Source organism: Bacillus rossius, chromosome 2 (assembly GCF_032445375.1).
Source record: "Bacillus rossius redtenbacheri isolate Brsri chromosome 2, Brsri_v3, whole genome shotgun sequence".
In the NCBI taxonomy this organism is placed as follows: Eukaryota; Metazoa; Arthropoda; class Insecta; order Phasmatodea; family Bacillidae; genus Bacillus; species Bacillus rossius.
In genome coordinates, this window is record NC_086331.1 from 114,601,809 (window position 1) to 114,673,897 (window position 72,089).

At 38.2% G+C, this 72,089-nt stretch overlaps 2 protein-coding genes across 2 annotated transcripts; one reads left to right on the forward strand and one right to left on the reverse strand.

The window, feature by feature from the left end:
• Nucleotides 1-10,312: 10,312 nt before the first annotated feature.
• LOC134529643 (endocuticle structural glycoprotein SgAbd-8-like) lies at nucleotides 10,313-22,068 on the forward strand. The gene is made up of 3 exons (XM_063363953.1): nucleotides 10,313-10,385; nucleotides 14,802-14,929; nucleotides 19,640-22,068. The coding sequence occupies exons 1-3, from the start codon at nucleotides 10,377-10,379 to the stop codon at nucleotides 19,941-19,943; spliced, it is 441 nt and encodes a 146-aa protein (XP_063220023.1). The 5' UTR covers nucleotides 10,313-10,376; the 3' UTR covers nucleotides 19,944-22,068.
• Nucleotides 22,069-36,901: 14,833 nt separating this feature from the next.
• On the reverse strand, nucleotides 36,902-55,838 carry LOC134529644 (endocuticle structural glycoprotein SgAbd-8-like). The gene is made up of 4 exons (XM_063363954.1): nucleotides 55,772-55,838; nucleotides 49,701-49,933; nucleotides 43,197-43,452; nucleotides 36,902-38,244 (listed from the first exon to the last, which is right to left on the reverse strand). Exons 1-4 carry the CDS (start codon nucleotides 55,781-55,783, stop codon nucleotides 38,146-38,148), a joined length of 600 nt encoding a protein of 199 aa, XP_063220024.1. The 5' UTR covers nucleotides 55,784-55,838; the 3' UTR covers nucleotides 36,902-38,145.
• Between the last annotated feature and the right edge of the window lie 16,251 nt (nucleotides 55,839-72,089).

Genomic DNA, 72,089 nt, shown 5'->3' on the forward strand with positions numbered 1-72,089 from the left:
TCATCACAAAAATAGCTTATTAAAATAATGATTGATTCAATCAATTTCTGTCCTTGGTTTGATACCTGGTCAATGAAAAAACTACTCATTTTTATTAAATATAACATCAATTTAACATAAAATATCAGATTTAAAAAAAAACTCCTCAAAATTTTTAGAAATAAAAATATATTATTTAAATTCTATTCTACTACAAGAACTCTTGCGAAAGCTAGGAATTAAATAAACATTTAGTTCCACATTAGATTGAACTGACTAATTCTTAGCTCTGTGAGACCAGCCAGTTTGTGAAAAATCAGGCCTCTATTTTAACTTAAAACTTTTGTTTGACTTAGCATTACATATTCATTAACTAAAAGTAAATTCTATTTTCTCTCAGATGGTAACGCACACATTTTCTAAATATTACGTTGATAAAATGTGTAATTAAAAATGAAATTGAAAACTTTATGATGGTGTTGAGGTCCAGCCATATTTGTGCTCAGCTGAGGGACAGGGAGCCAGGTAAAAGACGCACCGCGTGTGAAGGAAGCCATTCGGTTGTCCACCCTACTTTCACCAGTTGCGCCGTCAAGACGATGACGTCATCGGGGCTTATGGTGGGAAAACAGGGCGGTGCCACGCCGGCCGGTTATCGCCCGTGTGAAAGCTCCGGTGTCATCTCCGCCCGTCAGCTACATGGAGGAGGCTGTTCAGAGTTGAGTGCTTTGGTCGGTTGAAGCACGCCCAGCCTGCGATGGGTGTGAGCTTCAGTACTGTTGGAGTGGTAAGGGACAAGCTGCCCTACCCATTCTTTCGTCACCTAGCGTTGGGAAACCTGGAAGTCTCTTCGTCACCACGGGAATGATGAGCTCGGCGTGAATTCACATCACAGCATGGGCAAACTTTTATGCGAAGGATTATACTGTTACTTGTAACCTCTCATAATCCAGACCTCCCCACCTCCACATGGTAATAGATGGAAACTATTTAGTGGCATAAGAAATTCGGTCGAATTGGCGTCTCATACCACTAATTAATCATCTGCGAGGTCACATGTGGTTGGTTGGTGCAGGCGCTACTTGTGTCCCTGACTTGGGCTGTGCTTGCGTGCCCTTGCTCTTCCCAAACAGTGGTCGACTGTGGTTGGTTTATTTGTGAAGGGCAATACTGCTGGGATGGAGGTTGACTGGTAACATCTGATTTTGGGGGGGGGGGAAACAAATTGTGGGCGGAGCATATTTGCAAGAACCTCGGGTGAAAGCGAAAAATCATGGCTGTCCATCGGTGATCTTTGTGGTTGATTTCAAAGGATTATATTGTTGCCGGCTCTTGCTTGAAGTAGGCTATGGAGGTCGTCTGACCAGAAAAAGGTGCCGTGGTTAAGTTAGTGACAGGAAAACGACCGGCACGGATCGTCTCCGTAGAGGTGAGAAAGACCTCAGCCCAAACCAGGTGGCACCCATGAATTCAACTGTATTTCATTATGTAGGAAGGTGTAAGGGTGCTAAGTTCTGAAAATTTGATTGAAACAAACTTAATTTCCTCCTAGACACGAGATTAAACTCGTGTGTTTTTGCCTCCAAAAGATGGGGATAATAACAGGTTGGTAATGAACTGGCGATCTCCCAGCTGTCTTCTTATTAAACCAGGTACTGGAATCCGAGATCTGAATAAATGAAGACTCCAGCGGTCATTGGACCAACCATATGTCGTAGTTTTAAGGATTTTTCTATTTATATAATAGTTTCACGGGCTACTTTTGTATGCTGCATTTTGTCAGAGGGCTTCATACGGAGGGTCCTCGGTGACGTATTCACTACTCGTCTGCCTCAATTGGCGAGAGTCGAGGATTCGATCGCTACACCCACGGCATGACTTAAAAGTATGAGTACTACGTCGGTAACATTTGGTTTGGAGCCCACTGTCATCTTGGAAATCCCTTTGCCTTAAGCCTCTGTGAATAATCGTGTGAATTTTAACCTTACAAACAAACTTAGCGTGGGACAAATTGCTAAAATGCTTATTGTATTTAAGATGTTTAGGACATAAGCCATTACTGATTACAGTGTATGTCATAAGAAGTGCTAATAACAGACAAAAAGATAATAAATATGAAAAAATACAGAAAAATGCCAAAATTTGGCCATGCCAAAAAATTTTTAAAAACATAGCAGAGAAAATTACCAGAACTGTGTTTATCAGATACCTGTGAATGTGGCTGCACACACATTGGAGAAACTGGCCGAGCCCTTTCAACACGAATCAAAGAACACAAAAACAATGTAAAGAAGGGTGAAACTCAAAAATCTAGACTTGCTGCAAATTCCTGAGACTATAGTCATAAAATACTCTGGGACAATGCTACTCCACTTATACAGGTAGAATACTCAATAAAAGGAAAATAAAAGAACGAGCATTTGTTGTTGTCAGTAATAACAATGTTATCAGTAAAGAAAGTATTGAATTTTAAATATAAGGATTTCTTTAATTAAAACTGAAACTAAGTTACCATAAAAAATATCAAACCAACTACCCTCGCACCAAGACACGAGCCAATAACTTGGTATCTCAGGTGCATGGCCAACCCCTGCCGCAGGAAATGGCAGATGCCTTCCCATGGTTCCTTGCACTGTGCTCTTGAGTTTATTTGCCCTTAAGACCTTGCTGCAGGCGAAATTTTCCGCCTAAATAAAAAAAAACCTGTAATTAAATATGAGAGAAAACAAATATTTTCACAACAGCTTTGTTTTAGTTTAATTATTTCCCATCGCTTTACCTGCCCAACTAAAACACTCTGGATATTGTAAAACTACGCCAGTGTGATTATAAATATTGTACCTAACAGCTTGGAAATCATGGTTATTAAAAAATATATATCTATATAATTTTATTGACATGAAAATCCAACCAATTAAATATGCGTGGTAAAAATATTTTGGAAAATAAATTTGATTGAAATATTATATTTAATACAAACATAATAGGTTTACCTTCGATGCACTAAAAGTTGTGCGAGTAATCTAACACAACTTTCCTTTACAACGATTAGTAATTTCACTACACGTAGAAAAATTGATTAACTAGACATTTAATTCATCGGTGTATGTACGTATACAGTCTGAAGAAACAAAATTCTCTTTTAAATAAAGTTACTTCCATAATTTTCAAAAATATTGAGATTGATTTGATTGCATTTCTTTACTGTTTTCCATATAACCACATTATGAAAAATATATTTATTATTTTTTTAACATTTTTTTAATGCAGGAGATGTTTCAAAATTCAAAATAGTGTACTTAAAAGTAGTATATCGCTGCGAAGTAAATAGAGACTATTTTTAAATCTTTAAAAACACTGATAGCTATTCATAGTTTAAAAATATACAATACTAAAAATGTTCTTTCAATGGGAAATACTTTATGGAAATGATGAAAGTTAGGAGAGTAAAATTTTACTGGGTGTTTTTCATCTGGTTTCGTATGTATATGGCGCGCTGGCTTTTTTATGGTTCCAAGGTTTAATACCAATTAAAATCAATCTACTGTCTATCTTCATACGAACCTTTTCAAACGTTTTTAATATCGCAATTATTATTTTGTAGACCCTTCTAACAAGTAGGAATCAGAAAAATTTATCAAAAAGCCAAATCTGAAAACATATTCCTTTCGAATCACCCAAAAGCGTATTCAGAAACCAAAATTCTGCCTTTCTCCTAATTTTCCCACTTTTAAGTTTGGGCCTAATCTATCACGTTAGATATTTAGTTTTATTTTGTTAATATCAGATATGTTAAAATATATATTTCTGAAAGTTTGTGTTATAAGTTACATTATTTCCATTACCCAAATGTAGCTAAACCATGTTCATAAAGGAGAAGTTTTTGTTATGAATACTTTCTTTAGTGCAAAAAGCTAATAGCTAGGGGCATGCATTTTTCGCGAAAAGATTTCGAGACTAGCTGGGAGTTAAAACACTTTAGCATTGTCTGTTTTTCATGATTGGTCGAGTTTCTTTCAGGTTCATGTCTACTGTCAGCACACCAATCACAGAAATTCAGCGCAGAAGCAAGCATGTCCTCAATGGCTCTGCCGAATAAGGTAATGGCTTCTCAAGCAGACGACCGCCAATCACAAGAAGAAACCACTGATGTTGGTATACCTTGTTGTAGTCTAATGTTCATTCAGATTTTTTCGCGAAAAATACATGCCCCTAATCTAGCTGCATCTGGGGACATATTTGCCTGTAGAGTGAAACACTCGCACAGCGATGACGAACTGATCGCTCCAGAGGCTGGTTTTGATCCGCAGCCTCGCGGAGATGACAGCCACGGTACTAAGACGCACCAGACGAGGTGATGCCACCATGGATCACCACTGCCTTCCGCAGGATGAAGCTAAGGGACAACACAACACACAGTCATGAACCCTGGTCGGGAATCGAAGCCTGGACCCTTAGCTTATCAGACAGAAGCTCCACTCACTTGCTTTAATTAAAGGTTGCCTCGTTGGTAGATTTTTTTTTATTACCAACCATTTATAACCACTCTCCATTTAATGACTAATTTTTGCCAAGGTTGATTCTCATTGTTGACAATTTTCTGAGTGTGACATTCGGACAGTTACGGAACCACACTAATGTTTTACCCGGTACTCGAACCCAGAAGCCCTCGCTAGGAAGGCCGGCGTGACCCCAGCTGCGCTGAGGAGGTGGTTCAGCTGAGGCAACAGTCGGACAACATTCGCTTGGATCCGGCTGACAGGAAAACAACCACGTGAACAGGCAACTCCTCCAGGGAGGGGTTCACGCCTGAAGGTGCTGCAGAAGCGCATTGCAAGCCGGTTCAGTGTATTCGCACTATTTTATTGCCAATAGTTGAGGAAAAGTACCAAGACTGGACACTGAGAGTCCCAAGAGTCCTACACCTACCGCAAAACTTGTCACTGTCGTGAAAATAAATGTTGAATTATACTCATGGGTAACAACGTGTAAGAAAAAATAATTGGGAAAAAAAATTGATTGTCTGTAAAGTCGGTTTACGGACGATAGTTTAACGTGACAACGTCATAACAAAACATTGATGAAATGATTTCATACTTTTATGAATAAAATTGAATCATTTTTATTGAATTATCACTATTTTGTATGGATACAAAGAAGGAGTGAAATGAAATCTACAATTTAATTGATAAATTTATTTTTATTTGAACTCATTAATTCAAATATGTTTATTACTTTAACGAAGAGATTATTATAACTATAACTTTTACACATGTTGGTTATTTAACTTCTTCCAATCTGTGTTATTCTGTTAAGGATAGGACGATGATAGGAAAAGTAGGAAACGAATGGGAGTGTTTCAAGTTTAATGTGCCTGGAAAAAGTCAAATCGATGGTTGTTCCAATCGAGTGTATGGGAGATAGATGCGGCGCAAGCGTACAATGAGCGTAACGGGACACAGCGTAACGGGACAATGTGCGTTACAGGAGACTTTTTCGTGCGTGCAGTCGGCGTTCATCGATTTATTAGACTCTGTCACATAAAAAAGTTGCCTTCAACAATTATTTAAAATAAATAATTTCACGACAGCTACAATATTTGCGGTGTGTGCAGAACTTTGTTTAATTAAGCGTTATCAAGTTGCTAAGTATGCAATCTTAAGAACTTTCTCTGTTATTTTTCATTATAACAGTTGTTCAACTCTAACTTCAAACGTTTATATCAGCTCGAGGAAACACTTTAGATCATAATCCAAAAACATGTTTTCAACCTATTTTTTCCTATTGAATTTCTGCCCGAAGTTTGAGGGTTATATTATGACTCATTCTGTATAGTAAAAATTCACAGCTTCTCTTAATGAACATTATATGACTATTGGTATAACAACTACTTAAAACACATTTTTCAATCAAATCTACAATTATAATATATTTAGTTTTCAATTTTAGCATTTCACAGTAAATTCAAAACCATATTTAGATAATTAAAAAAATCGATTGATTTTTGATTTAAGACTTTTAGAAAATTATTTGCTTTGGATATTTAATGTGAAATAATGTAAGTATTACATTGACAGACTCAACGAAAGAGATTTGTTTTTGTGTAATGAATTTAGTATACCTTTTATAATAATAATTCATCTCTATAAAGCTACGAAAATAAGTTCATCGTATAATTACATGATACATTTTAAGGAATATTTAAATATTTTATTTTAATGGGCCCGAACTAAATATAGAGAGTATGCATAAATATTTTGTTCTTAATAGTTTATCATAGGCTTTTTAAACTAAAATTTGTAATTTAATTAATAAAGAGCCTAATGAAAATCCAATATAAAAAAGGGGGGTTGTCTGTAAAGTTGGTTTACGGACTATAATTTTAAGTGATAACGTCATAAGAAAACATTGATAAAAAATTGCATTCTTTTTAATTTTCAAACATTATTTACAGTTTCTGCAAATTTAATTTAAATAACTTGTTTAAATATAATCACGAATAATTAGTCAAAAAGCCCGCCTTAACCTGTTTGATATTATAGAAGATTCTCTTGCACGGTGGTTAGCCGGTTCTTGCACGCTCGGATCAGGCGGAACGTGACAATTTTTCGTGCGTGCAGCCGGCGTTCATCGATTTATAAGACGTTATCACGTCAAAGTTTTTGTAAACATACCGAAAACAAAGACCATTGAAACAAAAACTTAAAAGTGATTGCCATAAGAAAGATTGTAAGCGTAATTTATTTTTAAAAATTTATTAATATAATCCTTCTTCATTGAAAAAAAGTCTGGCATGTATTTATCTCATACGGGCAGCACACGTGATATTCAATCGCATTTGGTATAAGTGAATATTAATGAACATGTTACGGTTTACAAAATATGTTGCCTTGGTTTAACACTCTAAGGTTAGCCGTTTTCTGTGGGAAAAGCATGTTGAGGTAGAGGTTCTTGTAGCAATGCTTGCCGCGATGCAACCAGTATAACAGTGTTATATGGCGGTGCAGCGCACATCCAAGGGGTAGCAATAGGATAACAACCAAGCCTGATAACTGTAAAATAACTTATTACTGCATGTACTTTTAAAGAAGTTGTTCTAAATATTGCCTCGCAGCCTCGGATATGTGCCACGGATTGCGTTTACGTTTTTCCTTTAAAAAAAAATTGGTTGTCTGTAAAGTCGGTTGACGGACGATAGTTTAACGTGACGTCATAACAAAACATTCATGAAATGATTGCATACTTTTATGAATAAAATTGAATCAATTTTATTGAATTATCACTATTTTGTATGGATACAAAGAAGGAGTGAAATGAAATATACAATTTAATTGATTACTTTACTTTTATTTGCACTCATTAATTCAAATATGTTTATTACTTTAACGAAGAGATTATTTTAACTATAACTTTTATACATGTTTGCTATTTAACGTCTTCCAATCTGTATTATTCTGTTAAGGATAGGCCGATGATAGGAAAAGTAGGAAACGAATGGGAGTGTTTCAAGTTTAATGTGCCTCGAAAAAGTCAAATCGATGGTTGTTACAATCGAGTGGAAAAGAGAGATAGATGCGGCGCAAGCGTACAATGAGCGTAACGGGACAATGTGCGTTACTGGACACTGTTTCGTGAGTGCAGCCGGCGTTCATCGATTTATTAGACGTTGTCACGTCAAAAAATCACTATCGAGGAAACATTCAATAATTTCTATCATTTTCTAATATATTTTTACAAAACGTACGTTTTAAATTTTTGATTTTCAAATGCCACATATCGTCCTTAATTAACATTTATGCCATAACTTGTACATAAAACTTATTCCATATGTTTTATAGATAAATGTGATATTTACAATATGTACAACGAATTAAAATACGTGTCCATAAAAATTAGGTATTTGGCTTGATCATACAATGTAATGTTTTGATGTGTATTTTTGGTTTGCGACCAGCAAAAAAATAAATAAATAATGGTGGGTTGTTATCTCTTGTCGCGAGAGACTGGCAGGAGGTTGTGGTCGGGTGAGGTGGCCGGAACGAGAATACCCGCTGGAAGAAACGTCCGCCACGTTTCTAACTAGCCACGAGCCCGCCGGGAACAGACCCCGGGCGCGAGCTGTCGTCTGCAGTTGGTGAGCAGGCGCCGAGATGTGACCGCCACACAGAAAAAAATTGGCTGTCTGTAAAGTCGGTTTACGGACTATAGTTTATCGTGACAACGTCATAACAAAACATTGATGAAATGATTTCATACTTTATGAATAAAATTTAATCAATTTTATTTTAATAATAAAAGAATAAATACTTGAAATTATACTAGAAACCATATTTTTCAAATGCAAGAATAATTAACCTTTATTGCCAAAATTGTTGTTGTAATAAGCAATGAAAACCACATTAACTTTTCACTTCACTTTATAAACAGTCGAGTGGAAGAGAGATAGATGCGGCGCAAGCGTACATTGAGAGTATCGGGACACAGCGTAACGAAACAATGTGCGTAACGGGACACTTTTTCGTGCGTGCAGCCGGCGTTCATCGATTTATTAGACGTTGTCACGTCAAAAATAAATGTTTTGTACTCTTACAAACCTTTGGAAACCAGTTGCCAAGAAATAGATTATCATACTACAAGAAATATATCGTTACTTTGTACAACAAATGGCTATGGTTACTTCTTCATGTATGAAATACGTTTTTCGAGATAATACTGATATTTTTATTACGAGAATTAACGAACAATTTTATATTTTAAGCATACATATTTTTTTTTAAATCATGGAAAATATATTCATATATTGAATAATTGGAATTTATTTTGTTTTACTATGCTTATTAATGTGCATAGTTATTATTGGAAAGCAATTCAGGGAACGGTTTATAAATGAACTATAACTATTGGAAGTACTGGGAAAACAGAAAAGTCCGAGGTAAAAGAATCCAAGCCCAGTATTACCGCGAACAATATTTGGTAGTGATACGATCGTTCTTCGTGCAAATGTATAGATTTACAAATATCTGTTATTTTACAGGAATATTTCTGTTCTATTAAAAAAAAAGGGGGGGGGGGTGTGGCTGTGTCATGGAAACGGCCGTGTGTTGTACGTGAATTCGTGTAGTAGGTACGTAACAGGTAATATTTTCTATACAAAATATAAGATACGCTATTTATTTTATTTTAACACCATATTTATTCACTGTAACTATTTTACACTAATGTTTTATATACACAATCGATAGATTTTGATGAGGGTTTGACGGTTGAAACCCAAACGAACGTCGTAGCTTCTCCGAGTCAAAAGTTATACTAAATGGAAATCTCGAACCGCACGTGATACGTCACAGTCCTCACTTAGCGTAACGAATTATATGATCCTTTAGCTATCCAGTGGTGTAATTAAATTTTGGATGGAGATGATAGATATGTAGCTGCAACATCAAACTGTATCCCCCGATTTTGTTATCATTCGTTTTTTGAATTGCCTCCAACTATGGAAGCAATTTTAAAGACGTATTCACGTCAAAAAAAATTACCGTGCAGTTGGGAATTCCTGTTTTTTCAACGCGAGCGCCCGCTTCTGACGTAATATTGACCCTGGGCCAACTAGTGAAGGCAAGTCGAGCATGACAGCTGGAATCCTGAAGCTGCTTCAACAACATGCACTAGTTGTGTAGCATATGCGATTAACACACACACAGCCACTGGCTGCACAGCTAAAAAAAGGTCTGTATGTCATTTTTATTCTTACAAAAATTATGCACTAGTGGTGCACTATTACCGCGTTGTCGCATTCGGCGAGACGTGTGCAGTGGGGGAAGCCTAAGATGTACATCAAGTTCTGTCCCTGCCCGAACACGCCCGAATATTCACCTTCGGCCAACCTCTGGTTTATATATATATATATATATATATATATATATATATATCTCTGTTTATTTTAATGTAGCTATACTAACCTAACTAACCGTCCATAGTGTTTTAAATTGTTTTAATGTAGCTAACCTAACCGACCACTTTTAACATTTGAATTAATTTTTTCCTGCGCAAAAATGAAACAAATCCCGAGGTTGGCCGAAGGTGAATATTCGGGCGTGTTCGGGCAGGGACAGAACTTGATGCACATCTTAGGCTTCTCGTGCAGTGGGGGCTGTGGGCGCACTCGACAGCTGAAGCGAGGAGTCACGCAACAGGCGCGTGTCGCATACCTCCTCACCCCACCCCCTCCCGACTCCTGGAGTGACCCGGGGGAGGAGAAGGAAGGGGGGGGGGGGGGTAGGAGGGACGAACAGCCCGCGTATAAATAAGACGCGCCGCCTGCCGGGACGTCAGTCGACAAGGGCTCGTCTCTTCACAAGTCCTCAGCCGAGCCTCACGAAGCGTCTTCGAGCCCGACCATGTTCCAGGTGAGTTCCGGCGCGGGTCTGGTCGCCGGGAAGCCTTCTTTTCACAGACGAGAGAGCCAAACCCCCGATCGTTAGGGACCGGAAAAATTCGCGGGTTCAATGACCTGTAGGATGAACTCCATAGTTCTACGTACACACGGTCAAATTTCACCCACTCATTGGCTGCTGTCTTGTGGGACGTCCCAACGTAGCAGCCTGTGATTCGATACAGCTTTGGTTGAGCGTTTCTCATTGGCTCAGAGTCATCCAGTTAAGTTGTGAGCCAATAGCAGAGGCAGCACTGAGGTATAAATATTTGTATTTTAGCCTATCGCGAAATGAACTCGCGAATTTTTCCGGTCTCTACCGATCGTGCATCTTCGGTTGTTGTTTTTTTTTTGGTTCGTTGTAAAAGGTTAGGTTAGCTATATTATAAATACTTTAAAACATTGCGGACGGTTGATTTGGTTAGGATAACTACATTAAAGATACTATGAAATCATGTAAACGGTTTCCTAGCCCTGGATAGCTACATATTAAATTGTTATTTGCTAAGCAACCATAAAATGATTTTACAGTATTTTTAATGTAGCTATACTTACCTAATATAACCAAACATCCACAATGTTTTAAAGTATTTATAATGTAGCTAACCTATCCTAATAGACCGCCAAATTTAATGCCACGCCGGTTTATGCAATGAGATAGAACGGAAAAAAAAGCGAGCATGAACTTCGGGGAACTTTGGGTGTGGCTCTCTCGTCTGTGAAATGAAGGCTTACCCTGGTCGCCACCACGTAGCAAACTCTGCCACTGGAGTGTTTGATTGGCGGTTTCCGGGGATAAACTGTTCATTAAGAACGAAGATTTCTGTCATGTAAAAGGTGTTCATAAAACAATGTCCCAGTTTCAACGGTCTATTTATTATAACAGTTTAATTAAGACTATTTGCGACAAATCGTACATCAAATCGAAAGTAAACCAACCAATTTTTTTCCTTACAGATATTCAATACGTGCACTTTTAGTCATGCGGCACGCATCCAACCTAACGTCCAATTCTTTCCACACTTTGGCTCACACGTCCGGAGTAATGGAAGCAATAGTCTCTTCAATTCTGTGTCTCAAACTCTGGTAAATCATTAGTTAGCGGTGGAACGTAGACATGATCTTTTATAAAGCTCCAAAATAAAAATAAAAATCTCATGGCATTATTTCAGTCCTGTGCTTTTCCCTTTACAAACACATCTGGTCGTTTCGAACTGTCTGTACCTTCGGCGGACGTTTATGCCACATGGGGGATCATAAGTAGACAAAACTCACGTTGAACTTAACTACACATTCACTCTTAGAACATTACAGAACACAATACGCTCCACGCTCAGGAGTCGCCATTTTGCGTAGGTGGCGCTGCAAGCGAGAAAACAACAAAAGCAGTACTCGCGCATGCGCTTATCTAAAACTATTCGAACTCTTTTTTAATTGCTAACGCTTATAGTCTATTCTATTAAAAATTTTATCTGGGGCATTCTTTTATTGACACACTATTTGACATTATAAAATAACGGACGATATCCTTTGAATAGGTTTAAAATGATTTCACGGCTTGTGGCATGAATCTGCGTCTTAGTTAAAGAATTGCCTATCAAACTTTAGGTCAATAGTGCAGCAGCGATCTTCACGTAAACATAGCCTGAAGATGGCCACTGCAAATTGGTGTGGCGTTAAAACATCGAACTGCACTTTAGAGGATGCGGGTTCAATTTCCGTTCCAACTATCTGATTTCCCCCCTCCCCGTTAAATACCAAAAATCCATAACCAATACCTTTCCCAAAAACTGAGATTTTTTTAAGGTTTCGGTCCTCTTTATCTTATGGCCTTTTTGTCGATGAGACATAACGAAGTATTTAACAAACTTTAAAAACAATTGAAATATGCAAGCCATAATTCGCTCTAAATAGTGGATAACAATAAAAAGTACGAGGGCTGTTTTTTTTTTCAACCTCCGAAAGGCTATATAAAAGAAGGAAATTTACGTAACATAGTAATTCTACCACCAAAAGTACAGTAGGGTCTTACTTATTTTAATACATAAAAGCCAAAACTATCGAGGCATTTGTCATATCGTAACACAAGCTTATCTATGCATGTTTCGAAGAAGTTAGCCGCCAGTGAATAGAGATAACAGGACAAGTGCCTTGATCTCCCGCTCCCTCACGACACCGCTGTAAGGCGGGTGGACTAATTGTGCGGAGTATTGTGCCATATTATTCATATTCTTGCGATAATTCTTGACGCGGGAGCCAGTGCGCCGCGCGATTAGTCCACCCGCCTCACAGTGGTGTCGTGAGGGAGCGGGAGATCAAGGCACTTGTCCTGTTATCTCTATTCACTGGCGGCTAACTTCTTCGAAACATGCATAGATAAGCTTGTGTTACGATATGACAAATGCCTCGATAGTTTTGGCTTGTATGTATTAAAATAAGTAAGACCATACTGTATTTTTGGTGGTAGAATTATTATGTTACGTAAATTTCCTTTTTTTATATAGCCTTTCGGAGGTTGAAAAAAAAAAAAACAGCCCTCGTACAGTGTAAGTAATGCCAATCAATGAAGAATCCAATGCGACGGTGAAGAATGCCTAATAAAGGCAAGGTAAAGGTGAGTTGTAGGAAGCTAGGGTCTAAGCGGCAGGACATCCATCGAGTGCCAGAAAGTTGCTTCGTGACAGATTCCTGCCCGACACCAGGGATCGAACCCAGCACCCTTGTCGCGCGCGTGTGACGCCTCGGAAGTCACGGCCTCCGGGGGAACCACGTGGAGTTGTTCGACTTCCGGTTCATTTGACTTCCTCGACCTGACACGCTGCAAGATACGCACTGAATAGCATTCTTGGTAACGTTCCTAAACATGTTGCACGGCATCAAATTAAACATTTATCTACGTCATAAATAAAATTTCAGAAAGATCCGTGGATTTTTCGCATCGAAAATCGCACTTTCTGAAAAACAGTAAATATTAATAAATTTCCAAATAGCAACATAAAAGAAACTGTTAATCTATGGCAGAATAATATAACTCATTATGAGATTTCTTTAATTTTTAACGTTTTTTCTCTTGTTCATTTTTAAGAGTTTTATTTCACAGTATAAATTAAAAAGTATATATATTTTTTCCCATGGAAATTTTTATTTATTTGAAGTAAAAATTAATTGCATTTTTTAAACATTCAGCAAAATAATTTTATAAAAATACTGCACGTAGACATAACATACACTCTTGGCACTCACACACACACAAGCTAGATTTTTCGAGTGTAACATGTATTTCCTGTAAAACAAATTAATTATGTAAATGACGTAAAGGAAAGGGTAAAGATTAATAACTTTGGTGAGATGCTGAGGAACGTTACTTTTTTTTTTTTTTCCAACGCTGGCTCCTAAGTAAGTAAGCGCAGGTGATTCGTACAAGTCACTCAAGGCAGCCGCTGTGGCCACAGACACGTCACTCCCGTGTTGGCGAAAGTTACTTTTCGGATGGTCTCTTTCGGGGGTGGTGTGTGTAAGGCAGGTCACTGTATGCGAACCAACCCCACTCAACAACGACCCAGGGGGGGGGGGGGAGGGGACATAAAAACATTTTTAGGAAAAAAAGCATTTATAAAATTGCGCACTGGCTATATCCTGCATCCTAATACTGATAACTAATATATTCGTGTCAAATATTTTATGTCTACTCTCCTAACATTTTAATCTACTGTACATGCTCAAAAAATAATTTTTACCATGTAAGAGTGGCATTTTCGTTAAATTTTTCCTTGCATGTGCTATTTTTTTGAGCTTCCGGGATCTGTCCGTAGCTGCCAGTAGTTTCTGGTAGGTTCCAGTAGCTTCCGGTAGCTACCGGGAGCTGCCAGTAGCTGTCAGTAATTGCCAGTAACTTCCAGGATCCACCAGTAACTTCCAGTAGCTTCCGGGATCTGCCAGTAGCTTCTGGGAGATGATAGTGGTCGGCGAGGTGGCAGGGTGGTCGGCGAGGTGGCAGGGTGGTCGGAGAGGTGGCAGGGTGGTCGGCGAGGTGGCCGGGTGGTCGGCGAGGTGACCGGGTGGTCGGCGAGGTGTCTGGGTGGTCGGCGAGGTGGTCGGGGGGTCGACGAGGTGGCCGGGTGGTCGCCGAGATAGCCGGGTGGTCGGCGAGGTGGCCGGGGGTCGACGAGATGGCCGGGTGGTCAGCGAGGTGGCCGGGTGGTCGCCGAGATAGCCGGGTGGTCGGCGAGGTGGCCGGGTGGTCGACGAGATGGCCGGGTGGTCAGCGAGGTGGCCGGGTGGTCGCCGAGATAGCCGGGTGGTCGGCGAGGTGGCCGGGTGGTCGGCGAGGTGGCCGGGTGGTCGGCGAGGTGGCCGGGTGGTCGGTAAGTGTCGCGGTGTGGTCCCGCAGATCGCCTGCATCCTGGCGCTGGGGGTGGCCGCCTGCTGGGCGCGGCCTCAGCTCGCCAACACGTCGCCCATCCCCATCATCAGCTACGAGAACGAGGGCGTCAACTTCGACGGCTCCTACAAGTGGAGGTCAGTCCTAGTCGTTCGTTCATACTTATTTTATTCAACAAAACATAACGGCCGACAGCATTCCATGTCATTATTTTATTTTAAATTTAAACGGTTAAAATTTTACGCTTTTTGAGTGTCTGAACTTCAATAAAATAAAAATAAAACTTTTTCTTTATTAGTTAGCAAAGTAAAAATTGGAATATTTTTGTGCACAATGGAAAAAAAAACAAATGAATAAATAACTTTCTTTTTGTGTTTAAAGATGGATGGTGAATACTAAATGCTATTGTTTAAAAAATCTTCAGAAAAAAATTATATAATTTTATTTAGCTTTCAAAATCATAAAAATTCACTTGATTTTAAAAGGCTAATAAAATAAATAATGTTTTGTGAAATAAATTAAACAATTCACATTGCAGCCAGTAAAATTTGCTTTAAACATAACAAGTTCCATTTTTGTATTCAAAAAATACATACAATTCTGGCTTGAGAACTTCTCATTGATGAGCAAAGATAGAGTTCTAGTTCAATTTCATTTCACAAGTTTAAAATTAAAGATCTAAAATTTACAATTACATAATCCATTTTCGTCGATGATACGGTTCTCATTCGAAAACCTGGTGCAAAGTGAATTGTTTTATTAAATATATCACGAAAACTCTTAACATTTCTAAAATCTGGCTATTTATATATTAAAAAAATGCAAAATTTATTTGAACATCAGTATTTTTCAACGCTCAAGAATTCAGATTTATAATTTTTAAAATCCTTGTGTTGTTTTTATTGGATGCTGTTATAAAAAGGTACACATTTAAATAATTACCTACCATGTTATAATTTTCAACCCAGAAGTTCTTAATGTAGTAAGTTGGATAAGTAAAATTCTTTTGGTCCATACTTACAACGTATAAGACTTCTTTAATACTTGGTTTAGTAACTGAATGAAATTCAGTATTACTTTTAAATATAAATAGGTAATAAACCAATTGCAAATTACATATTTTTGGTATAAGTGTCATTTCAAATCCATATAGTATATAAAAATACTAAATGATTTTTTAATAACATAATTAACTTGAATTAGCGGACACATACATATAGAATGGACCACAATGAAAATATGGCCATTTATAAGAAGTCTGAATACGGCTATCACGTAATTTCTAAATTTTTTGCCATATTAGAATTTTATTATTTCGGGTGTAAGGCAGCGTCATCCAATTTCCAAACACAGGGTTAATTTTAAAAATGTTAGAGTGTCATCAATGTAAATCACTAGGTGTATCTGACACTGCACAGCTGAAAATACATAGCTGTGCGATTTGAAATACTATAAGAACTTGAGCAGTATAAACAGACAGATTTCTCGGGCTTGGTGCCAGATTTGTACATTTGTACAGATTCTGTAAGAGGGGAGGCTACGCGAATTATTTTGCATCATTATTGTTTATTTGGTTTCCGGTTGTTTAAGCTGAAATAGTTTTAGAACTGCAGTTGATAGTTTAAACGTGGTTAAATCATTTAAATATGTGGTGTTTAATTTTAATTGAACACTTTAAATAATTTTATTCCTAGCATGAACTGAGACCATTAAATTGCGTGCTTCACCACTTTAAATAAACCATTCGTATGTAGCGTTTGTCGTGAATTTATATTTTCAAATTATTTTTCAGAATTAACTATAAAATATGTTTCTTTAGAACCCGTAAAATAAGATGCATATTTTATTTCTAGAAAAAAAGAATGTTTTAATTATGTATAGTTAAACTTTAAAAAATAAAGATTTTCATGGCAAAGGCCGCATACAAACGTTTATTTCAAAACTTCATACCACCCAAGTTCATCCTAGGATTGGATTATAAAGTGACATAAGTTTCTCATATCCATTTCATAAACACTTATTAATTTGATAAAACCACTTATAAACAATTTCTTATTGTTATATTGTTTTTCTACAACCATGTGCAAAAAAAAAACATTTATGGAAGCATAGTATGTAGTTCATATTAGTCCGTATTCAGTTAACATGAACAGCTCGCAAGCCAAACTCTGTAGAAAACGAGGCCAATTTAAGAGTCTCCCGCACCTTGAGGTGTTCAGCGTGTTCTAAGTTTCAAAGCGCCCAGAGCTCTTAGAGCGACAATGCCACGCGCGTGAGTCGCTTCGTCGCCTTTATGCGCTATAAATTATCTGTCACGTTGACTTCACGATGGCATCATACTTGTGCTCGGCTGAGTAACAAACTGCACTGCATGTCAGTTTATAAGAGGGTCTTTGTTCCGTGATGGTGCCCCACTATGGCCCTTATCCTAAAACTTAAAATTAAATTTTGAACCCAAGCAGCTAACAAGTGGGTTTTCTGTGGGCACTTCCGTTTCCCCCAGCCACGTTCATTTCTTAACTGCTCCATATGCATCTCATCACCCCTCGGCGTCTGTAGTGACCTGCATGCCAACTATACGTTAAGCCCTTCACTTGTTTTTCTTTAGTCATGTTGACGAAGTCATTAAAAAATGACCTACAGGATGTCCCGTCCATCAACTTCAAGCCGAGAACATTATATTGGCCAATTAAACACAGTCCTGAATTAAAAAAAAAAATTCAATAAGACTCTTGTTTACGAGTTAAAGGTATTTTTGACGTGACAACGTATAATAAATCGATGAACGCCGGCTGCACGCACGAAAAAGTGTCCCGTTATGCACATTGTCCCGTTACTCTGTGTCCCGTTACGCTCATTATACGCTTGCGCCGCATCTATCTCTCTTCCACTCGGTTTGAACAACCATCGATTTTACTTTTTCGAGGCACATTGAACTTGAAACACTCCCATTCGTTTCCTACTTTTCCTATCATCGTCCTATCGTTAACAGAATAACACAGATTGGAAGAAGTTAAATAGCAAACATATAAAAAAGTTATAGCTAAAATAATCTCTTCGTTAAAGTAATAAACATATTTGAATTAATGAGTGCAAATAAAAGTAAATTTATCAATTAAATTGAAGATTTCATTTCACTCCTTCTTTGTATCAATACAAAATAATAATAATTCAATAAAAATGATTCAATTTTATTCATAAAAGTATGCAATCATTTCATTAATGTTTTGTTATGACGTTGTCACGTTAAACTATCGTCCGTAAACCGACTTTACAGACATCCAATTTTTTTTAAAAATATTTTTAATCCCCACCCTGCTCAAAGTTATTAGATATTACAACTCAAAATTTTTGCTGCGTAATCATAAACAACCCTACTATTGAGACCAATTCCAAACAAAATCAGACATGCTATACTTTTGGAGGAACAATATTAAAGTTATAACTTGACTATTCACTCTATAAAAACATTTGCTTCGAAAATTTACCAAGTTATTTGCTTTAACTATCCATATTTTCAAATTACTTGCTATGTTAGCAAAGTGGTTTTTTTTACGCCATTGCTAGTCAGAATTACCCTGATTAAAAAATTTTTGCCGGATAAGTCTTCAATATAATTTTTTTTCCACCAAAATGTACAGTATGGTTGATTGTTTTGAATTGTTATCAATATCATACTTATTTATGATTGTTTGTAAAAAATATTAAGTTACAGTACTTAATAATTTGGTGCCGGTTCAAGATTTAAATACTGAAAAAAAAATTCTTATTACTGTTAAAAATTTTAACTTTAAATTTACGAAGAACGCCGGTTACAAATTATCCAGGCATCGTCGTTAATTTACAGTCACTAAGTTTAAGTTCACTTACTTTGAACACGAGTCCACAGCAGTAATCTTGGTACATTATCAAAAATTTGAAAAACTTGTTAATGCGCCTGAAAAAAAAATAATAACCGTTATTTCTTCCGCGTGTGTTTTTACTCTTAAAAAAAATGGGTGCGTGTACTTAGGTACGCGCGTGAGAAGTTATACTTCTTTGGCATCATTAAAAAACAGTTTTTAATTGCATGCAAATAATTCTCCATGGTAGCGTTAAACGTTTAACGCAACCTTGTTGGAAGTCGCATTAGGAGCATGGGCGTCGCAAGGATATATTTTTTTGGGAGGGGGGGGGGGGGACTGCAATTGATTTAGTTGTTGAGGAATATCCATCCCCTGGGAAAAAAAGTGGGTGATCCGGGGGTCTCCCCCCCCCCCCCGGGAAAATTTGGGGTTTGAAGGTGCAACAAGGTGGTTGTTAGGCATTTTCTTTCCTAAATATTCTAATTATAGTTGGTTGCAATATATAATTTATTTTTTATAAAAAAATATTTTCAGAGAACAAATTTGTAAAAAAAAAAAAAAAAACAGTGCTCACATTATCACGATTGGACTAAATTCACCATGCGCAACATATGGGTTATATCACAGAAATCGTATTTTTAATATAACTACGAAACTAAATATATTATTGGAGGGGACGAAAATGAATAATTTTATTATTGGGGGGACGGGGACGTGTCCCCCACCCGTCCCCCCCCCCCCCGTCCCCCCCGGTTGCGACGTTCCATGCTAAGAGTATAACTTCAAAAACCGAACGAAGATCCGGTCACGTTGGTTTATTCGTTTGGAAGGCAGGTGGTTGGCAGCAGTGCAGCTGACCAGCTGTTCTCGGGGGGAGGGGGGGGGGGGGGGTCTGGACAAGGCGGGTGTTGTCGCAGGTACGAAGATCCAGTCACGTTGGTTTATTCGTTTGGAAGGCAGGTGGTTGGCAGCAGTGCAGCTGGGGCGGGTGCTGTGTCGCAGGTACGAGACGGCCAACGACATCCAGGCGGAGGAGACGGGCTTCGTGAAGAACCTGGGCCAGCCCGAGCAGGAGGCGCAGGTGGCGCAGGGCTCGTACTCGTACACGGACCCGGACGGCGCGCGGGTCTCGCTCACCTACACGGCGGACGAGAACGGCTACCGGCCGGAGGGCACGCACCTGCCCGTGCCGCCGCCCATCCCGGAGGCCATCTTGCGCGCGCTCGCGTACAACGCCGCGCACCCCGAGGAGGACGAGTCGGCCGGCGCACCGCAGCCCGCCGGCGCATTCAACCGCCGCTACTGACCACCCCGTCAGCGCCACAACCCACATTTCAACTACATCATCCAGCCATCACCTCTTAACACACATCGGTAGGAACACCTGTATTTCGCGATTTCATTTCATGTCAAGGTATTTCACAAAACATTGTAGCTTTTTCTAAGAGTCATGGCTAGCGACTGGCAAAAATTCGCGGTTTGAATGACCTCTAGGATGGACTCCACGATCCTCTATGTACGCGGGAATATTACACCAGCTCATTGGCTACTGAGTTGTGACATCTGCTAACTGGGATGCTTATGATTCGATACTTCTTACGTTGAGGGTCATTCATTGGCTGACAGTCCCTCAGGCAAATTGTGTTCCAATCACTGAAGCGGCAATAAGTTACACGCACTTGGATTCTAGCCTATCGCGAAATGAACCCGTGAATTTTTCCTGTCTCTAGTCATGGCTAGAGACCTGCAAAATTCGCGGATTCATTCGTTGATAGGCTAAAATTCAAACACATATACCTCTTAGATAATTTTGCTATTGGCTTACTGTCCATCTGGACGAATCTCTACCAGTTATAAACCCTCAACCAAAGAAGGATCTAATCACAGACAAACCAGCTGAAACGACTTACAAGTCGGCAGCCAATGAACTTGCGTTATTTGCCCGAGTGTACAGGGGTATGTGCAGTCTTTTCCTGAAGGCCATCGAAACCGCGAATTTTTCAGGTCTCTAGTCATGACAAATTGTGAGGGTGCAGCAGTACGGTGACCACATTCTCATTGGCCCCGTCAAGAGCGGGACGACACCTCTCACCGACCTCAGCCAATAACCACAGGAGAAAAGCTACAGTATTTTGTGAAATACCTTGACACGAAATGTATTCGCGAAATACAGGTGTACCCTACACACAGATTAAAAATTTTTTTTTTTTAACGTTATAAATTCTTTCTTCTTCGCAGTTTCTGAGCCCCAAGCTTTATCTCCCGAACGAATCAACATCTCAATAATGCTCGTGTTCCAAATGGTTGATAAAAAATCCGAACGCTCAATTTCCATTGTTAACGACATCTCGCCTTGATTCCAATGTCTCACTTCACTATGTGTCAAATTGCTACCCTCAATAACACTTCGTTTAGGAATAGTGATGGGGAAAAAACGTTGCAATATATTCCACCTCGTACACGTCTGTCACGTGACTAGTGCATCGGCTAAATTAAAAAAAAAAATAGCTGACGTAAACGTTCACCATTTTCGGACTAACGTGAATAAGGTAGCCGCATACCATACCAAAATAAATTCATGACTATCCAATAACCAACAGGCCATACTACAAAATCATATTTAGGTTTGATTTTTTTTTTTAATTTTCGCGGTTTCCAATTGATACATGTTCATTATTTCGGAGAGAACTAATATATCAGTAAAATTTATAGAACCCATTTAACTCAAAATGTGAGAGTTACAGAAAAGAAGTATTTGTTTTGATTATTTTATCACAGCTAAAATATTAACATGTATGAATTTACAATAATAACAACAAATCGTGTATTTTACTATCCAAAATACATTTCCTAGCTGCTGTTCTTTTTTATAAACGAATTGATTGAAATATTTTTCATATATAAACATACGCACAGTTAGTTTGTTGGTTATCATGAACTTGGTATTTTGGGATGAATTTCATTTTAGAGTATTTAATAATACTATAGTTAGTTTCAATGATTAGAAACCTATCTACCAATGTTCAAAATAGCTACATAGAACACCACTCGTTTCATAAACAGATAAACACATATCAATTTTAATGTTTCGTGTTGCTTGCTTTTCATAAGCTACAGAGTAGCCTAAATATTGAAAAATAATTTTTTGTATGTTTGTAACATACGGCATACCATTAATAACTAAAGAAAAGCATTTTAAACTGTTTTGTGAAATAAGGATATTTCAACTTTTGAATAAATGTTTGCAACGGAGTTATTCCACAAAAAATTCAAGAAGCATATTTGAATGCTTATTTCATATAAATTTTTATTATCAGTATTTATTATTCCAGGAAACCATATCTTCCTGTTTTGTGTAATGTTTTTGTACTGTAATACTGCCATGATTGCAAATGTGAAAATAAAAAAATGTAGTTATAGTTGTAATGTCATACAAGCTATTTTAATATTTATTTTGAACCATTTCCTCTTTTATATAATTTAAAATTTCGTACAAATGATTTTAAGAGTTTATAATAATTTTTTATTAAATACAATATAAGTCTATATGTATTCCCAATTGCACTGCGTATCTAGGACTTTGTTTATGGTGTCGGCTGAGTGATGTACAATCGCTCATTAAATACAGTAACTTAATTGCTCAAACACTGTCTTTTGAGAAGTGTTTCAATGTGTTAAGGGCTGCTCTTTTAAACAAAAAATTCTTACAATCACCTTGATTGAGTTCTTTGGGAGAGTAAACCATGGACGGTATTAATCTCTTAGTTCTTACGAAAGTAAATATCTTCAATGTAACCTCCGTGCATACTTATATCATTCATTATTTGATCTAAATATTATGCTTTACATGCAATGCGAATCAAATTGTGACAACCTAGACTGAAAATATTATCTCATTAACGCCAGTTACGTCAAAAGTGTCAAGTACATAGGCTGTATCCCAATAATCCCACCAGCGAAAATATATTTTCATACAAATTCAGCCCTCATTATTTTTTTAACGCTTCTTTGTAAAATTATTATTCATTGCTACTCCTTTGTGTTTCTTAACGCAATATGTAAAAAAAAAAATATTGGAATGTATTTTGCATGTTAATCCGTGCAATTATAATGTGCAGAATATCATTAAAACATTCATTTTTAAAATTAATTGATTTATTTTGAACCAGAACAGGAACATATTTCTGGTTTAATTTAGGTATAACGCCGTCACTCCACGGTAACTAAAAATTAACACAATGCAAATGAAAGTAACAAAAGTAATATCTTAATAAACCTTTAATTGAATTGAACACAAATTTATGGAGTGCCATTACGAAATTAACTCCATTATGTTATGTTTTCATAAATAATTTATGAGGTTTATTAAAGCAAAATGCATATAATTTTAGGGTGTGTTGTCTGAGGTAGGTAACAATCGTTGTAGGTCAAATATACACTATTCAATATATGGTCCAAGTTAAGCCTGTATCACACAATGGAAGGTTTCGTATAGGCTTCACTAGAAGCTTACAACATAACTTCTAGCCAAGCACCCATGGTAGCAGCTATGGATGTTTCTATGGAAGAAACTATCACACACCCTTAGTATATTCAATAAACAAGTAAAATTCATTTATTACGGAAATAAGTACTGTTGTTTATGCCAAAATCTTATCTTTACGGAAAAAAAGGTACAGATTCACTTATTTAGGTATTTATAAACACTCGGATCATTTTAAAGACTTTTTAGCCAACAATTTCTACTTGTTAGGCGCAATCACTATTTACTTTTTTTTTTAATATGTAAAAATGAATTTTGTGTAGTGTTTGTTCGTTCAAAAAGTAAGTTATGAATTTGTACAATGCTTTTTATAATCACTTTAGTACATAACAAAATTAAAACATGTAATGGAATGAATCTTTGGTAAATATTGGGGAAGAAAATAAAGGGGTAAATTTGTGGAGGAATGGCTTCTAGGAAATAATCTTTATATTAACCAATAAACGTTCTTTCAGCAATAATATTTATCTGTCATATTGTTTATGGAATAATAATGTTGTGGGTTTTATTGTTATGGACAATTTTCAAGGATAGAATGTTGATTCCCATGACAGGAAAACAGGAAAGAGCTTGGGGAAGGGGGGGGGGGGGGTAGGATAAACTTTATTTACACATTAAATAATTATAAATAGGACATCACTAATGTATATCTGGTGTCATTTTAAATGCATTTCCATCCCGAAAAAGGTATACTTTATTACGAATAAATGTGCATATATAACTTACCACTATTTCTGATACGAAGAAAACCCTATAAAAGATTTACAATATTTGTATGAAAAACTACATGAATTTTGCAGAAACGACATTATATAGTACTTGTAAAATCATAAAAGACGATTTATAAATCTGGGCCAAAATTTTAAACATCGAAAATTTTCACACTTTAATGTAAAAGGTAAAGTTACGAGGCAAACAAAAAATTACCAATTCTCACAAACACACGAATTTTATAGGTTGGAATGACACTCATAGTGCAATTTAATTTAACTGCAATAAACTACATTTGTTCATAAGCCATCACGAATAAAACTATATAAACTACATTTTATCTTCTGTGGACTAAAAGCCTATCTACAAAACACCACGTAATTTTAATATAAATTCAAACCTAGGTCACATTTTTTTTACTACATGCAAATACAAATGGTTCAGCCAGTTGATTATTTAAATATCACTTCAAACACCCTTATTTACATTTTCCAAAAACGATCGAAAATAAGGGTGCATTTATATTATATTTTCAAAATCATGAAGCATTTGATTGGCAAAAGTTTTCGCATAAAACTTGCTGTAACTGCTTCAATATGAATAGACACAACGTGTACATCACATATCAAAATAATAATCAAAACATCTCAAACATTTCAAAATCAATATAGTTTTTAACACTAGGGGCACTCTTCCACTTCATTCTGATTGGATAACATTTCCAACTTGTACGAAACCTTCCACAGAAATTCGAACACGGCCGATTACCAAAACTTCCATGAAAACGGCCCGCACTCTGATAATTCTTTCACAGAACCATACATACCAGTTACAATGAAAGTTATTCCAAAAAAACTTTACTTCCATCGTGTGATATGGCTTTAGAGATCACCTAAGAGGGAGCTGCAAGGATGGTTAGTAATGTAATTGGAATACAATTTCTAGATCCTTGTATCCTATGATTACGACATGAAAACAAACAAATAGCAGAAATAGTACTGGACCCATCGTGGGTTTCTTTATTTTGTCCTGCATGCTTAGGTAACATAATCTGAACGTCTAATCAAAACACTAATCAAAACGCCTCGTAGAAATATGTTTTGCACTGGCCCCAAAAACTGATGTTATCATTACAAACCCAATATTTGCAACAAGCAGCTTAAGAATTTCGAGAGCAAGATGTGCGTGTTGTAACATTGTAATAGATGTACAAAATCACTATCGGTGCAGTTAGTGAATGTCTTTTATTAACTATAGTAAAGCGCTCCACGTTCCTTGCAACTGAAAACAAAGGAAAGGAATATTTACACACAGCTCAAAAGAAAAGGCACACGATACGTACGAGCGTCGAATGTCAGACAAGGAATGGCAACACCGCGTGTCTTTCTTCTGACGGCCCCCCCCCCCACAAAAAAAGAACTCGTTGCCGCCCCCCCCCCCTTTTTTTCTTCCGATCAGTGAGAACGGCGGCGGGGAAGAAGATGTGCCTGTCCCATCACGCACGACTGCCAGCGCTATCCAGCGGGACTGACTCACAACTTCGTCCTTCAACAGAGTCCGTGATGGTCAGAATCAGAAGGTGGTAGAAACTGTCTACTTTGATGTGAAAATTATATCATCAGTTTTCAGTTATTATTCCCCTTAACAGTAGCTGCGTAATGTTTTGTTTGAAATATAGTATGTCCATTAAAGAATGACCCAGTTTAAAATTGTAATGGTATCAACTGTAAGCGTCGTAGAGTTGTTGATTCAGGGTCAAAATTAAAGAGTTACTCAAGCAGTTTTATATAACCGCCTGCGTGAATACTGCTTTGTTGTTTTCTCGCTTGCAGCGCCACCTACGCAAAATGGCGACTTCTGAGCGTAATTAGTCGAGGGTGAACCTTGAAACTTTATTTGGCAACAGGATGTAGCCTCTCCTCATTGTAATCTATTTTTACGAGAGGGGTTGAACGTCGAAGTCCCTGACCGTTGGATTGGTCGTAATGGTCGAGACGACAGAGATCTTTTTCGCTGGCCTCCACGTTCACCTGACATAACGCCATGCTATTTTTTTTTCTTTTGGGGCTTCAGAAAAGATCGTGTCTACGTTCCGCCGCGACCTAATGATTTGCCCGAATTGAGACACAGAATTGAAAAGAGTCTATTTGTTCTATTACTCCAAACGTGTTAACCAAAGTGTGGGAAGAATTGGAGTTTAGGTTGAATGTTTGCCGTCTAACTACAGGTATACATATTGAACATTTGTAAGAAAAAGTAGGTAAATTTACTTTTCATTTTATGTAAGATAATTTTCAACAAGCAAAACTTAAATTATTATAATATACCATTGAAACTGGGACATTTTTTATGGACATTCTGTATTGTTTCATATTAGCGACAATTATCTCAAGGGGTCGAGAAAAAAGTCTTTAGAAAACTAATTATATCAAAACTCCCTTAGGAGGCTTGTTTTCAAATACGTTCATAGTTCTATAACATTTATATATAATATTAAGTAAAACTTTTGTCTGGAACCATTTTTGATACGACAAACTTACTGTAAGGGGTGACCTATGGTTGACATGTTGTATGGCTATTTTTGTTCAACCCTATTGAAATATGAACTTTGAAATTTCCCTTCGCCTGAAGGCCAATCCTAAATGTATTTTTTATTAACGTTATAATAGTGCAGCTCGTTGACATGACTTTTTTAAAATAATGAACGAGAATTCATCTGCACAGATACGTTTTGGTGACCATTAGAGAATTTGACTGAGAAGTCCTCAGAACAACTGATGTTAAATGCAACCGTTTAAGGCCACGTTAATTTATTCAGGCGCTTTGACCTGAAATCCAACCCGGTACCTCTCTCGCCGAAAGCTAGCAGTCTTCAGCAGTAGACAGCTACGCCGTGGAAACCTCCCAGGAAGGTGTAGTGCGGCAGCCATCTCTTTGTCACTGTCGGGCCTCGCTTCACGCACGAGTGGAGTCCTCGAGTGGCTAGGCCCGTCGCAGGGCTACCACAGTAACATCGACTAGAGAAAAAGCTGGTCAACACGAAATAAAATAAATAAATTTTACAACAAATTTATTTACAATGTTTTTAATTCCAGTGATAACAAATGTAAATTAAAAGTTAACACCAGGTTTTATATACTTATCAGTATTTATACGGATTACAAATCGCTGATTGCCTACTGAAAGTTAAAATTTTTACCAAAAATTATTGAAAAGAGTAATGGTGAATGGATATGATAGTTTCACTGAAACTTTTCGGATGCTCAGGCAAACAGGTTTTTTTTTCTTTTTTTCCCCTTGAGTGTCGGTAAAATTTCAGAGTAAAAATAAGCAGTGATATACTGGGTATAAGTATCTATAGGTCCCTCCAAACCCAGATTCAGGTTTAAGGTTCAGGAGCAATGAGCCAGTTCCGCCATCTTGGATTGTATCATCATTCCCGCCATCCTGATGACATATACATCGACCTTTGACCTTGACCTTGGACCTGGACAGTATCTTGTACGACCTTGACCCCGCCTCCATATTGACATCCGCCATATTGTTTTATTTTCTGGAGGCCACCATCTTTTTCGTCTGTTGGATGACGCCATCTTTGTTTCTGTTGTTAGTTCCTAGAGTGCGTCAGCATAGCTGTGTCTCATACATGTAAGGTCGATGTTTCATTACCTGCCAGTATTGTTAAACCATATATTCATATTAAATACGAGGGCTTTTTTTTTCAACCTCCGAAAGGCTATATAAAAAAAGGAAATTTATGTAACATAGTAATTCTACCACCAAAAGTACAGTAGGGTCTTACTTATTTTAATACATACAAGCCAAAACTATCGAGGCATTTGTCATATCGTAACACAAGCTTATCTATGCATGTTTCGAAGAAGTTAGCCGCCAGTGAATAGAGATAACAGGACAAGTGCCTTGATCACCCGCTCCCTCACGACACCACTGTGAGGCGGGTGGACTAATCGCGCGGCGCACTGGCTCCCGCGTCAAGAATTATCGCAAGAATATGAATAATAAGGCACAATACTCCGTACAATTAGTCCACCCGCCTCACAGTGGTGTCGTGAGGGAGCGGGAGATCAAGGCACTTGTCCTGTTATCTCTATTCACTGGCGGCTAACTTCTTCGAAACTTGCATAGATAAGCTTGTGTTACGATATGACAAATGCCTCGATAGTTTTGGCTTTTATGTATTAAAATAAGTAAGACCCTACTGTACTTTTGGTGGTAGAATTACTATGTTACATAAATTTCCTTTTTTTATATAGCCTTTCGGAGGTTGAAATAAAAACAGCCCTCGTATATTTTATGGGTAAAATAACACTCGAGGCGAGGTGATTAGAACCATGACAGGTTGGACCTATGTTATGGAAAACTTACACCTCAGACCCACGGCCATCAGTTTAAGAATTAAATAAGACATATATAAAAATAGGACATATTCGGACTTGCATGTATATGATTTAATACAGAGGATTTATTACTTACTACTAGAAGTGCTGGTGTTGAATATTGTACACGTCGCCTGCTAGAGTGCTGATACAGCCATATTTTTTTCATTACTTGCTACTAGGATAGGGTGACCAAACGTCCCGTAAAAACGGGATTGTCCCGTTTTTTAACGATCGTACACCGGGTCCCGATAAAGTCTCCCGGGACGCCTAAATGTCCCGTATTTACGTTGGGTTGATGATACACTTTTGTCGCGTCTCTCCTCGGACCGTCTTCCCCTCTTCACGACAGTTGAACTCACCCATTTTAGTTACCTTGTTTAATTATGTTTTTAAGTATGTCAGACTAACTTATAATAAATAAGTATTCACTGCAAAATTATTGTTTTTATTTATTATACGCCTCACAATTTAAATTAAATTACATATTCATAGGTAAATTGAAAACGATTTATAGGTCTCAAATTAGCAAAAAAAGAGCATGTTTCAATGATTACGTCTCGATGGAGGCCACTCGGACTCCCCTTTAGCTGGAGGGTATCGCCCCCAAACCTTCTTGGATGTGTTCCGTTTTTTCAAGTTTATGATTTGGTCACCCTATACTAGGAGCACTAGTGTTGTGTTTTGCGCACATCGTCTGCTAAACTACCATCATAATGGCTTGTTTTTTATCCGCTAGAGTGCAGAAGTCGCAATCACTAGATTGTCAGCTATTGTAGTGTCCCTCGTCTTGTCTCTCATCTTGGCCGCCATATTAGGTATATTACAACCGAAAGGAGAGAAAAATCTGGGAATACCTACAGTACAGGAAACATGATATGTGACACTGTGCGGTTGAAACGGAGAGTTTGCCAGTTTCTACTCGCTAATATCCTCTATAAATATTGTGTGTATGTTCTATATATATATATATATATATATATATATATATATATATATATATATGGGGAATTTTTGAGAGAACTTCATTTTTCACTCTAAGAAAAGCTGTCGAAGAAATATCCAGCTAAAAACGCTGTGTAAGTTTTACCCGCAGCGGGAGAAACGAGTAGTGTGACACCAACCTAGGCCAAACCCACTCGCCCGCCTTCGCCCACAATACACACTGGCACACGGACAGCAAGGTGATATCACCAGCCATTTTGTTCATTGGCAACAAAATAAAAACCTAGTTTGATGTAACAAATCTAAATATTTTGAAATAGAATGTGTTTCTTATTTTATATTTCCTCCCGTTATCCAAATGAGAGCAGTTAGTTTATATATATGCAAAACTTTTCTAGCCTGATTTAAATGACGTTCAGATGGATAGACAAATATAGGTTTAATAATGTTGAGAAAATGTGTGTCTCTACTACACGCACGAATACAAAAACAATATAACTAAAAAGACCTCTAAAGTTGCCTAATCATAGTTATTTCAGATAATTGCTTGATTTTAAAACCATAAAATTATATAGTCTTATTACATGGAATTTCTTTTAGTTAAAAGTTAAACTATCTCATATTATATCATGATTAAAAAAGAACTGAATCATAGTTTATAAAATATCATATTTTTTTAATTATATTTCTTCAGCTAAAAGTATTTCTTATATGCCTCCAGAGCTATTTATATAGAGATTGAACAAAGTCAGATGCTAACAGAAATGATCTATGATTTATGGTTTTGTGCGCTCTTGAGATCAATACTAACTTCAAAATTAAAAAAATATATATATTAATAAAATTGTGTGCTTGGAGTCCACGCGCCACAGAAGTGAATCTCCTTGCTTATTATTTTATTATGTATAGGAAACATAATTATCTTTGGCTGAGTTCGCAGATCAAAAACAATAAATGCAAGTATGTGAGCGCTTAATTATGATATTGTGCAAGTATGTGGGCGCTTAATTATGATATTGTGCAAGTATGCAAGTATGTAAGTGTGCAATTATGAAAGTGTGCAAGTATACAAGTGCAAGTGTGCAAGTATGCGAGTGTACAAGTGTGCAAACATGCAAGTGTGCAAATATGTAGAGTCATTTCTGCATCTCCCCTGCCGTCTCCTCCTCTACCGGTTCTTCCACCAAGTACCTAACTATTCCCCTCATGCGATCGGAATTTTCGTAACGCTCGAAATTTGTAGCCACCTCAACAAAGAAGTTTCACTTCAAAAACACGGACGTATCTATGAGATAGGCCCTTCCCAGTCGGCATTTAAATGTAACCGATACCCCTCTACATATCTATATTCTTTGAGTCAAAATTTTCAAAATAAATTGTAATACTTAGAGGTTCTGGCCAAATGTTCGGTGTTTTTGCACCACTGTGGGCCGCGGTGGTTGTGTGGTCAAATCGCACGCCTTCTGTTAAGGCAAAGCGGTCAAATTTCCCGGTTGCCTATAACTAGGGACCGGAAAAATTCGCGGGTTCAATGACCTCCAGGATGAACTCCATAGTTCTACGTACACTCGGTCAAATGTCACCCACTCATTGGCTGCTGTCTTCTGAGACGTCCCAACGTAGCAGCCTGTGATTCGATAAAGCTTTGGTTGGGTGTTTCTCATTGGCCCAGCGTCATCCAGGTGAGTTGTGAGCCAATAGCAGAGGCAGCACTGAGGTATAACTATTTGTATTCTAGCCTGTCGCGATATGAATTCGCGAATTCTTCCGGTCTCTACCTATAACCCAGGTTTTTCGCAAGAGCCGGTGGGTTTTTTTTATCGGGGTTACTGACTTTTCCCCTCCGTCGGTGCATGCCATCTTTGCCAGCGACCTCGGCGTTGTCTTTTCCACTCATCCTCCACCCCTGCCGACCAGTCGTGGTGTGCGTGCAGTGGGCGATTAGAAAGTCCGCAGCTGCACGGCACTGCTTCTCTCTTCGTTCTCGCACGCAGTCACTCCATAAAAAAAAACCGTTTCTTAAGACCATTACATAATTCGCCGCCCGTCTCTGCGGTGAAAGGGTTAAAGTGCGTTAATTGTCAACACTAGAGTCGTAAGTTCAAGTCTCATCATATGGGAGAATGTGCATTTGGGATCTATTAGCTCGTTAGCAGTCACCCAGTTGTCTTAGAGAATAGGAGATCAGATGTACGATTAGATCTTAGAGTATTTTTGCCCCCCTTCTTAAGAAACGGTAAGCGAATAGCTGAACGCCGTAGTGCAACTAAATGCACGTTGGCTTTCGTTGCGAGAGTTTTTGGTTTCGAGTCCCGGATAATGCTTGGGTGTAAATTGTAATGGTCTAGTTTTTGTCCCATGTCACAGTTAAAGAAACCGTCAATTAAAAACACACGTAGGCTATGTACTTTCTTAAGTTGGCTCGTTGGTAATAAAAATGAGCAAAAAAAATTATATATTATTTAAAATAAAATTAAATAGTTACCTGATGTACGCATTGATTGTGTGTGATTATAACCAAAGTGATAATAAATTAAGTATGAAGTGATTTTTAACATTTTACTGATATAACAAAGATTCATGTGTGTACTTACTAGCAACATATAAAAAATTTTAAGCCTTTGGCACAATATTCTTTTCAAGTGAATCCTAAAAGTTATTTTTTTCTTAAAAGCTGACCATGGTTTGAAGATAAATGCTGGATTTAAATACAGTTCCTAAACTACCATTATTTAATTTATTGCAGTTGATTTGTGGCACCCCGGAGCTGCATCCGGAAGGGTTCCTATCACCCCAGCTACCGCTTTCTGCATCGGGCTTATAGACTACCCGCCATGGACTGTCGGCAGAACATTTCGCACACCCAAAGCAATACTGCCCAAAATAAACCGTTTTTAGATTTAATATATAGCCATTTTTAATGTCACAAAGTGGCATTTTACTTTTTAAATATATTTCAGCTGAATTTCAAAGTAGATTGTTATTTTAAATATGCCTTTCTTTTGTATGCGCTTCAGAACAACATTGTCACATGATGTATTGTTACGAACACGGGAGACAAGGCGGCGATGCGCGCCAGGTACCTGAGTGGCCTGGCGGCCCGACACGGCCACTGACTTCAAGCGCGCATACCCTCAGGAATTAAAGCGGCCCGGCCTCAGCACCCTCCTTCCTCGGTGCTGATATCCATCCCTTAGCGGCCTGGTGATTCCATGGGCTTACTGAGGTTGTCGCGTGGAGTGGCGTGAATAGGTGCCGCTGTTCTGGACGCTTCGAGTGTCGGGTCGGCCCGGGATGACGCGACACGTCACAACCACTCCAGTCAGTTCCAGAAAGACGGCCAACTAATATAAAAGCTGTGACACCGGCTTCCATGGGAGTTCCAATCGGCGAGTGAAGTGCGAGTTCGACGAGCTGCGCAGACGCGGAGCGGCGGGACCGTGCGTGTGTGACCGAGTGGCGCGAGACTGTGTGTATGTGGACAGGTGCGATGTAAGGGGCGAACACTGTTGAGCCTAGCTCCAATGAGGAGTGTGAACCATGGATTTAGTGATTTGTATGAACATACATTAAGTGTAGGGATTTAATTAGAAATGTAAATATCCGTAGCAAATAAAACTATATAAAATTAATTGGGCTATCCTTACAAACATATTTTTCCTTACTCGTAACAGTATTTTGGTTGCATTGCACAAAGTCTGTCGGCAATAGTACAATCACATAATAATCCCAAACTGCCACATATATAAATGTGACACTTTAATGTTTTAAAAATTTATAACATGCCACTTTTACAGATGTGGCACTGTTGCAATGTGATTTACATTGAATCATGTACCACAGTTTTATTTGTGGCTGTGCTATATTGTGAAGATAGTTTTATTGTATGACACATTTTATACTAAAGCAGTTTTGCATTAAAATGTACTTAGAACTGCAAATTAAATTTTTAATAAGTCGTTTCGTTATCTGAATAGTATGCTTCTTGTGTGGTGACAGTATTTTTGAGGTGTGCGACTGGAAGGTGACTGTATAGGGTGTGTGTTGGTACTGGTCGGTTCTCGGGCTGTTCTCAGTTTATGGTTGGGCTGTGCTCGGACTGTGCTCGGTCTGTGCTCGGTCTGTGCTCAGGCTGTGCTCATCCTGTGTCGTTTCGCATCTATTGCACAGCCTGATTCTAGGATTAGATTTCCTGGTTAAAACTCGTTGTGTTAGATGTAGCCAATAACAAGCTTCATTTTGGTTTTGCCCTGGAACTTAAAATTGATCTCACTTCTGAGCATGATATGCCTGCTGTGCTGATATGCGATGATGTAAACCAGGTGGCGGATAACAGTAAGGTGATTGCACACTTAGTATGGTCTTTCGCGGAGGTTATAACTAAGAGGCTCGGCAAAAGCGATCTACTTCCTTATAATTTCTGTCTTAAGGATGACACACCTGTTGGGTCGAAATACCATAAGATATCATCTCCAAAATTACAGGCGATGAGAGATATCATTGACAAGTTGTTGTAGGCTGGGTTTATTACTCCGTGAGTCGAACTAAAGTACGCCTACCTGTTTAGTCCCTAAAAAGTACTCATCCGAGTATCGGTTAGTACAAAATTGTATACATTTGAATGATAAGATCCATGATGATGTCTTCCCTCTGCCCACCGTGGAGAGTGCTCTCCAACATCTGGGCAAGACCAAATTATACTCAGTTATTGAATTAAATGCAAGCTTTCGCCAGTGTTTGCTTCACACTGACTGTCGCCAATACACTGCCTTCTCCACCAATTGGGGCACTTTCTTTCCAACAGAATTCCATTGGGTGTGAGTTTTGGCAGCCAGGCATTGGATAGAGAGCTGGATCGCATCCTGATCGACATTAAATTCAAATATGATTTTAATCATATTTATGACATCATGTTCTACAGCTCATTGTTTGAAAAAAATTCGAAACACTCAAGAGAGGTGTTTACCTATATCAGAGCCACCAACCTCTCTGTATACACCAGTAATATTGCCCATGGTAGGTAATTATGGACCCTGACAAAATTTCTCCGCTTGTAAATTTTCGCAAGGACAACATATTTTAGGGATGTTAGGCCATTTTACCCAATTCATTCATATTTTTCCACCATAAATGAGCCTCTAAATTCGTTGTGCAAACAATTATTTTGTCTTAGGAGTTCACCCAACAAAAGACAGGGAAAACTGAAACATTAGATGACTTGATGTAAGTTTTTGGACATACGCCATTGCTAAAAACTTTTTCTGTTGAAGAAAAAATAAAAAATAAAAAAATATATAAATAAAACCCAAAAAAAAAAAGAAGTCAAAAAACACAAAATTAAGCAAAAAATTGCTGTTGGCAACAAGGATATAAACACCACAAAATATTCCGTGACAGGAATATGGTCAACAAAACAAAGAAAAACAAAGAAAAATGTACTAAGAGAACGAAAAAACCCACAAATGATGACGACACAGAAATATTGAACCCAAAAAATTCAGCAAAACGGTTGAAACGAAACAAAACACGACAAAACGAAAAGACGAAACAAACACAATAGTTTTCCAAAACAGAATAGAACGATAAAAAAACCCACAAATGATGACAGCACAAAAATATTGAACCCAAAAAGAATTCAGCACAACAGTTGAGACGAGACAAAAAACACGACAAAACGAAAAAGACGAAACGAACACAATAGTTTAACAAAACATAAACAAGCTTGTCACGGAATACTCTGTGGTGTTATATCCTTGTTGACAACAGCAATTTTTTGCTTAATTTTGTGTTTTTTTGCCTTTTTTGGGTTTTATTTATATATTTCTTTATTTTTATTTTTTTAGTTTTTCTTCAACAGAAAAAGTTTTTAGCAATGGCGTATGTCCAAAAACTTACATCAAGTCATGCACTCCCATTGCACAAATCTTTCAAAGATAATATGGAACATTAGATCTTATATCTTTCTAGATTGTTTCAAACTTCATAATGTTAAGGGTAGTGACAACTTGGTGGCTGACACCCTCTCTCGCATGTTCTCTATTGATGAGTTCGAAGTACCTAAAACCCCAAATAATAGAAAGATTGACTGTGTTGCATTCTGCAAACTGTTCCCGGAGAGTTATTTTGACATCTGTGAATCTCAGCGCGAGGATACCTAACGTATTTCCCTTTAAAAAGATCTGCGGGAGAACAAGGTAGTTCTGTATGTAGTAGAGAATAGCCTCATATTCTTAACTGGGAAGTTTGGCCGTGCACATGAAGCCGTCATCCCAGCTTTATTTTACCCCATAGTGTTGATGTATTTTCATGCATCACTAGTAAGTGTGCACTTGGGCAATGAGAAAACCTTCCGCAGAATTTCTGCGCACCTGGCTTTACCATAACTGCACAAGTATGTATGTAACTTTGTATTCTCCTGCCAGGATTGCCAGTTGTCCAAGCCCACGCATAACACCAAGGTAGGGCTGTAAGGCGCCCAAACCCCTGTCGCAGCTTGGCATGTTATACTTATGGTTATAATCGGTCTGCTTATGCGTTCGGATAAGGGTAAAATTGTTTGCTTGTAGTTATATAAATCTTTTCTTAATTTGTTATATTGTTGCCATTACACAATATGAAAACAACATCGATGGTTAAGGCCCTGAGGGACCATGTCAGGAAATTGTTTGGAACTCCTGCTATTTTGGTCACTGATAATGTCCGCTATTTCCAATCTACCACCTACAGAGGCATGTGCTTTGAATGGGTAATAGTCTGTCTATAGAAGCGCTCATTTCCCTCAGGAAAATCAGTCGGAATGAGTGAAAAACTTTATTAAAGGTGTTCTTACATTCTTTTATCGCATTGATCATACCCTCTGGGACAGTGATTTTGATTTCATAAATTTAGGGATGAATTCAGCCACACAATGCCTCCGGCTATCCTATATTGGTCCCGTTCTTTGGCCCAGAAAGTTCTTACATTCTTTTTTGAATCAGTGGAGCCTGCTGCTGCTGGACTCAGCTCTAGTTAGTGAGTCACTTGAAGCAGTTTTGGATGACTTAACATGTAACCTAAAGGGGGTGCGGGAGTCTTCTGCGTGTCCATACAACATGACCAGCAGCAATAACGATTTTCACATGGTCGATCTGGCACATTGCCGATGCTTTATTCTGCCGTGACTGACTGATAAACGGAATGTGAAGCTTCTTCTGCCCTATCAAGGGTCTAGAATTTAGTTGGGTTTTTGGGTAAAAATACTGCCTTACTGAAAAAGGTTATTAGCAGAGGTAAGTACAGGAAGTACAGGTAATCACGCGAGATGTTCATAGGTCGGTTAAAGAGTGAAGGAAGGGGGGGGGGGGGCATGATTCCTAAAGGGCTTGACTGCGGGAGGTAGGCTTTCATGCCAACCATAGCATTTCATATTGCATTAGTGTTACATGCGCTCGCAGTTAGCGATGTTGTGTACAGCATTTCTTCAGAAGAAGGCTTCAAGAGGCGGTTAATGGGTGATGTGTTTTGAGTTTCTAGTGGTTGAAAGCGTGACGGAAATAGTTATATTCTTCTTACTTACAGGTGATGCATCTGAAAAAGCTTCCCGCTTTCCACATGCTTGTCCATCATGTAATTTTTATTTCTTGTTTTTTTGTCGTTTATTATTTTAAAGAATAATGTTTGTTAAAAGAATTTTTTTTTGTTTTCTGTTGTACTTATATACCTATCAACAATTACATTAGGCTTCAAAAAATAGTTATTGAGCTCCCCCTTAAGACTGGGCTTCAACCGCTATGTTTGATTTGTAGTTTCTTGCTATTTTTACATTTCTATCAAAAAATATATCAAAACTTTGAGTCTTTGATTTATTTTTCTTTTATTTGTTTTTTTTCATGAATACCTGTCTGATTTTTTACTAATAGCAGATAATGTGTAGCATGTATTTGGAAAAACAAATTTCACCAAAGAAATTTAAAAAAAAAATGTTTTTAAGTGGTATATCCGTATGAGTTTGTCTTGGACTGCCTACGTGAGAACGTAGCCACCCAAATTTGCGGTGGTGTCGGGCCTTGAAGAAGACTACAAAATAGGTGCGTAGATCGCTGGTACAGATGGTCGGCCTGTGATCTGGTCGGTAGAGGGCTGCAGGTTGGAGGTCATTTAACGATGGTTCGCCTTTGATGTCCGCAGCGCGGTAGCGGAGAAGCTACATCACTTCTCCTAGTCCTGGACCTGGTTAGGAAGCTTTCCCGTTAGTGGCCGGGAATCGACCCGAGATTCTTATAAAGTGTACACCGTGTTAACTGGTTGTAATGCCCTGTTATTGATATCACAATAAGTGTTAATCTTCAGTTGATTTTACTCATCCATGTGGGAACTGCAACACACTAGTTGGCGTCATGTTAATATTATTATATATTTTTACGTTTAGTTTTTTATAATTCTGTGATCAATGCTTTTTGAGTTTTTTTCTGTCACACGTTTTCCCAGTTAAATCAGCCAAGGGTTAACGAAGCATCTATTTATGAATACAATATTACACTTCATTCCTGCCATAATTCAATACCTACATTATTTTTTACATGTTGCGATTTTTTTTACTTGAGAAGGGTAGTTTTACTAATCTAATCTTAGTAATAGAAAGTTTTTCTTGTGACATTTTACTACAGTTTGGTCTTCTTTCGTCCACAGGAAACACAGTTAATTATAGCTCAAAATAAAGAAAACATTTAACCTGAGAATAATTTTAAGTAACTTTAATACAAAAGCCTTAAAAAAATGTGCATTCGAAAAGTCGATTGCAAAACGTATTTTATAAATTTCAAAAACTAAGGACTTCACTACACAGCACAAGAATGATTGTTTTGAAGCAAATGTCAATGTTCATGCTTCGTAATGAACGAGGTGTAAAAATCACAAGGAACTGAAGAATTTGGCTATTGCCTGAATCTTCTTGGGTAATTGTCACTCACTGGGATGTTTTCGTTTTCTGTTGGCTGCAGGGGTTGAAGTTTCTGTTCTTGAGCATTGCGTTGCTGAAAAAACAATTATATTATCACACACACAAAATCACGAAACGTTTTTAATTTAAAAAGAGAATTATCATTTTAAAAATTCGTGGCACACACGCTTTAATTTAAACTAATTTCGGGATTATTTTTCAATAAAGAATAAATCTACACAAAAATGCCTATACCTAAAAGTTATAGAAATCACTTAATAAAGCAGAAAAGTGCTTAAAGTTGGCGGTCAAGAAAGAAGTGAAACAAGGCTACAGTTTATCTTACCTTCAGCCAATTTACACATAGGTAAAGCAAGCAATAACGGATATGGAATAAATTATAGTAATAACGCAAAAATTAAAAAAGTTATAAGATTTAATGATAATATCGGGAATCTGGAAGTATTTATCAAAGAACCTGAAACCCATTTTGAAGAAATTGGACATAGCCATGAAAAAATCAATACAAAATTAAAATGAATCAAAATAATGCTGTAGAAGATTAACTTAAAACGAAGTAAATGTGTGGTCGGCAAATGAAAAGATAGCTTTTGGTGAGAGCGAGTGTGCTTTTATTTTTAATTTTTGGTTTGAACGTCTTGTTGACTGTGAATTCTTCAGAGGCGATGGTTCACAACGACACAATACCAAGAATACAGGGACAGAAATCGGTCATGGACAGTTAGTTGCTAGGATCCACTGCAGAATTGGTCTGGAGTAATTTAGTGAAACCATGGATGCCCGAAATGAGGATGTCCGAAATCAGGATTTGAACGTGTGTCCTATGAAACACAGGTCCTGCAACTTAACTTAACACTGCTTCACCTCACTCCACGGAGGATTACGTTAATTGGACCGCAAGATCATGGAAGCAATGAACATAAAAAACAGGCGCAAAAATCATTTCTATAAAATAAATCTAGTTGGTAAAACTGTAACAATGACTGACTGACAGAGGACGCACAGATTAACCCGGTGGGCCTAGATGCATGTAATTTTTCATAGGAGTTCTTTATATAACGTAGAAAGGCTTTTTTTAATTCGTCCCCTAAGTGGGTTAAGTAGGGGATGAAAGTTTGTTTGGCAGTTTGTAATTTTTGAAGTTAGAAATGATTGAAATTGGTGTTTAGACTTATGTTTATAAATAACAGTTAGTTGTATCAGCGTTTTTGGTAATTCATAAAAAATGAGAGTCAAGTACTTTCCCATCGGGCACTCGACTAGTTTGAAAATAAATATGTAATTCCCGCACGGTCCACAGGGTTCGTGGTCGCTCACGCACTGGGGGTCGTGGGTTCGAACCAACGCGCCGCCATCCTTAAACTCGTGAGTGCCGAGGTGGTACCCGCTGCCCCGAAAGTCCTGTTGCTTGTTTTATAAATTGTTATGCTTACATAAGTTCCTACTTTTACTCATTATTTGAAATAAATCATACATTGATAATGTTACAGATATTATCAACTCAATAAATTTTATTTCATAGTTTTCACAAACTTAAAGGCAAATAAATATTATAACCCTAGCATGAAAAAAGGATTTATACGTGGGCTATAAAGTTTCGAATCAAGCGCTAGTATGTGGCTTTTGTTGATAAAATATTTAAATTATGAATATGTATATTAAATATGAAAAAATCTAGTTTTATATAAAAACTAGACATTTAATATTTTGAGGGTTTTGAGAAAATTGAGAAGAGTGCAGGAGCACACGCTCATGGAATCTGCGGCCCAAGATTTTTTTAAGTTAGGTTAAAAGAGATAAGTCCTCAGTGAGAAGCATTTTAATCCAAGGAGGTTTTCCCCTCTCTCCAGGGTTCTAAGCCCACGTTGCTTCATTTATTTTATGTGACAGACATAGTTATAAATTATTTACATCTCCTATTCCTTTCTGAAAATGAGTTCTTCCCTCCTCGTAATCTATAGTCTACCACATTCTTCGCGGGTACGAAACTAAGACCTCCAGGTTTTCAACTTAAGCTTGGACACTTTAATTTTCAAAAAACTCGGAAGATGCATGCCTTGGCCAAGTTTCATATCAAGGCAATTTTCCTCTCTCTTTCTTTTAAGGAACTGAAGCTGTATATATTTAAATTTTCCATTATATATTTAACTATACTAACGTGATTGCTCTACATAAGTGTCCCTTGAGAAAGGGGAATACATGTACTGGAAAATATTAAGGAACATCATTCATACTCAATGGCCTAGTGAAAATAAAAAAAAAAAGGGTTAAGGAATACTGCAATAATATGTGAGCTTATCTTGGTTGACAAAATAATTGTGAGTTTTATAGTGACAATAGCTGTCATGAGATTGAGCTAAATTTACTATCGCGATATAATCTGTTTTCATGCACAGCGCTATATTTAATTGAGCCCTGAAAACCTTTGGACATTGAATGTGCTTTATAAAGCAGTAATGCGTAAGTTGCTAAAATTTAATGAAAAAAGTAATAATTTGTATAGGTCCAGAATTGTCAAGTAAGACGAAAGAGTGTTTATGTTTAAGTGCACTGAAAATGTGTTAGCAAATGAATATATTAAGTTATTCGCATATTTTTATAATGGTATGAGTTACTTACAACAGGAAGATATTTAATTACATTTATTGATTTAAGTAATATTCTGAAAGATAAAAGAACGGTTTGAAAACATCAAAATTATGAGAAAATGCAAAGCACTATCGGCTGTTAGGTTCGCTTAATACCGTAACAGTATTGTCATGGAAGCGAGAGAATAGCTATTACATAGTTACAGTTATTTAAGTGTTGTAAAAATAGCTACTGTAACAGCAAATCTCGAAAAAAATCAACGCTGTGTCAATGAAGTTTGTGTGACTCAAAAATCGTGGATCTTGTACTTTGGAGCAGTCCACCGCATTTTAAGTAAGTGAAAGAAACACTACGTTAGATTATTCTTTAGGGGGAGGGATGGAGATAGTTTTGGTGGAGGGAGGGAGGACTGCATTAATTTATTCACTGTTCCTAGTTTCGAAACCCGCATCCCAAATTCACGGATATTCCGTAACTATAATGGTTTTGATTTCTGATAAAGATGCTTTGTGGCCAAAACGACACATTTTGTAATCAAATACCATACTGAATATTTTTTCGTGAAAATAAATTGTTTTGTATGGTGTACTGTTAATGCCTTGAGGGTCAGAATTGTGTTTTGTGGTCTCTTCGACACAGATATGTATAACAGGATATAGCTTTGCTGTCACCATAAAATATTTGGCCGGGTGAATATTTTAAAAAACATTTTGTAGCGAACTAGAAACCATATTTTCACGCGGTTAGAAAAACTATGTTTAATAAATAAACGATGATAAGATGATTTTGTGTTATTGTAATATTTGTGTGCGGTGTACCCAAATTGAGAGTTTTGCTCGGGGTGTGATGTATGGCGTGTCCCTCCTAGAGTGAGCGTTGTGCTCTGGGTGTGATGTATGGCGTGTCCCTCCTAGAGTGAGCGTTGTGCTTGGGGTGTGATGTATGGCGTGTCCCCAGAGTGAGCATTGTGCTGGGGTGTGATGCGTGTAGTGTCCCAGGAGTGAGCGTTGTGCTCGGGGTGTGATGTATGGCGTGTCCCCAGAGTGAGCGTTGTGCTCGGGGTGTGATGTATGGCGTGTCCCCAGAGTGAGCGTTGTGCTCGGGGTGTGATGTATGGCGTGTCCCCAGAGTGAGCATTGTGCTGGGGTGTGATGCGTGTAGTGTCCCAGGAGTGAGCATTGTGCTCGGGGTGTGATGTTTGGCGTGTCCCTAGAGTGAGGACTCTGCTCGGGGTGTGATGTATGGCGTGTTCCTAGAGTGAGCGTTGTGCTCGGGGTGTGATGTATGGCGTGTCCCCAGAGTGAGCGTTGTGCTCGGGGTGTGATGTATGGCGTGTCCCCAGAGTGAGCGTTGTGCTCGGGGTGTGATGTATGGCGTGTCCCCAGAGTGAGCGTTGTGCTCGGGGTGTGATGTATGGCGTGTCCCCAGAGTGAGCGTTGTGCTCGGGGTGTGATGTATGGCGTGTCCCCAGAGTGAGCGTTGTGCTCGGGGTGTGATGTATGGCGTGTCCCCAGAGTGAGCGTTGTGCTCGGGGTGTGATGTATGGCGTGTCCCCAGAGTGAGCATTGTGCTGGGGTGTGATGCGTGTAGTGTCCCAGGAGTGAGCATTGTGCTCGGGGTGTGATGTTTGGCGTGTCCCTAGAGTGAGGACTCTGCTCGGGGTGTGATGTATGGCGTGTTCCTAGAGTGAGCGTTGTGCTCGGGGTGTGATGTATGGCGTGTCCCCAGAGTGAGCGTTGTGCTCGGGGTGTGATGTATGGCGTGTCCCCAGAGTGAGCGTTGTGCTCGGGGTGTGATGTATGGCGTGTCCCCAGAGTGAGCGTTGTGCTCGGGGTGTGATGTATGGCGTGTCCCCAGAGTGAGCGTTGTGCTCGGGGTGTGATGTATGGCGTGTCCCCAGAGTGAGCATTGTGCTGGGGTGTGATGCGTGTAGTGTCCCAGGAGTGAGCATTGTGCTCGGGGTGTGATGTTTGGCGTGTCCCTAGAGTGAGGACTCTGCTCGGGGTGTGATGTATGGCGTGTTCCTAGAGTGAGCGTTGTGCTCGGGGTGTGATGCGTGTTGTGTCCCAGGAGTGAGCATTGTGCTCGGGGTATGATGTTTGGCGTGTCCCTAGAGTGAGAACTCTGCTCGGGGTGTGATGTATGGTGTGTCACTAGAGTGAGGACTCTGCTCGGGGTGTGATGTATGGCGTGTTCCTAAAGTGAGCGTTGTGCTCGGGGTGTGATGTTTGGCTTGTCCCTAGAGTGAGGACTCTGCTTGGGGTGTGATGTATGGCGTGTTCCTAGAGTGATCGTTGTGCTCGGAGTGTGATGCATGTTGTGTCCCAGGAGTGAGCGTTGTGGGTCTTGGTATGATGTTTGGCGTGTCCTTAGAGTGAGGACTCTGCTCGGGGTGTGATACGTGTAGTGTCCCAGAAGTGAGAGCTGTGCACACACCTTGTCCTGCTCGATCTGGGCGTAGATGAGGTCCAGCGAGCGCTGTATCTCCTGCGGCACGGGAGGCGGCGTGGGCAGGTGCAGGCCCTCGGCGCGGAAGCCCTGCTCGTCGGCCGTGTAGGTGACGGTGATGACGTCACCCTCGGGCGAGGTGTAGGAGTAGCTGCCGTGCTGCACCAGCGCCTCCTGGTCCTTCACGCCCACGTTCTTCAGGAAGCCCGTCTCCTCCGCCACGATGTTGTTGCCCGTCTCGTAGCTGCAAAACCACCCTCGCCATTAACAACTGACCATGGTGTTGTTGCTCTCCTCGTTACCAAAACACTTCCCGTTCCATTAACATCTGCCCATGATATCCTTCTCATATCTATAGTACTTGTAGGAACATGTGTTCGGTGTCTCAACCACTTGAACTTGTTCCGCGCAGATCCCGGCCAAAGTACCTGGCCCGATAACAAACATTTAGGAGGTTGCCCGTTCATTCCAGTACATTGCCGGAAATTACTACATGCCCATCAGTAGGAGGGTAAAGACCAGAGTGTTGGATCCTGTAACTACAGAGGAAGGTAACACTTATTCCTATCATACTGGCGAGGCACCCACTCACCTCCTCACATCACATCACAGAATGGGACCCAAAGCTGCCATCTGGATGGACCTGTGGTCTATCCCATCTCTACAGGAGAGTTCCGTACCAGTTCGTATCCCTGTCAACCACACAGCAATCTTTTTTCCGGCCCGAAGACCTCGAAAGCCCACCTCATGCCCGCGGTTTATGTGACTATACTAGGCCCACAATGCTTTCACCCCAGCTTGACTTCCTGCTCCAGAGGGTAAAAGACGGGCTCTTTTCCAGCAGTATCACCCGCCAAATGTCCTCCAACCACAGTCGGCAACTGTTTGGGAAGAGCAATAGCTTGCAAGCACAAGCCAACCCTAGCGAGGGATGCAGATACCACCTGTACCAACTGTCTGTGACTTCGCAGATGTTTATTTAGTCTGCAGATTAGACCCGCATACACCAAATTGATCAGACTCAGTTTTTCACCTAGTTACATGCGTTTAAGCCCCTTGCCATGTGGAGGTCGTGAGGTCCAATTGAATAGAGGCTATAAATCGCATAATACTTCTTTTCAGAGATAGTTTGTTCCTGCAATCATAAGAATCCGTATAAAAATCTCTTACTAAGTCTCTCCCTGCTGGCATGGCCTTCAGAGGTAGGACAGCTCCATCCAAGCAACACCTGCAGTACTAGACATTACACTCATCAAAGGACATGATAAGAGCATTCACTCCCTCCAAAGGTACACCAATAGGAACAATTCTGAATATACAAGGTGGCACAATGGTAAATAGAGCACTTTACTCGCATTTGGGAAAATCCGTGTTCGAATCAAATATAGCAATTCTGATTTTTGTTTCCCGTGGTATCGCGAAATCACTCAGCAACTACTATTAGGATGGTTCCTTACCATAAGAGCAGTGGCATATTCCTGGCCAATTTTCCTGCAGTGTTTTCGCTGTGTCCATCTCTGACACTGTGGATAACAATATATGTAGTCACAAAAATTCATCTTCTACAGAAGTAAGCGAAGACAACACCATCCCTCGAACTATATGCCTGCAGTAGGAAACAAGAAGTTGTGCCTAAATACAAAGCCTGTTTTATGATAAACCAAATTTTTTTCAAATAATTTTACCAGTGTTATATAATGTTCTTAGAAAAGACGATTTTTTTTTTAAATCAAGGAGTATTAATGAATCAACATCGGTAAAATGACCTACCAGACCTTAAATATTGTGCTGTACTCTAATTGGGTAGTTCGTAAATTGGAAAGGTTTAAAAGCAATTTTTATCTAGACTGAGAATTTTGATCAAATATTTAGTATAATCTGAAAATTCAAAACCAATTACCATAAAAGGCCCAATAATTCGCATCTCACCAAGGCGATCATGGTTTCATTCATGTTCAGTTTGAACTCGAAATTTTTCACAAGTGGTAAAAATGGTGGAGGTTTTTTTTGAGCAAGTGTGCTTTATTTAGGTTGCCCAGTTTCCTCCCACATTGCTCCATCTGACACTTGATATGGCTTGATCTCGACGAGACGTTAAAACCGTATTCATTCATCACATCACCTACAGCTACAAGCAGAAACAACAATTTCACCAAATATGTACCTGCAGAAGGAATTCAAACGTTATTTATTTAACTAAAATGCCAATTTTTGAAGAAAAAAAAATCATATCCCCTTTGAAGTAATTGTTAGATTTATGAAGTAAAATGTATTATATGTATGTGTTTTCATCTGAACTCAAACATTATCTAAAATATGAAGTATAATCTGTAATCCATGCCTAACAGTATAATAATAAAAAAACACGATCTATGATAAAATAGTTTTTAGGAAATTGAAATTTTTCTTTGTTTAACACCAAAAATTTTAAATCAGTTTTAATCTGATGCCTGCACCAAATATTTAATCCTGTAAAAGCATCAAGGCCAAGCAATGAATTAATTTTATAAAAACAAAATTGAACCAATGTTGTGAAAAGTTAATATTTTAAAGAAACAGGAAACACGTAGGCCTATGTTAACGAAGGTAAATTGGCCATAGTAAATAATGTTCGCAGGCTTTCACGGCCATTGTCTATAGGTATATACAGGACAAATTGGCAGACGAATAATCACAAGGGTTAAAGAACACATCAGCGACTACAAACATGAAAACCCACAATCAGCTATAGTAGAACAGTCCATGGAAACCAGACACAGCATTGATTTCGACCAATTCCTCACCATATCCAACACCCGACAGTACAAGAAAAGATGCATTCGAGAATCAGTAGAAATATTAAAACATCCAGCAAACATTATTAGAGAAGATGGCTACAAATTAAGAAAAATATGGAACCCACTCTTTAGAAATCCTTAAAACATAGCTCCACATCCAACATCGGACAGATCGCCCCTGATTGGCAAAACAGCCCAACCAACCAGAAGAAAGGAAAGCTTTGATTGGCACACAGCTGCAGCCAATCAGGAAGCACCTTCCCCTCAGGCGAGAGTATATAAAGGCAGGATAACGTGTAAGAACCTCAGTAGGTACTGCTCCCTGATGATGGCAACTGCAATATCGACCGAAACGTCGTTGAATTATTCGCCAAGGACGCGGCTACAACCCATAAGCCAAGCTACTTTGGCCATAGTAAAGTGTGCAGGAATGTGTGTGAGAGAAGGCAAGGCGCGCATCTGGGCTGTCGCAGCTTCCTCGTGGAGCCGCGAAGGAGGTTAACTTACGTAAGCGACTGGCCTGTAGGCAAGGACGGCATTTGCCTCTCTCCTCGCTGCCCATTGTGTTCCTGCCAGGACGACTCGGTTGTGTAAAAGGCAACACGGCGTTCATTCCTGCAAGCTCATCCCGAAGATCTCAGCCGGTACAACCACCCAGTCCCACTTTCCTGCGTGACTTCGCCTTGCGTGCAAGACCAATCCTGTGTCCTTCACTGGTTGCCGCTCCAGCTTTCCTTCTGCAGAGCCAAGCGGTCCTGGGAAATGCCAGGCATACTTCGTGGAAATACCTCACCACACCTGTTAAAAACCACTGCGAATCAGTGGAATTTCACTGAAAAATCTTTTTAAAATTCTCAATTTTGAATAATTTTGCAGCAGTTTTAACAGTTTTCCAGTTTTCTGTGGTTTCAGCTGTTTCATATTTAGAATACAAAAATATTTGTTTTACGTTTTGATCGCACCTGTGATATCCCATCTAATGAAGCCACGTCAGGGAGGGACACATAAAAGAGTTATCGTGTTAACAGCTTTGGAGGTAGCCAGAATATGTGACAGAATTTATCAGTGAAAACTACGCTAAGCTTACCACCGAAGAAAGAGCGTGGTTTTTTTGCCCTAAAGATGCCCCAAATATATTTAGGATAAAAACTTAACCTGAATTGATATTAAAATACAAATTTTTTGACTTATGAATGAGAAAATCTTTCCTGTTATTTAATTTTTTGTGATACAAATGCACACCTGCATAAACTATTATTTGGCTTCGCGTAATCTACCTCTGCAGCGTGCAACCTTTGAAGAGTCAGCCTTCTTTGCGAGGGTTCCAGGTTTTTCTGCCATAAAAACTGTCCCTGCAGGTGTGTACTTAAGTGTTTTGAAGGGTGTGCATTGGGCTCAATTTGGATTTTTTTTTATCTGATGAACCTGCAACTGGTTACGATGCCAAGCCACCTATAAAATATTATGAATTACTGTCGACAAAAACTCATACAGTACAACTACTTTAACAAAATTACATACTTTTCTACGACAATTTCAACGTAAAACTCATTAGGACAAACAGACATCAACATGCTTGCAATGTTTACAGTCTCTGAGGTATAAGTTCTCAGACGCTGAAGGTTATTTCTTCATAATTTTTGTGAGCTGTGGAGTACGTTGCCAAACCATTGTTTTCGCTTTTTATTTCAATAATTTTATCATTGATTCTTCGTCGTTTTAAGCGCTAATTATTTATCTATTCAATTAAAGTAGTGACTTCTAGACTATGGGTTTTGCATTTACTTGAAACCACACATATATATAATTACAAATTATTTTTACCAATTAATTTTACTTTATATAATATTTTTTAATGTTTATTTTTCATAATATCCAGGATGGAGCCGGTAAACATGAAATTCCCCATTGCTCATGGACTTTACAGAAAAATTGAAAATAAGTCTCTAGTCAATATCTAAGAGGCAATTAATTGTAAAGATGCTAAAATTCTCACAAATTATAGTAACTGAAAATGTTTAAACAAAGTGTTTGCACACATTCGCTTTGATTTATTGCAATCGAAATTTAAAATTAAAACTTGTCATAAATATATAGACTTATGGTGAGATTTATTCCGCATTGGCTCAGAAATAAGCAAAAAGTTCACTTTATTGTACTACCCCACCGTTTCGCGAAAATCTAAAATAAAATTTAGAGTGAAATACTTCGACGCCTGGCAGGTATGCAACACTCACAACACTCAGTTTTAAACAGCTGCCTGAAATCAGGGGCACTGATTGTTGAGTGATATACACGCAAAGGAAGATATTTCGAAGAAAACATGTAACTAATAATCAAACTAAAATGCAGACGCAACTTAAAGCACAATAAACCACAAGACAAAAAAATGTAGCCACACATTTATTTGTAAAGAAATATCATTTCATTAACCATAAATTGTTAATAATTAACAAGTAATTAAGCAAAGCGACAGTTTTTGATTCTTTTGACATTAAAATTAATAATCAGCCTTTAAAAATTACATTATTTCAATGCACCACAAAAATTTATGGGAAATAATAATGTTACTCTAAATAATTTCAATTAAATTATTTTACTCCAGTGACAAGATTTGCTGTGTTGGTAGAATTTTAATAAATAAGACATTACCCAGACGCTTAGCGTTTTGTCATAAATAGTTTCTTTATTAGTTTCAAAATTTTACCGGTTCACCTGCAAAATAAAAGGCTTGTATACCAGTATTGGGAAGTACATTATACCATATGTATATATTCAGACTCACTCCGTTTATATTATATTTATATTCAACTTAAACTTTCAGTCGAAGGTTGTCAGTCAAATAATGCATCGTTCTGTACAAGCGTTACAAATTCATTTTTTGTCATTATTTTTTACATCACATAAGTATAATCATAATTTTTTCTGTTTTTTTTTCAACATGGCCACCCACTAGAAGTATTTTTATGTGTTTTCACAGCTGTATATGCATAAAGATGTAATTCGACATGATGTTTATAAAAGAATGCCCAATTTTAAATGATATAACAGTTTAATTTAGACTATTTATAACCACTTATACATCAAATTGAAGGCAAACTAACCTGTTTTTTCTTACAAAATGTTCAACATGTGATCCTTTAGTTGTACTGGACATATCCCACCTAAAGTCCAATAATTCTTCCCATACTTCGGTTAACATGTCCGGAGTAATAGAAGTAATAAACTTTTCAATTCTGTGTCACAACTCTGGAAAATCATTAGGTAGTATCGTAACGTAGACACGATCTTTTACAAAGCCCCAAAGGAACAAAAATCGCATGGCGTTAGGTCAGATGAACGTGGAGGCCAACGAAAAAGAGCTCTGTCGTCTCGACCGTTACGACCAATCCAACGGTCAAGGACTTCGACGTTCAAACACTCTCGCACAAAGAGATTCCAATTGGGAGGGGCTCCATCCTGTTGCCAAGTAAAGTTTACAGGTTCAACCTCTACTAATTACACTCAGGAGTCGCCATTTTGCGTAGGTGGCTCTGCAAGCGAGAAAACAACATGCGGTTATCTAAAACCGTTTGCGTTGCTTTTTAATTTTGACTTTGAGCCAACACTCTACAACGCTTACAGTCACTACTGTTAAATTTAATGACTGGGACATGTACGGACGCGCGGTATATCAGTACTCCAACATGGCGGAGGAGGGCTGCGAGGTGTGTACCTGGTCTTGTAGCTGCCGTCGGCGGACTGCTCCTTGTCGAACCTGATGATGGGGATGAAGGGCACGGGCGTGGGGCGCGCCTCCGCCTTGCCCTGCCTCTGCTGCAGCTGCAGCGGCTGCAGCTGTGGCTGCAGCTGTAGCGGCTGCGCGCGCGCGAACTCCGCCTCCTCGGGGTACGCCTCCGTGGACTGCCGCTGCGCCAGCGCCGCCACGGCGCATGCGCACACCACCAGCTGCGCACAGCCACGCCGCGCACGTGTCAGCACGCTCCTCGCCTCGTCGCGCCCGTGCGGCTCACCCACCCCGAGGCAGGCGCCAAAACGGGAAGCCTCTGATGTACATTCTATATTGCACAGACACGAATACTCACGTTGGCAAGCCTTCTTTTCACAGACGAGAGAGCCAAACTCCCGATCGTGCATCTTCGGTTTTTTTTTGTTTATTGTAAATAAATATACAACTCATGATAACTAATGGTCAATTAGGATAGGTTAGCTACATTATAAATACTTTAAAACATTGTGGATGGTTGATTTGGTTAGGATAGCTACATTAAATATACTGTGAAATCATGTAAACGGTTTCCTAGCCCTGGATAGCTACATATTAAAAAGTTATTTGCTAAGCAACCATAAAATGATTTTACAGTATTTTTAATGTAGCTATACTTACCTAATATAACCAACCTTCCACAATGTTTTAAAGTATTTATAATGTAGCTAACCTATCCTAATCGACCGCAAAATTTAATGCCACACCGGTTTACACAATGAGATAGAACGAAAAAAAAAGCTAGCATGAACATCGGGGAACTTCGGGTTTGGCTCTCTCGTCTGTGAAAAGAAGGCTTGCCAACGTGAGTATTCGGGTCTGTGCATTATGGAATGTACATCATAGGCTTCCCCGCGCAAACAATCCTCGTTCAGTGAATTTTCCCAATTTGTTTAGTGCCTAAAACATCTTAGCTCTCGGTATACGGCATTTGGTAGGAGTAATTACGTGAACATGGAACTGAAGTCTATAAACGGAAATGTGACACCAATATGGCAGACATTTTAATATAGTATATAGTCACTTTCGTAAACATAACGGTATTTACCAAACGTATTGGTTTGCCAAATGAATATTCATTGTAGTGGAACTACCCCAGAATATATTTGGTAAACTAAAATAGCCATAGTACAAAGTAATCTCAAGTTTTATAATACTCAAGAAAACTGGCATTACAAGCATTATAGTACATATTCTCCTTCTAAATTCCCATAGAGGCTCCGTAGCACGGTAAGGGGTGTTTTTCAAATATTGCCACTGATTTTTTTCCATTTTTTATATAACACTTATAAAAGATTAAATAATATAATAATGTTGAATCAGCTCACTAAGGTTAAGGTTGGTTTGTAAGAAGTATTTGCATGCTGAAGTACCCTCTTAGCAGTTGTGTATAATGAAAACAACCGAAAATTAAGCTTTGCAAACGGTTGCTTTCAAAATGAAAAATGGAAACTGAAAAGTACCCAACCAATTGCTGAATGTACAGTAAGAGCACGCATGCAACATGCACAATTACACTTTTGAAGTCCACGTACTAAATTTATTATTTTCCAATATATTTTATAAAAAAGCACAGTATTTTCTGCTACCTTTATGAAGGGATAGTATAATGCATACAAAACGTTTATTACTTTGGGATGATAGTGTTCCTAAATTAATTATTTCTTTTCAACTGTATACCATGAATTTTGAAATTAACAGTTTTAATTCTCTATTATCATGGATTTGTGCCTGTCTTAGTATTTTCAATATATCAAAAGTAATTGTTTAATATTCTTTTCTCAATAATATTGTATGACGAATCTCTACGGTAGCAAAATATTTTTGCGTCTTGTAGGTGTTGGTTATTATCATAAAATTGTTTAAAAATGCCTAATAGACATAAGATAAATGTACATGTGTAATTATATTCATCAAAGTCACGGAGTAGTTGCAAGAACACAGGGCAGAGGGCCTGTGAGTAGGCAACATGTTGCACGGTGGGTTGTTCCGGGCTGCGTACACGCAATTACACCTATGGCCTGTTCGCAGTGTTACCTATTTTCATTCTCTCACGACATCTTGCGTACGTTTCACCAATAAGTCTTATGTGTGTTTTTGTGATATCTTTGTTCTTTGTATACCCAATACCTGTGCAAGGTTCGGTTTGTTACGTGACGTACATGGTGACGGCATACAATAGTTTTATAATACAAAAATTAGTTTGCGGGAGGTTTTTACTATTAAAATTGTTTTTTCCCGAGGTATTATCCCGAGAAGAAAAATTATATTCCCGAAATTCGGGAATGGTCCCTTTCCCGATTTTATTCCCGAGTTTCGGATCCCGTCCACACACACACACACACACACACACACACACACACACACACACACACACACACACAGGTATGTGTGTGAATTACACGGGTCCACCATCTTTTAGAGGTTTCTGAGGCTTCTTCACAGGTGCACCGTTGTTACACATTTCCGTTCCATTCACGAAAAAAAATCGTACCAAATGCCGTATACCGAGAGCTGAGATGTTTACTGATCTAAAATAAATATAAGATAATCTACGAAAAATTTTAATGATGATTGTGAGAAAAACCATATTTAAAATATTTCCCGGTATTTAATTTAAAAAAAAACTTTTGACATTTTATTTTAGTTATGAAGATTATGGCCCATAGTTAGTGAGAACATGAATTTTATGCTAAGTTTGATATGAAATGTGTAGGCCACCGGATTATTCCGAACAACATTGACATACGGCAGGCAGAGAAAGAGAGAGCGATATAGAGAGAATGTGTGTGTGTGTGTGTGCTCAGAGACGAAAAAAATACTGATGAAGTGATTGACCATACAGCTTCTTGCAAGGTGTCTAACTGAACGCCTGAAAGTAGGCAAGGTTCTGTGAGCGCGTTGCAGGCGGGTTGCATGAGCATCAGAACCACGACATGTGGGCATTGATACTGAAATATGTTCGTCATACTTTTAAAGTAACTTTTCAACCATTTAAAATTCATTATATATTCTTGAAAATTATAGTGGAAATTTTATGAGATTAAAAAAATAATATATATAAATTTTGAAGTCATTGTAGGTCTCTACTGATTGTAATAAAAATTAACTGAGGTTTTAATCGAACCCCTCCTGTGATAATGAAAAAAATGATCATGGAAGGCCTTGAAAAAAATATGAAAATCAATGAAATTCCAAAATGTCTTGCAGGGAAAGTGGACGTTTTAACCAGCGACGCGAAGAAGTGTTCCAAAATACCGGATATAGTTTCGTGCGTGCCTACAACAAGGTGCTTGCATCGCAACTCGGGGGTGCTTGAGAAGCTACACTGAGAGGCTGAGGAGACCCATCCCGCCATTATTGCCGCCCACTCCCCTCTTAAACTAATCATGCTAACCTGTGGTGGACTCGAGGGACACCCCATCCCAAGTCTACTACATCTCTGGGACCCCTCGGACCACCCAGAGAGCCCGTGAGCCGTGTCCACGGGGGGTCGTTACCACAACGCCGAAATACCACAACGCCGAACGTACAATAACGCCGAATACCCTAACGCCGAATTTCAAAATTGATCACAACGCCAACAGCTAGAAAACTGCTGTGTACCACAACGCCGAATTACCACAACGCCGAACGTACAATAACGCCGAATACCATAACGCCAAATGTCAAAATTGATCACAACGCCGACAGCTTGAAAACTGCTGTGTACCACAACACCGAACGTACAATAACGCCGAATACCATAACGCCGAATGTCAAAATTGATCACAACGCCGACAGCTAGAAAACTGCTGTGTACCACAACGCCGAATTACCACAACGCCGAAAAATGATTTTGCTGGGAAGGGGGGCCCACAGGAGCAAAATGAAAAACAACTTAATGAATATGTGTGCTAACCTTACCTAGCGTAACCTTTGTGGCAGTCCTGCAATGACATTTTTCGGCGTTAATGTATTTCGGCGTTGTGGTACACAGCAGTTTTCTAGCTGTTGGCGTTGTGGTCAATTTTAACATTCGGCGTTATTGTACGTTCGGCGTTGTGGTATTTCGGCGTTGTGGTGCGTCCCCGTCCACGGGGAGTGTCGGAATACCAGGTAAGTAACCTCCGCTGGCTGACGGTAACGTCCGCCACGTTTCCCGGCCTGCGAGAAGCGTGGTCTCGGCCTTGCCGGTGCCCAGTCGCCAAGGGTCGCGGGTTCGACCCCGGCATCCCAGCGTGACACGTTCACGAGCATTGAGTTGGTACCCCTGCAGTTCGAAGCCCACCTTAACATTATAGACCCGTCAATTTAAGTGTCGGCTTTACCAGCAGGCCAGTAATTATTTTTTTTTAAATTGAGTAACTTTATACGTGTAATACACTGTACTGTATAAATTTAGTGGGTGGTAGAAGATTTAAAAAAAAAAAAAAATCTGTTTTTGTTAGAGATTGCATGTTAGGAAACGCAAAACCGCAAAATTAAAGTCTCAAAAAGCAGCGTGGAAATTTGAATTTTGCTGGGTTGCGTTTCCTGTCATAACGTTCCTTAACAAATGCCGCTGGTTTTGGCATTCGCTACCACCCATTAAACATATGCCTTGCTATTTCCGAACTTTTTATACATGCATGGCATTTTGTGTTTTGCGATTTTGTTTTGTTATTCGATATAGTATTTATATGCCACATTATAATTATGTTTGTAAAAAAAAGTCAACCAAAATATTAATATATTACTTTATAAAAATATGTAAAGATATTATTGTGATAAAATATATTATTAAATTATAAGATCATTAAATTTTTTGTCTAACTAATAGCCATTTCTGAGTTCGTACAGCCTGGAAGCTCATACACGCCCTTATATAAAAAACTTTATTAATAAAAATCCGGAATATGTAAAAAAAAAAAATCTGAGTGAGACTTTCAGTACTCGCCTGTAATGTGTAAACATCGGAAAAACTCGGTAACGAACAAACTAATGTGTTCTCATGTTGTTCGTGCTGCAAATAAACTTATAATACGAAACTTTGACACGAATTTTAACGTAAAATTCTTTAAAATAATGCCCAGCGTGATTAATAAACTGATAAATAAAATAGTCACGTTTCAAGAACCAAAATTTCTGGATACGAATCACACCCATACTTTCTGCGTCCGCCGCAAGAATACGCTGCTTAAATCGTAAACGTTGCCTGCCACCATCAAACGCAGATAGCAAATAGCAGCACGAAACAACAGGAAAATTAGAACTAAGTATTAGAAACGGCTCCGATAAAACCCCGTGTTTGACCTGGAATTTTATTAAAACACTGCCTATCTTGTAAAAATTAACTAAATAGTTAATTTTTTTTAAGTATCCACACGTGTTAGAATTTATACTTCTATGGCATTATTAAAATATAACCTGAATTTTTTTAAAAACACATAATACAACATAAGTATATGTTTCTATATTTGTTTTTGCTTAAACGACTTAAATCAGTTTTTAAATAGTTACTAAAAACAAACCTTGACCTTATTGAGCTGATTTAACATTATTATATTTAAAATATTATAATTTTATTATAAAACGTAAAAAAAAAAGTTCAAGTGAAGAGATTTGAACCACGCCCTAGAAGTTAGCAAGCGGGCGCTCTACCGTTGTGCCTTTAAGTCTCTAAGAATACCAGTTTTCTAGGGTAATTTAAATATTGTGAAAGCTTTTTACTGTAACTGTTTTAGTTTACCAAATGTTTTCCATGGTATTGTAACTGTCATAAAGTTTCATTTAGCTCACAAATTAGTTTGGTATGTCCCTTAATGCTTACGAAAGTGACTCCATACGGGTTTATGTTGCTACACGTTGGTTCGCCATCTTTGTGTCACATTTCCGTTCATCGATTCCCGTTCTATTTTCACGAAATTACTCTTACCAAATGCAATATGCCGAGAGCTAAGATGTTTACCCATCAAAAAGGCGGGTGGAGCCAAGCCCCAAGCCTCTGTGTGACGTCAAACCCCACGGGAGCAAGTGCCAGGCGCAAGAAACGCACTCACCAAGGACTTCATGGCGCGCGGGAACGGAGCGAACAGGACTGCCGCGGCTGCGAATGCGATGTGCGCAGGGACGAGACGCGAGCGCAGGATTTATACCCGCGGGGCGGCGCCCGCATGCCTCTCTCGCGCGGCGACCCTGTTTCCCGGTTCCTCCCCCTCCCGCGTACCGTGCTTCCCCTCCCACACCCCCTCCGAGCCTTCCTCTACCATCCCGCCTACAACTCCTTCCCCTCCCACACCTCCTCTGCACCATCCGAGTAACAGGCGATTTGCCTAACGGCGTTTTGCCTAAAATGTTACTATGATGACAAAACCTCGTTTTGCCAAACGGCGAATTGCCTAACGGCGATTTGGCCAACGACGTTTTGCCTAATGGCGATTTGCCTAACCACGATATGCCTAACGGCGTTTTGCCTAACGCCGAATTGCCTAATGGCGTTTTGCCTAAAAGAGGAAAAGCGTTTTGCCTAACGGCGAGTTGCCTAATGGCGATTAGCCTAACGGCGTTTTCCCTAACGGCGTTATGCCTAACGGCATTTTGTCTAACGGCATTTGCCTAATTCCTATTTGGCCAACGGCGTTTTACCTAACGGCGATTTTCCTAACGGCGTTTTGCCAAACGGCGTTTTGCTAAACGGCGTTTTGCCTAAAATTACGCAAAATGCCTTTAGGCAAAACGACACATGCCCCACCAAATCCTCCTCCATCGCACCACCACGGGATGCTGCAGCCTCGGTCGCCCGTTGCGTCGCAAGGCTCGGTCCCAGCTTCTGTGTCACTGCTGTTATCATTTTGTAAAAAATGTTCACCTTAAATTTACAAGAACGCTGGTTGTTAATTATCTGGCGAATTTATTTCGTGAGTTATGGAGATTGCATTCAACATGCATGAATCCACAATAGTAATCTTAGTATGCAAACAAAAGCATTCAAAAACTTGTCAAGTCAACAGCAAGAACGCCCTTCTCCCTTTGGTGCTCTACTAGTGGATGCTTTAGTGTAAAAAGCCAACAGATGATTTGCCTTCGTATTTAAAATATGAAATCTCTCCATACCCAATTTCTTTGTTTACAAGCACTGGTATGAGGAAAGCTACAAATTCCATGTTTTATGATAAATTTGAGTGTGTTGATGAACATAAATTGGCTTAAACAGACATGTTCAGCATCGATGGGGAATATTTGCTCCATGTCGTCAGATGGAATAAATACACCTGTCTTACATACACTCTTGATGTATTTGAACTGTACATTAAATAGCTTGAAAGCAATTACAAAGCAAAACATTCAACGGAAGTAGATTTTGACGGTTATGATGACATGGTCAGTACCAAAAGAAATGAACAACTTCATATGTAAAAGAACTTAGTGCCTCCATTCAATATATGTATGTGAAACCATGCCACTTTATGGTAACCAAGATTATTTCCTTAGCAAATCTGAAAGAAAAAAACTTATTACCAGAGCATCCAAGGCACTAAAACAACATAACCTTGAAGTAAGAGAATCAACTGGTGATCAAGATATGCTGATCGTGCAAACGGCAGTAGAACAATCAGTTCACTGCATCCCAACAATTGTTTCTCAAGACATAGGTCTACTAGTATCTTGTTGGCTATGGCTAATCCTAAACAGCTTATCCTGTTCATGAAACCAAAAGTGGGGAGAGTAAAGAAAAAAATTATCAACTCGACTCATATAGAGAAACAGCACGTCAACATATTTAAGTATATTCCCATGGTGCATGAATTTTCAGTTTGTGATACAACAAGCGCCAATCACGATAAGGGTAAAAAAAATTAATCTTGTGTCTCTTATCTAAAAGAATAGTGAACTAATTTAATGTGCTGAAACATTCGACAAGAGTAACTCTACACCTTAAGAGGTAAAATCTGCTGGAGAGACTTGTTTCTCCAATTATACAGAGTCAAGTGCAGCAAAATCACTTTTGACGAGCACAGATTTGTACTCTTGGTAAAGTCTCTGAAGAAGATAACTGCAAAATTAGAAGTGTTTCTAAATATTTATGCTAGTGAATCACATTACTCATTCAAAGCTTATTACCAGGTACATAAATAGTTGGGTATAAGCTCAACCCAGAATATTGGTGCTGGAGCCATCAACATGAAACCCTATACGAAAATCTTTACTACCTGTTCCAGAATGTATTATGTCATTGATATTTTACTCTTGCAGGAGTAATTGCTCTACTGTCAATTGCACTTGTCAATAGTGGGACAAGCAATGCGTCAGTCTGCAAGATCTGCGAGGCACAAACTTGCTCAAATTCGGATTTTGACAATCCTGACACTTTCCTGGAGGTTGGAGACAATGATTTTGAGGACTTGGGGAATCCACTTGACGAACCAGACTTCCAAAATTAATATCCATTATGACAATCTTTTATGGAAAAAATTATAATTATATAAACCCATAGTTTTTTCAATTATGATTGTTCAGCCGCAAAATATTGTGATATTTTGTGATTTTACATAAAATCAATTATAACTTTTTAAAAAATTGACCCTATCGTTTCATGAGTGGACCCATTGGATTAAGAAACAAATAATCATAATAAATTATACCTCACGCGACCGCCTTTGTGCAAAATATTTTGCACACCCCCCAACCTTTAAACACCCCCCCCCCCCCCCCCCCCGTATACACACATTACCCTTGAGGGAAGTTGTCACCCCCGAATTTGGGTGGGCTGTGCAGAGATCGATTATACTATCAAGACCAATTTATGACCAATTTATTGTTTTATTCTGTCCAATTGTCATTATGAAGTATTTTTTGCTTGATAAATGTGGCAGTTAATTGTGTTAACAATAACTTAATGCTAAATTCTTTAAAGAAACAGCTGTTTAACGTTACACTCATTTTCTCAGAATAGACCATGTTAAAAATACCTGTAAAATTTATTTCATGTGTAAAAGTTTAATGTCTGTGATTCTATTCGTGTTTTAACTCTAGATTATGAGCTGCAATGATACATTCAAAGACTCTCTTGTAACTATTTGACTAATATATTCAAACTATAACTCATAATAACATGAATAAAAGTATTTAATATATGTATAACAATTTATCAATAAGCAACTAATATATATACAAAAATTTACTTTCAAAATATCGACAATTTTTGCATACAAAAAACTCCATTTAAATCTAGCATCATTCTCACTCATGTTCATTGGTTGGAATTAACGACCACTGATTCAACCATAAACCGTATATTCACAGAAAATACTTAACTGTGTGCTCTCCGAAGTACACGTTAACACTTAAATTCTTAAGTTACTCAATCGTAAATACAACTTTATGGCTCGACTTTACCCACCATGTTGGAATTTTTTTTGTTAGTTTTCACTCATTCCAAAACCTAACTAAGAAATGTTTTTGACAAATTGTGCTACAAGAGTTAATCTGTATGCATCACTCAACTTTGGAAAATAAACTGTAAATCAAAATCTAGTGAGTTACAATAATTCATCTGGAGAGGCAATTTGTTTTAAAACAGAATATAACTTGTAAAGTATGTCTGGTGTAAAATTGAACAACAAAAAGTAGTTGATGATGGTTATGTAACTAAACATCCGTCTGGATTTGAAAAAAAAGAACGAAATGAAAATGTGAATATTATTTCACCAGCCGCCATTTTGGAGTTCACATATAATTCACGTGGGATCACGCCACAGATATCAGTGTAGCTTCCGTATTACATTTGTGGCTTATTGGGTTAATCCCATCGTCCCAGACTGGCGCCTATCAAAAATATCAAACCTCAACTTGATATAAGAGCTTGAGAAGATATTATTTATGTCATGTCAAGAAAAAAAAAATATTGTAGTAATATCAGTTCATAAAAATGGAAATGATGTGTCCAATCACTCAACACAGCATAAACCTTATTCATTTATTGCAATTACAAACATTCCGTCAGGCTGACCTGATAGACGAGAGGCACAGTTGGCAAGGGGGGGGGGGAGGAAAATAAGCAACACGTAATCTAATATTAAAATTAAAACCACCTCGCACATCCATGCCTACCTGAAATGCTAACTCAGAACTTCTCGCACCTGGACTAGCTCTTAACCATATGCGCTATGGGACATCAGCAAACATAACCTACACCAAGCTTAACGTACGCGTTAGTGTGGAGACACCGACACTGTTTCATAGTGCCCTTCTTATGGTCGCGTTGCTCGCGCGTGTGTGTGTGTGTGAGTGTGAGTGTGTGGGATAGTAGATCATTTCTCAACTCGCACGTCTGTGCACGCGTGCGGACATCTCAGGTGCACCTGAACTCTTCCACTCAAGTATTCAACAAATCAATGCGGAGACCATTCGAAAAATCGATCGTTGACATTTTCTGCCCGGTATTTGGAATAGAAACTAAAATAATGATTGATTAAAATTAAATTAAGGTAAAAATATTATTTCAATATTAATTTCCTTGCACTTAACCAATATTTATCGTTTCCAAACAAAATTAGCTATGTTTTACAGTTATGAGTTTTTATTATTATTTAACATTTTTACAATTAAAATTGATCAATATTACAATTTTTACACCAGCCCAAAATTTTTTCTAATAATATATGGTGAACGCTACGATAGCTGACCTCCTAGTGATTGACACAAGGGTGCTCTAGCAGATAAAAACTAAACCAATATGTTGGTTCGTACTTTAGCAGACGATAAGAGAATCCATCATGGTGGTATCCAATACGTCTGCTGTGACGTCACATGGATTGGAATAGTATATGTTAGTGTACAGGTGGTGGGGGTTATTCGCACTGGTAGATATTGAGTAGTAAAGATAGGTTGACAAGTTTTACAAGTGTGATTATCGGATACTGAACTATTGTTTACACTATCAGTGACCTAGGGTTTATTTAATTACATTTATTTAAAAAAAAAATTTGAAGTTATACTTCTTTAGGCGCGTTATGAAAAAATGATGAAAGTGAAATTTTAAGATGCGCGCGCATCACTGTAACACAAAATTAACAGGTTGAAGCTGCCCGCTAAACCGCTCATTAAGTCTCGAAAAAAAGCTACCAACAAAATAGAAATAGAACCTCTATTAGTCGCGCATGTTGGCACGCTCGTCGCCTCTTATGACTGTTTTCATATTTATAATATTTATCCACATGTTTCTAGTTTCTACATTCACAACACGTGTTTTAGTTTCATACAAGTGCGAATTATATATGTGCTAATAAATTATATTCAGTAGTGATTTAAATTTAATATTTTGATTAATATTATTTACTATTCGTAAATATTAGTAAAAAAATTGTACCTTTATACTTTTTCAAGTGCTCCAATATAATTGAGGTTAACTATCCGTATGTATTATTTATTGATATAAATTAAAATATTATTATTTAATATAATTAATACTAAATATTATTAAATTATTAATGTTAAATATTTATTATTGGTTATTTAATATTTATAAAAAATTGTGATAAAAATTAAAATGTAACATCAAATTAAAATATTAATTTTTAATATTTATTATTAAATTGAATAAATAATAAATATTTATAAAAATAAATGAACAAATTTAATGAAAACCTTTTGATAAAAATGAAAAGTGAATATTAAATTAAGAAAATAATAAATATTTAAAAAATGAGTAAATTTAAATTAAATTTTTGAATGTATTATTAAATTTATTTATTTTCTTTTAAAATATTAAATAATGAATAATAAATATTTAAAGTTAAGAATCTTATAATATTTAGTACAAATTATGTCATATATATGTATTATTCTCTAAATTTTATTTATTTAATTTTTCAAATTTAAACTGAACTTTATTGACTGTGTTGACTATCTTTTTACAGCCCTTTTATTATTTTGTTGTAATATATTATTTGCATGCAATTAAAAACTATTTTTAATGATGCCAAAGAAGTATAACTTCTCACGAGCGTACATAAGTACACGCACCCATTTTTAAAAATATAATTTTTTATATAAATTGCAATCGTCTGGTTTGAAGTTGTTACTCCGAAGTCTATGAAGTAGGAAATACCTCTTATTTTAATATTAGTTTTAATTATTTTTAAGTAATATTTTATATTCTAAAATAGTTTTTAATTTTTTTAGATGAAAACATAACCGTAGTATCAATTTACTCTCGATGTTTCGTTTTTCAGTCAAAGTGACATATTTAAATTGAGGTGAAATAAAGGTCATCAAAGATGGCGACTGTGACATCACAATCCAAGTGGCTTGACCCCTGCTCCGACAGTCCACAATCCACACACCGAATGCAGGCGCCGGGCATATCAATAAATAAAGGCCGCTACACACGATCAGTCCAGCTCCGAGTTCGGACTACTCAGTCCGAACTGATAGTTTGGACTGAACTGAAGCCTTCCCCAAACACGATAAGTCTGGTGGTTGCTGTTGCTGCTGGATGCATTATTTCATCGTAAAATATGAAAGAAAATTTGGATGTTGCAATTGCAGTTGCACTTTTAGTTAGAAAAGGGAAAACAAAATAACAAAGCTACGAAAGAGTAAAAATAAATATGTCTTCCACGACAGTCAGCTGATGGACTGATTGACTCATTGTTTGGACTGGCGGTTTGGACTGGCGAGGAGCTGTTCCCACACAAGGCAGTTCAGACAGAGTGCTCTTGAGCCCACAGTCCGAGTGTGATGGAAAACCAGCAGTTCCGACTGATCAGTCCACCGTCCTTGCTCATACATGACAGTTCCGACTAATCAATCCACCGTCCTTGCTCACACACGACAGTTACGACTAATCAATCCACCGTCCTTGCTCACACATGACAGGTCCGACTGATCATTCCACCGTTCTTGCTCACACATGACAGTTCCGACTGTTAAGTTCTGACTGATCAGTCTACCGTCCTTGCTCACACATGACAGTTCCGACTGATCATTCCACCGTCCTTGCTCACACACGACAGTTACGACTAATCAATCCACCGTCCTTGCTCACACATGACAGGTCCGACTGATCATTCCACCGTTCTTGCTCACACATGACAGTTCCGACTGTTAAGTTCTGACTGATCAGTCTACCGTCCTTGCTCACACATGACAGGTCCGACTGATCATTCCACCGTTCTTGCTCACACATGACAGTTCCGACTGTTAAGTTCTGACTGATCAGTCCACCGTCCTTGCTCACACACGACAGTTACGACTAATCAATCCACCGTCCTTGCTCACACATGACAGGTCCGACTGATCATTCCACCGTTCTTGCTCACACATGACAGTTCCGACTGTTAAGTTCTGACTGATCAGTCTACCGTCCTTGCTCACACATGACAGTTCCGACTGATCATTCCACCGTCCTTGCTCACACACGACAGTTACGACTGATCAGTCACCGTCCTTGCTCACAAAAGACAGTTTCTACTGATCAATTCACCGTCATTGCTCACACACGACAGTTCCGACTGATCATTCCACCGTCCTTGCTCACACACGTCAGTTCCGAATGTTAATTTCCGACTGATAAGTCCACCGTCCTTGCTCACACGTGACAGTTCCGACTGTTAAGTTCTGACTGATCAGTCTACCGTCCTTGCTCACACATGACAGTTCCGACTGATCAATCCACCGTCCTTGCTCACACACAACAGTTCCGTTCCGACTGATAATTCCAAATTGATAGTTTGGACTGATCGTGTGTGAGGAAAAAAAAAGGGGGGGGGGTTTGTCCCTTAACACTTTAATGGATTTTAATTATATTAAATAATAATATGTTAATTTATATCAATAAATAATACATACGGATAGTTAACCTCAATTATATTGGAGCACTTGAAAAAGTATAAATTTACAATTTTTTTCTAATATTTACGAATAGTAAATAATATTAATTAAAATATTCAATTTAAATCTCTACTGAATATAATTTATTAGCACATATATAATTCGCACTTGTATGAAACTAAAACACGTGTTGTGAATGTAGAAACTAGAAACATGTGGATAAATATTATAAAAATGAAAACAGTGATCGGAGGCGACGAGCGTGCCAACATGCGCGACTAATAGAGGTTCTATTTCTATTTTGTTGGTAGCTTTTTTTTGAGACTTAATGAGCGGTTTAGCGGGCAGCTTCAACCTGTTAATTTTGTGTTACAGTGATGCGCGCGCATCTTAAAATTTCACTCTCATAATTTTTTCCATAACGCGCCTAAAGAAGTATAACTTAAAAAAAAAAACAGAAGGGAGAACATTTCAGTGTATAGTGCAGGGATGGGAAGATTTTAGAGCGGGTGGAGAACTGAAGTATGAGCTGCTACTTTTAAGGTCTACGAGAACCCGTTCCGAAACCGGAGCGCCCAACGCAGATGTCCGCGCGGCAAGAGTCGTCTCCCGCCCAACCCGCTGCCCTTTCTCCTCGAAAGCTTACGTTTCATTGACTGCCGGTAAGTCCTTACCATATCCCCAAGTTCGTCACTCACTCAGCGTGTGCGGTGCGTATGGCCGCTTGCTACAGCAACATCGCGGTTGTAATAACAATAACAACATTTTTCAAGAAATCATAAATTGTTCACTATTTTAGATTTCAAAACGTTGCTTATTTAACCTAACCAACCTGCCGAGATGAAAAGGGTAGTAAAAAAAAAAATCGAGTCGTTCAGTACTCGCCAGAGATGTGTGAAAATCTAAGCTCGGTAACGAGCAAATTAATATGTTCTCATATTGTTCATGTTTGCAAATAAACTTATGATACGAATCTCGGAAACTAAATTTGACGTCGAATTCTTTAAAAATAATGCAGAGCGTCATAAATTAACTGATAAATAAATATATATATTCGCTTTTCAAGTAACACAATTTCTGGATACAAATAACACACGTACTTTCTACGTCTGCCGCTAATTATCTTCCTGAATCATAAACGTTGCTTGCAACCATCAAACGCAAATAGTAATTAGCGGCACCAAACAACCGGAAATTTAAAACTACTAGAAACGGCTCAAATAAAACCCCAACTTTGGACCTGATTTTCGACAAGGAATTTATTTAAAATACTGCTCATCTTGTTAAAATTCACTAAACAGTTAATACTCTAAAGTTTCCAAGCATGTTATAAGTAATTCTTAAAATACATATTATAAAACTTAGTATATGTTGGTACATTTATTTTTGCTTCAAAACTGCAATAAGTGCGTAAATACTTCCTACAAACATACCTTAATAACATTGAGCGGATTCGTTATCATTATTATATTATAATTTTATTAAAAATAAAAAACAAAGTTTTTCCATTGATATTATTTAATACACTTCCCTTGAGTTTAACAAGCACGCGCTCTACTGCTGTGCTTCTAAGCCTATTAGGTATTCAAAAAGGAGAATTTGTATATTCATCATGGTAATGTCAGTTTTCTTAAGTAATTAAAAACTTGTAATTACTTTTTACTACGAGTATTTTAGTTCATCAAATATTTTCCATGGTAGTTTCACTGTCACAAAGTTACATTTGTTACACCAATACGTTTGCCAATACATTTACTAAAGTGACTACTATACACTGGTTTATGTTGCTACACGTGGGTCCACCATTTTGGTTACACATTTCCGTTCATCGACTTACGGTCTATTTTCAACAAATTACTCCTTTATATACCGTATGGCGAGAGTTAAGAAGATGTTTACTCGTCTATAATTTTTAAAAGAATTTTATTTACGTAATCAAAATTTCCTTCCACAGCAGACAAAAAAAAAGATGCACGAAAATGGATATATATATATTTTTTTTTTTTTGGGTGTGAGACTGTGGGTGAAGGAATGGCAGGTTTTCCCTTTCTCCGGCCGCGCCCCGGGAACCCGAGCTCTTCCCTCGCCCGGGCGGCAGGCTCGCCAACCTTTGGGGCCGCGAAACTGCTCGCAGCTGGATGCTCGCTTTAAGGCCCGGGTACACCCTCCACGCAGCGCTGCTGCGGAGGAAACATCGGAGGGGAAGAATTCTAGAGGCGATCAAAACGTATGTGTGTATAAAATAACTGAAAGTTACAATTAAACGAAATTTTGGTTGTTGTTATTGTACCGCGTTTATTATTATGTTCAGTTCTGTCAGTAGTATAGAAATTCCGATTCTGACGCAATGTATTTCTTATGGGACTACGAGTTTCAGTGGTGGCTTGGTGGCGGCTTGCAAATCATAAGGTTTCGGCTGTTCGGGCGTTTCCGCCGCTCATTGCCTACGATCGGGACCTCTTCGAGCACTTTCGTATTTTTCATCCACAATCCTGCACAGTGGTTTGCTAGTGTAGCCTGCGAGGCGCACTGCTGCCGTGGATAGTCATATTTTTTATATGTTTCTCAGTATTGGTTACTGCTACTGTAAAAATCGTTTTATTTTGGTTCTTATGACGGTTCCTTAAAATATTTAAATAAGTTAAAAATATTTCGCAGGTAGGCGGATTCTAACCCACAACCTTTAGATTACTATCCCAGAGCTATGATCCCTAGGCTACTTTTTTCAACATATTTAAGAATATTTTAAATGTGTGTAGTACTAATTTCCAACCTTTACAGCTCTTAATCTGAAAACATACACCTTTGACCGCACGGCCATAGAGACATTTACCAGACCAAGAATTCAAAAAGGTATATAAAAAAATAGCACACATATTTGGACTTGTAATTTCTTTTAGTTGGAAGGAATGGTGGCATCACCTGCTATAGGGCATGTAGTTTGCTAGGCACATCCAGTCAGTGGCCAGGCAAGGCACATCAGACAGGTTGGGCAGACACATCTAGCAGGTTGACTAAGCACAACTAGCAGGTTGGCCAGGCATGTCCATTTGGTGGTCAGGCACAATCAGTCAATAGCCAAGCGGCCTTCTTCGTCGATACTCGATGGACATTTTAAACAGGGCATGCACAATGTAAGACCTGTAGGCCAAGTGTCACCGAACCAAGAGTTCTAATTTTTCGGTATTTTGAATACCTTTCCGACAGGTCATGTACCCAAAATGTCGGTATAGGCCAAGCATCTTTGAACCAAGAGGTCTAATTTTTTGATACTTGGAATAGCTTTCAAACTGGTCATATACAATTTCAGGCGTGTAAGCCACGCGTAATCAAAACACAAGGCCTTCTTCGACGATACCTCTTATTGCTTTAAAAAAAAGTTACAAATTTCAAGCACACAAGACAAGAGGCTCTGAACTGTTAGAACTACAGTATGGATATAACATATTACAAGAAAATATGCCAAATAACTGAGCATGTTTTACCCTTACTATTGGATCAAGAATCATTGTAAAATACTTTAAACACGCAAAAGGACCAACAGCTTTTGATCCAATAAATATTTAGTCCTGAGTACAGACCTGCATACAAATTTTTAACGAAAACTGCAAAAATTTGGAAGTATACTCAATAAAAGAAATACATTTAACTAAAAGAACACACATTTATATGAATATTCAACTCAGTAGTATACGGTACTACAGAAATGACTACGCACATTTAACGAAAAGGACATACATTAACACGAACATGTTGGTTAGTAAGGTACGATCGGTCGCAAGATACGTTAGGATACAGCTCCAACTGTCTTTGCCTCCAACTATCTTTGGCTCCCACTGTATTTGTCTCCAATTGCTCAAAATCTCTTTGGCTTCAACTCTCTTGGGTTTTAACTGCTATATGGAGATTTGGCTTCAAGACTTCAAGTCTACATGGCTACAGAACTACAAGTCTATTAGGCTACTAGGCTACATGGCTACAAGCCTACCTGGCTACAAGGCTCGAACTGGCTAGGAGGCTACTTGGCTACGAAACTACAAGTCTACGAGGTTACAGTCTACAAAATTACAAGGATACGAGTCTACAAGTTTCCAACTGGCTATTAGGCTACAAGGCTACAAGGCTACTTGGCTACGAAGCTAGTTAAAAAACTATAGAATTTCAAAATGGCGGCCAATACAGCTGATAAGTTGGAGGATGTCATGATGGTCTAGTTTTTGGCATTCTGGGGGATAAAAAATTAACAAATATGTCTGCCGTACAATATAGCAAGCTGCGTATGTACTACGTGACACTAACGCTCCTTATATCGATTACTGAAAACATGATTGCGGCAGCGCCATCTAGCTGACGATATGTTTTAACTAGCACTCCGGGTAACAAGTATTGAAAATAAAGATGGCGACAACACTCTCTAACAAATTATGTTATTTTTTCTTCAAATTAAAATAATATATGTCAAAATATGTGTGTTATTATTTTATATGACTTAATTATTTCTCGGTCTGGTAAATTTCTCGATGGCCGTCCGATCAAAAATGTGTGTTTTCCAATCCAGAGATCCGTACTGTCAAGGTTCGAATTTACATCTATTATGCACTTATTTGTGTTTGACCCACTAGGCGAGCTGTCAAACCACTGATGGGATAGTCATAAGGCCGTGGGTTCGAGTCCGCCAAACTCCGCAATAGTTTTAACTTATTTAAATGTTTTCAGTAACCATCTTAGGAACTAACACAAAATGAATTATACAGTAAAAGTACCCAATACCGAGAAAAATAAAAGAATACGCCTATCCACTACAGTAGTGTGCTTTGCAGGCGACACTAATCAACTAGAAAAGTCTATGCAGGATTGCGGATGGAAAAAAATAATAAAAAAAAGGACTAATATTACCTAATGTTTTTGACGAACTCACGATTATATGAAACGAGCGGCGGAAACGGCCGAACGTGGCCGAATCCTTACGATTGGCAAGCCACCACCTGAAGCTATCACAAAGTCCTAGTCCCATAAGAAATACATTGTGCCATAATCGGCATTTTTATACTACTTCAATTCGTTTGATGCCAATGTGACTTTTAGAATTGCCTTGTATTCTAGTTTATTTTTGTTCTGTGGTCTTAATTATTTGTGTTTTCCTACCTTTTTTATTGGTTTTAATGTTTCACGTTTCACGTTGGCTGATGTAAAACGTTCCATTTAATTTCCATGTTATTAGGTGTGGCCTGTTTCTCCAGAGTTGAGCGCCAAGAGTTGAGAAGGAGAATGTAGCTGCTCCTCGGTCAAGTTACCGATAACTGCAGGAAAGACCATCCGATGGTTCAGCTGGAGAAAGTGGTTTGACATTATCGCGTGCACCGTCCTACATTAGCGGGAGAAGTTCTTGCTTAAGGCTCAGATGCACCCAATACTTGTGATATATAATCAGTTATTTTGTTATTTTGTTTACCATTTTAATTTCTTTACAAAGAAACACATTTAAAATGCATCTGTAGATGTTAAATTACATGCATTTCCTAGCTGTAGAAACACATAAAATGAACTTTAAAAAACTGAACTTGACGGAATCAGTCAAACAAAATGTGTTAGTTAAGAATGATTGCCGGAGGGTTCATAAATAGTAAATTACGTATAGCATATTTTCAATGCATGTATGGTGAAATATTCTTTAACGCATTTCTTAAAAGAATCACATGACATTGAAAATTAAATTACCATACTTTGTGGGAGAAGTCGAACCTAAAGTTGCCATTAAAATGTTCTTGTTCACAGTATCTATCTAATCTCAAGTTCGGCCTTTAAAAAATGATAAAACTATGTAGCATGTAAGAGTAAAAGTAATGTCCCAAAAATGGGTGCGTGTACTTAGGTACGCGCGTGAGAAGTTATACTTCTTTGGCATCATTAAAAAATAGTTTTTAATTGCATGCAAAAATATGCGTGGAGTCCCTCCGCGCGGTAGAAGTGAAACTTCGTAATGTGGAAATGAAAATAGGAAGGGGTAGAAATTGATTTTTAGTGAAATCATATTGTATCAAATCAAACTAAAAAAAAAAAATAAAGGAAATAATTTTGTAACGATTCATAGATTGATTTTCAGAGAGAGAGAGACCTATTGAATGTCTATAAAACTAACTTTTTTATGAGAGCAGATTTTCATTAAATAAATCATGAAATCATTCAACGATAAAAGCTGTTTATTTCATTAAGCGGACGGGTTCGCCCCAAGGAGATAATTGACGCGGCGAGACCTCGTGGACATAGAGAAATGACACACACTCACTATTTATGTGTCTATGAAACATGATTTTTTTCTGCAATTTAAATTGTAATATACAAAAAGGGTATTGAAAATTGAAACAAATATGGCGACACTACAAACTGTCAGAATCTTTAGTTTTTTCTTACTCTCTACTTAGTTCATTACAATAGCATTCACTCTCGCTCTCTCTCTCTCTCTTTCTATTCCCCCTCCCCAGGAGCGTTAAACGTTTAACGCAACCTTGTTGTAAGTCGCATTAGAAGTATAACTTCAAAAATACTTTAAATTTAAGGGTATCGTCATACATTTTTAAGTTACGTTTTATATATAACTTCAAATGCAGTAAATTAAAGTTTAAACTAAAAATGATAAACCCCTTTAATTACATCTGCGTATTTAAAAAAAAGGTTAATTTCTCGTCTTTTAATGTGTCGCTACATTATTCGGGACACCCGTGAATATCGATTCCTAGGACCAGTTCAAAAATAATCTTTATTTAGAGGTGTTGTGAAATTGCGCTACACCAAACTGCAATGTGAATTCCAGTCACATGTGCTGTAAGATGTATCAGTTTTGGATGTGAGGGATCTTGTCAAGCTGTTTGGACTCTGCCCGGGTCCCTTGCTACCCGCGACCCGGAGATGTCTGTGGTAGCTTGAAGTCAGCTGGGGGTCACAGTGGCAGCAAGTACGTCCGCGACAATTTGCCTGTTTATTACCCTCTCTCGTTAACTCGCAACCAATAACCCTCTCTATTCCCTATCGCCTTGTGGTTTCCAACTCAGCCCGATGTCTTACAAGTGAGCTGAAGGGTATTTCCGAATGCCTCTTGTCTTAGTGAACAGAGCCTATTTCTGGTTATCCAAAAGTCCTTGGTTCGATTCCCATGTTAGGAATTTTTCACAAGTGGAAAATTCCCTTCCCGGTTTAAGATTGGGCATTGTGTGTTCACTTGATGTCCATACTGCAATAGGCACTGACGACCCCTCAACACAGTTACAACATGCAAGCTCATTAAGCTTGCCTGTACCTATTATTTTAATATAAATTACGTGGCAAGCTTTTAGACTTTCAGGTGACGTTATTTTCACATAGAAATTAGTTGCACTTTTTAAATCAACTGTCATATTTACTTGTTCAACATTTCGGTTCCAAATCATTGTAAGAACTGAAATTTATCGCATATGAAGACTCTGATTTTTTGCGATTTCATTACACAGTTGCGATTCATTTCGGATTGATTATTTTACTTTAATTATGTGTCGAAATCCTCTTTTTTTTGGTGGAATTTAATAAAGTTAGATGCATATATTAAACGTTTGACAAATCACTGTAAGTTAAAATGTAATTTCTTTATGATTGCTGATTGATTTTACAAGTCTAAAGCTTCATGTGTCCTAATTAAAGATTTAAAAAATGCTAAAGATAATGTTCATGCAGAGTTGACAGTGGAGCCAGTGTGGGGTTGTTTATTTTAAATGTTTCTGTGAAAGACTTATGTGTGCTTTCTTTGTTGGGAGCAGGCTCGGTCAAAGGCCTCTCGCTTTCCACGGCGAACAATGCAGATGGCAGAGGCGGGGCCCTCATTGTGTGGAAAAGGGTGTGGGTTGTTTCGGTCATTATCATACTCAATACTCGAAGCAGCGCGAAGGAATAAATAATTTCAGAGAAAGTGTCGCTTGCTTGTGCGGTAAAGTATCACGTTGGAATTTTTTTCCGCCACATATTTAGCATCCTAACACGAGCTTAAAATGTTAAAAACTGCCAACATAATAATGACAGATCCAAAAGTGTCCAAGCAGCTCTTATACTTCTTAAATTAGTCCGATCATTATACGCACTGAAGTAACCAGAAACCAAAAATAAACCGTTGAAAACCAACAGTCTTATAACACCCAAACAAATCTAGACCAAATTTACTTCTCACCATCAATATGATGAGCCTCTCTCCTAGTGCCAGGTCTACAGAACGGGCACAATCTAACGTGCTTTACGAATACTTTAAAGTGTATTACAATCATTTAAGACCAATTATACGAATTACAAGACCAACTCAGCATGTTTTACGCTTACTATAGGGCAAGCAACCTGAAACATGTTTAACGTTTACTATAGCACCAAGATACTCCGAACCACGATACATTCTTCGCCGATACTTGCCATGCCATTCAAATAAGTCATGGCTAGAATCAAGAGTAGAGGCGAAGATTCTCTGAACCACGATACCTTCTATGTTTATATTTAGTCATACCACAGAATTGAACCCAAAACATTTTTTCA

Excerpts from the sequence above, each read along its gene's own strand:
- LOC134529643 (XM_063363953.1), top strand. Across the intron at positions 14,930-19,639 it reads GACGGCTCCTACAAGTGGAG|GTACGAGACGGCCAACGACA; the intron begins GTCAGTCCTAGT and ends GCTGTGTCGCAG.
- LOC134529644 (XM_063363954.1), bottom strand. Across the intron at positions 43,453-49,700 it reads GACGGCAGCTACAAGACCAG|CTACGAGACGGGCAACAACA; the intron begins GTACACACCTCG and ends GTGGTTTTGCAG. Across the intron at positions 38,245-43,196 it reads CCCAGATCGAGCAGGACAAG|CAACGCAATGCTCAAGAACA; the intron begins GTGTGTGCACAG and ends TTGTTTTTTCAG.